The sequence below is a fragment of the Camellia sinensis genome, chromosome 10, assembly GCF_055761805.1.
Source record: "Camellia sinensis isolate YWXY chromosome 10, ASM5576180v1, whole genome shotgun sequence".
NCBI classification, from domain to species: Eukaryota; Viridiplantae; Streptophyta; class Magnoliopsida; order Ericales; family Theaceae; genus Camellia; species Camellia sinensis.
Window position 1 is genome coordinate 370,364 of NC_138970.1, and position 72,089 is coordinate 442,452.

The 72,089-nt window shown below is 38.2% G+C and overlaps 1 long non-coding RNA gene and 1 pseudogene across 2 annotated transcripts; both read right to left on the bottom strand.

Annotated features, from left to right (window-relative positions):
- Positions 1 to 3,972: 3,972 nt before the first annotated feature.
- LOC114304835 (DNA repair protein RAD51 homolog) lies at positions 3,973 to 7,678 on the bottom strand (annotated as a pseudogene). The gene is made up of 8 exons (XR_014343156.1): positions 7,511 to 7,678; positions 5,869 to 6,236; positions 5,630 to 5,721; positions 5,376 to 5,470; positions 5,193 to 5,306; positions 4,788 to 4,917; positions 4,415 to 4,536; positions 3,973 to 4,331 (listed from the first exon to the last, which is right to left on the bottom strand). The product of XR_014343156.1 is annotated as a DNA repair protein RAD51 homolog (transcript).
- Positions 7,679 to 15,905: 8,227 nt separating this feature from the next.
- On the bottom strand, positions 15,906 to 29,610 carry LOC145800936 (uncharacterized). Its single transcript, XR_014341528.1, has 3 exons — positions 29,524 to 29,610; positions 29,316 to 29,423; positions 15,906 to 15,948 (listed from the first exon to the last, which is right to left on the bottom strand). It is a non-coding gene; the product is annotated as an uncharacterized LOC145800936 (long non-coding RNA).
- Between the last annotated feature and the right edge of the window lie 42,479 nt (positions 29,611 to 72,089).

A 72,089-nucleotide genomic window follows, 5' to 3' on the forward strand; every position in this document is an offset into this window, starting at 1 on the left:
TTATTATTTTCATATTCTTTCTTGTGTTTCTACTTCTTCCCACCTTAAATTTGTCTTTTGACTTAGAATTATGACTACACACATGCAATCAACCAACCAATTATGGGGATGAAAGTTACTTTCCCTTATAATCAGAGCTAAAAATAACAAGAAGTATCATCATCATCATCTTCATCATCATCAATTCCTTTCTCTTTTTGCTTATGGAATTTTTATTAGAAAAAATATCAATTTAGTGCACTCTATAAATTAAAATCTCTGCACTCTATAAATCTACCCTCCATGGTTTTGGACTTAAATGCAATGCTAATTCTGTTAACAAAATTTGTAGAATGACCTTAATACCTTGTTTTCTTTTGAACCACTTATTAATCAATTTAAACCACACCCTGAACAATTTAAACCAACATTAACATAAATTAAACCACATATTAACAAATTCTTAACTCAATCTTCAACTCATATATACACATTATGTATATACCCAAATGGGATCCTGGAACAGGGATAATGCATATATGACTGCAACATAGTCATATATACACATTATGTTTATTTTTCTCTGTTTTTTTTTTCCTATTGCGACAGTCTTAAAAGAGAAAACTTTGTATACCATTAGCTCTTCTCTATGTGAAGAAATAAATTTTATAATTTTTTTCAATCAATGTGTCATGCAATAAGAAAATTTTAAAATCCAAACATGAGCTCACAATACTATTACGGATTCGCATTAGTAGGAAAAAACTTGTAAGATTTCTTAGTTTATTTATAAATTATTTTTTTTATGACTTTATTGTTTTAAAAAAATTAAAATATGGGGCAGAGTGTTTAACACAACATTTATATACAATTTATGAAGCAATTAATTATTGGGAAGTTAATTATATACAAGGGAAGATTAGGGTTTGTAGCTTTGTTCGTTGATTTTGAACATGGAAGAGATCAATCAAAATCAGAGAGGAAAGGAAAAGAGATCGATGTGTATATATATATATATATCTACATATAACAAACAAAGGCCATGAAATCTTAACTTTTTGGTACAGATCAACGGAAAACAGGGAGGAATGGAGTTCGATCGGCTGCGATCTTCCAGATGTGCCGGAGTTCTTGTCGTCGGTCACCGAAAGGAAAGCAAAAGAGGAGAGGAGAGTGTGAGGGAGAGGCGTCGGTCGCTGACAGGAAAGCAGAAGAGGAGAGTGTGAGGGAGAGACGTCGATCGCCGAGAGACAAGCAGAAGAGGAGTGGAGAGGCGTCGGTCGCAGAGAAGAGGCGAGGAGTGTTGTGAGGGAGAGGAGTGTGCTAGGGCAACCGAAAGAGGGTTTATATAATGGCAATTATGTAATTTTTGAAGTTTTAGAGGGGCATTTAAGTCATTTCAACACTCCTGAGCGCATAAGCTATTTGCAAAAGCACCTTCAGAGCTGCTTCTCTTTTAAGTTGATAATAGATTATAAATAAGCTATAATCTGAGGACTTAAATTATACCAAACACATATTTATAACTTAAATTAAGTTAAAAGCTGAAATAAACAGCTTATAAGTTGTGCTAAACAGGGCCAGGGACTGATAAGATGAGAGAGTGAGGGTTGAGATAGATTGGGGTTCTTTTGTTTGTTTGTTATGGATAGTGAGATAAGATGGACGATCAGATTTGAAATATTAAAAAAATAAAAATAAAATAAGGGTTAATGCGAGCAGGTTGGGCGGGTGCGGTTCAAACCCGTAACCCGCCCACAATCCGAAACTTATATAAAATTCAAACAGCACCCTACCATAATGTGTTTGCAAAATCGTTCATACGTGTGCGGTTCGGATTGGGTATGGCAGTTTGGACGAGTTGGATAACCTTACGCCCAACCTTAACTTCTACAAAAAAAGAAAAGTTCAGTGGGTATATCATAGCTTCTACATACCTTAGCCTTGATATAGTCGGTTGACGATTAAATTTACCCCAACTCAAAGGAAGGGACTCTCGACCGGAGTAGTAGTGGGATCCACACCCACTTTATAACAAGGGTCTTAGGCAATGTTTTGAAAAGCGATTGCGGCCACTATAACAATTGCAATTGAAGGGTGTAAAGGTTGTAGCATAATAGTTGCAGTAATCGAAATCGTGATTTTTTTATTTTTCATACAATTTGCAAAAACTTACTAGTACTCATTTTTTTTCCCTTTCAAAATCACGTTTATTGGGATTTAAAATAGATTTTGATAAATTTTTGTTAGTTTTTAAAAATGATCCAATATATTTCATATTTTTAAATCACTATAAAAAAATTTCTTTTACATTTTATTTCAATAGTTTATGGCTTTAAAAATAATTTATTTTAAATGTCTATAAAATTATTTTTGAACAATAACTGAACTAACTAAATAAAAAATATTTATAATTATTAAATGAAATAATTATAAAAATAAAAATTGTGCCATAAAAAAAATATTATTTTTGAGCTATTGATTTTTTTTTAAAGATATTTTTTAGACAACACTTTATACCTAACTAAATAAAATTATTTACAATTAAGTATTAAATGAAATGATTATAAAAATAAAAATTATGCTATAAACAAAAATTATTTTTGAGCTATTGATTTTATTTATTTTTGTAAAAGACATTTTTTAGACAACACATTACGGTAACAAAATAAAAAAATATTTACGATAAAATATTAAATAAAATGATTATAAAAATAATACAACCGTTGTTTATATAATTTTTTTATTTTACATATTAATGTAATAAAATAATTTTTTTTAAAAATATAAAGAAAAAATAGTCATACAAAGTTTTTATTTAGGCTTGGATCACTTGTGTATTCCTTTTTTTGTAAATTTTTTTAAAATTTTTTTTTTTAGAAAGGAAGCTATTCAGAATATTGTAAAAGTGTGTAACGGTGTGTAGCGAGCCTTTATGGCTGTTACAGTATCGCTATGGCCGTTATTTAATACCGAAACAATTGTTATACATGCGAATTTTCATCGCACTACAAAGCGGGTGTAACGGGTAGCGTCTACCGCCGTAACCATTACATAACACCGCTTTTTAAAATTTTGATCTTAGGGCTTTTGTAACAAGATTACAACACAGTCTTTTAAAGAAAGTCGTGCCTCTTGAAGGTTGAATGCAAACATCTTGTATGGAAGGAGGGCGAAGCTCCATTGAACCACCATCCCGGTGGTTATTAATGTATTAGTTTGAAACTTCGAGGATGTTGGTGTAAATTATCTTTTATTTTAATGTGTACAACAACATTTGAAGTTCTAAAATTAAAAGGTAAATTTCAATGTATGCACCTAATAGTTTGACCTATATGCATACAATCTTTGTCATTTGAAAATAAATAAATAATATAAAAATAATAATACTTGTTTGAAAAAAAAAATTATTTTAGTAATTTTTTGATTTTTTGGCTAAAATATAAACTAAAAAAACTAGTATGTTTGGGATGATTTTTTGATTTTTTATGAAAAGATGTGCAAAAATTAGGAAAAAAAAAATCTTTGACTATTTAGTATAAATTGTTAATTTTTTAGTTTTTTTTTAATAACTTTTTAACTTTTAGACTATTTTAGTAACTTGTCAAACAAGGCCAGCCTTTCTGATCTAAACTTGTAATTACTTAAGTTCCATCACAATCCAGCTGCCAATTTGCTTAGAACAAGCCTCATTTGGCAACACAGTTACATAACATCTTATCTAAAAATCAAAAAGTCATTAAAAAAGTTAAAAATTCAACAAATTATACAAAAAAAAAGTCAAAATTTTATTTTCTCTCTACTTTTTGCATCTTTTTGTAAAAAACCAAAAAATCATCCAAAACATATTAATTTTTTTAATCTCATATTTTAACCAAAAAACCAAAAAGTTACTAAAACAAAAACACTCATATAAAATTATGATAAAGATGCTTTGCCAAAACTCCATTGAAATTTTTACATCCATTTCAATGAAGAAAGAAGCTCAAATTCTTACAATGGAAACCTCAAAAGCAATATCCAGAAGGTAAAAGGAACAGAAAAATATCAATCATCCTCAGACCAGAACAACACTGCATTTGATGCACAATTGCTCTTGAAACATTAGACATGCCAAGAAAAAAATTACACAGTTACTTGCATATCAATGAGTTACATAAGATCACGTGTTGAAGAACAAAAAGTCTTCAAGAAAACTTCAAAGGAAATTTTGGGGTGGTGTTGTTAATTAGTCCTTGACATCAGTAACACCTTCTGCAGAAATCTGAAAGCGTGCTTCAGCTTCAGCAAGACAAGGAGAACTTTTTACTTTACAAATGCGTTCGTCACCTCTTATCTTTCTGAGAGCAAGCCTGTCACATAGATGGACAATGACTGGTGAACTTCCAAAAAAGTAACGGGATAAGAATGAAAACCGTTTGTGGCACAAGCATACCTTGTTGTAGAAGCATGAGCCATGATGTTACCACCAATAGGTTTGATTTGAGGCCCGGCAAAAATGGCAGAACCATCCACTTGGGCAACAACTTGGTTTGTGATAACAACAGCTACACCAAACTACAATTAAAATAGGCAAAAGGCAAATTATGAAAAATTGGATCCTTCTTTCATGAATTGCATCTAAATCATATGCAAATGCCTGTTGGCATATAAATAAATGAGTAAATAAATCATGGAAAAAGACTAATATTTTCCACGCCATGTAGAAACCCCAGAATCATGATTCTCACAACCTAAAGCTCGAATGATGAGCAAATACCATCCCCTCACATAATATGATGTCAACAATAAACAAGAGAGAAACCTACCTCATCTGCTAATTTGTGAAGACTTCTCAAGAACTTTGCAAGATGCATTTGCCTGGCTGACAGCTCTCCCCTTCCAAAAAAATCCGTTCTATAAAGAGCGGTAGCACTGTCCACTATCGTAAGAGCAAACCTTTTTGATGAAAATTTACTAAGTTCAGGTTAAGTCAACCCACATAAACTACTAAAGATATAATAAGGCAGTAATCAGAAATCTCTTTACATGTTAGTCCATTGTTTGTATTAACTATTAGCAGTAACATCTATGAATGCCTCCCAAATGCAACTCCAAAAAGGAAGGAAAAGAGAGCAGATGCTAATCAAAGGGAAACTAGAGGCATTTTAGTTATTGACTCTGCCTGATATGATATTGAGCAACTGGGGGGAAAAAAGTAAACAAAAGAATACCTGGTTTCCACCATCATTGAAGCAGCTTCAAGCAAAAGCCTTGATTGATGATCAGTGTTGTATGCTCTAGCATAGGCCACATTCTCCAAAACATCAGCACCGTTCAATCCAAACCTGCAACATTTACGCCATTAATGACAACTAACACGACAGATGTTTATCTTAAGGTAGCATTACAAATACCTGTCTGCTATCTGTAGGAGTCTCTGTGGTCTGAATGTGCCCTCAGCATCAATGTACATTGCTTTTCCTTCACCACCGCCTTGATCTAACGGAAGCTGATATTTTAAAATGTAGACAAGTATGATGTGACACGTTAACGTGATAACAAAACAGATTGATGTTGCAACTAGCCACTGGGTTAACAAAAATAAAAAAAATTCCAGGCCAATGAATAGTCTAATGAACCTATGACGTAGAAACATCCTACATCTTACTTGGCAAGTGACGCATAGTGTGTGACAAAGCTGAGTCTTTCCAGATCGAAACTCGCCATAAATTTCAGTTATAGATCCAGTCTCAATTCCTCCTGTGAAAGACAACCATGTGAGCTTACAAGACTAGAAGTTATCAATTGCATACAACTACTTCCAGGTTGCAACATTTATGTATCAATTGCAGACATTTATTTATGTATTTTGCATTGTAAAAGAATATCATTATCAATGAAAATTACCCTCTAAGACCTTGTCAAGTTCTCGTGATCCTGAAGTTATCTGAATGATTTCAAGCCTTTGCGCATGGAGTTGGCTAGCACTAGTGAAACCCAAAGGAATCGATTTGGAAGCTGTTAACAAACAATAAAAACTGGAAATTTAATGGTTTTAACATTTCACCGATCATAGAAAATGCATTGAAGGGAAAGCATGAACAAACAACAACAAACAGTGAAAACATGCCTGCCTCGATGATCTTGTCGACTTTTGCTTCACTGATTCCTTTGATTTGCAGAAGTTCTTTCCTTGGAGAGTATGCAACAGATTCAACTGTGCAGAGACCAGCATCTTTAAGCTTCTTTATATCAAGGGAAGCTATTCCAGATGCCTTCAGATGAACAAAGAAATGTCAATGTGTTTCATGGACTCTTTTATTGCCCCCACAGTACCCGTGTCCACTAGATATGACATGGATAAGAGTGTGCGATATGTGTCCGAGACTCGTACCCAATTTAGACACTTGGATCCTTTAATTTGTTGAAATATATGAGAAGAAGAAACTCACATTTGCTAGTAAAACAATATTTTTAGCCTTTCACATGAATTAGAAATAGAACTTTCATATATTTTCTAAATCCTATTTAATATCAGGTACATTCCTATATAATTTACAACATTTCATCCGAGAATATTATATAATATGCAATATAGATGTGTATATGACGTCAAAAGATCCTAAGATTTAAATTAATGAAGGTCTGACACTTGGATACACAACTGCACTCTGTACTCGTACCCAAGTCCATGTAAGGGATTAGATTTGGATCAGGTACATGTAGGTGTTGTAAAAATGTACAGAGCAAAATAATGTAATAACCATTTTTTTTTTCTTTGTGGCTAAGCAAGCGTTTAGCGAATAAATTGTTGAGAGTCAATTCTTGATAACTGAACAATTGGTAGAAGATGTCTTAATGAGGTGGTTTTGTCCTTTTGATGTAGCTTGTTTGAGGGTATAAATATCTCTCTCTCTCTCCTTTTCTTTTTTTTGAAAGGGAAACATTTGCTTTACTAGCTGCCTCATTGGCAGTAAGAGACATGAAGGGGTCAAAGTTCCCACCAATACTGGAGCTTGCATTTGCCTATGGAGTTGTTGTAAGAACTTTGATCTTATGCAACATCCAACCCTATTTCCTAACGATTAAAATACAAACCCATTAGAAACCCACCCCAAAATGTCGTTATACAGGGTGGCTAGCTTGAATGCTGAAATTAATAGGGTTTGTCAACAAAATACTGTTCACATTATGAGAATTACAGGAGTATTGGACTTGGAAAAAATTCATTCGCAATAGAGCAAAAAAAAAAAGAAAGTAATTTAGGAGTAGAGAGGTTAGCTAAAAACCTAGCCCTAGAAATGGAAAGAAGTAACAAATGTGAGTAAACACAGCATACAATAGGCAAGAATTAAAGCCAATGCGAAAACCCATTTGTGGATCTTGACAAAGAATCTGATATATAGTACGAAAACAATAACCGAATACAAAAACAAAGAAAAACCCTTTATTTGTTTGGTTTTATTAGAGCAAAATGAATGATACCCATTTGGGCAAAAAATTGGGAAATGTAGAGGGCGGTGGTGGTTGAGAGAGGGTGTGGTGTTACCTGAAGGTGTTCAACAGGAAAAGGACCATGCTGTTGCATATCTTCCACTTGGTCGTGTTCTTGGCCCATCTTCTGGTTTCTTATTACTTGCTCCATGGCCGATCGATCAGTAAATCTCAGAGAGAGAGAGAGAGAGATGATACTAGAATTATATGATGGAATTTTTGAACGTGTTTGCTCGGAGAGAGAGGCGCCAAAAACCAGCGGCAGTGGCTTACAGAGTAAGCTTTATACAGAAAGGAAAGGAGTTACATTACATTTACACTACAAACAATTTCAATCAGAAATACCCAACCCAAACCAACCCAACACCACTCCACTATTGGCCCTGTTTGGTAGAGCTGTGGGAAAGTGCTTATAGCTTATGCCTAAACAGGTTATAGCTTATAACTTTCAGCTTAAGCTGATTTCCAGCTTATTCTTAAAGCATCTCCTGCCCCACTCAAAGAATAAGCTGATTTCTGACTTCCACAAAGCTATAAGCTATAAGCTAAACCAAACACATCAAAATAGCTTAAATTAAGCTGAAAGCTGAAATAAACTGTAAATAATTTCTGCCAAACAGGCACATTATATTGGTGGGCCGAACTCTAAGCCCAACAATCTCTGTGGGTCGTCCGCACCAAGGTGACCAGGTAATCGTCCGCATCCAAGTGACGTCCGAGCTGACCAGGTAATCGTCCGCACCAAGGTGCTTCAAAGCCTCCACTCTCTTCTTGTCGGAAGAACTAATGACAGTCACGGGATGGCCCATGGCTTTTGCTATCTTCACCCCCATGTGTCCAACCCCTCCAAGCCCCAATATTCCTCCTCTCATCCCACTCTCCTTCAGCCCAAAGTGAGTCAGTGGGCTGTACACTGTCACCCCGGCGCACAGTAGCGGCCGCCTGCTCCACCGCCATACCCTCTGGAATTTTCACCACAAACCTACCAAAAATTGGGGAAAAAACAAAGGTGAAATATAATTATAATCACTAATCCAAATTATTTGAAACATTTGGACTAAGGATTAGTTTGGTCAACTTCATTTGGCTTTTTTATTTTTCAACAATGATTCATACCACTAAAAAAAATACTACTAATAATATTAATGTATTAAGAATGGCAAAAAAAAAAAAAAAAAAGGCATAGGCAACGCCCACTGCACATCATTAGTGTTTCCCTAGTACTCATTTTTAGTTCTCTCAACCATTTTTCTTTATTTTTTTAGTTTGAGTTGATTTTTTTTTTAATTATAAACGAGTAAATTATGCCTGCAATACTGTAATTTATCATTTGTGTCAATTCATTTTCTCAAATTCAAATTGTATTAATTTTGTCATTTAAGTTTTCATATTACGTTAATTTGGTTTAATTAATAAATGCTAAGAAAAACAAAATAGGCTATTTTAGCCACAAAAAACAAAACATCACATCCAACCCATAATCATTACACTATCCTCTCACAAAAAAAGTCAAAAAAATCAAAAAGCCCTTCTCAAACCAAGCTTTTTAGCCCAGGGCTAAAATAGCCAAAAAAGTCAAAAAGCCAAAAAGCCAACCCACTTCCCAAACGAAGGCTTAGTGCTTGTTTGAGATGTGCTAAAATAACACATATTATTTTAACACATTATCTTATTTGAGTCACAATCATTTTATTTAGGTCACATCACTTCTTATTTGAGTCACATCACCTCTTTACTACATCACTTCAAACCCAACTCATATTTCATATTTTTTCATAAAAAGTCAAAAAGTATACTAATCTAACACTTTCCAAACAACCCCTTAATCTTTCTTATCATATCTGATTTTATCAATTTCAAAATTTTAAAATTTTCTTAATGCAAAACAATTGTTATGGGTATTGTTAATATTAGTACATTTATGGAGCGTCCCCGCAATCTCGTTTCATTTATTCTTGACATGGGATTCTATAGAATTTTACAAAACTCCTAAAGTTCTCATTTACACTGAATTGAAAAACAACAAAATTAAACTATAATATGTGATCGATTTCGGTTCAGCAACTACAAAATTGGATGTTTCATTTTGGTGCTAAATTTCTTTTAACCTATCAAACTGAACCAAATTGTTTACACCTGTAGTGGTAGAAAGGGGAAAAAATAAAAAAAATAGAAAGCGATTATGTTTTAAAATGGGTCTTTAATATAAAAACAATAGGGCCTTTCATTACCACCTTAACTATTGAAGTATTACACATAGCAAAAAAAAAAAACTATAGGGCCTTTAGAAGAATGAGGCCTAAGGCAACTGTCTAAGTTGCTAAATTGTAATGTCGACCCTGAATCCTACCATTGTTGGTCACCACCATCATGACCCCCTTCTCTAGCCCACACCACCGTTAAACTCCCAAATTTCGAAAGAATAAGAATAAGAATAAAAATAAGCAGAAGAAGAAGGAAGTGAGAGGGGGAGGGCTAGGTTTTCAGATTTGAAGGATGAGGATGTAAGGTGATATGCAGTGGAGAGGAAAGAAGAAGAGGTGGTGAAGGGAAGAGACAACAAGAAGATGGTAGGGTGATAGAAGAGATGATGATGGAAGAGAAATGGTGAAAAGAGTGGCGAAAGAAATAGCCAACAAGAAGATGATGAGATAGAAGAAAGAAAGGAGTTGAGGAGGAGATAGGAAGAGCAGGGGGTTATGCTAGCCCCAACAAAGGCGAAGGTACCAGGGAAGGAAAGGTTATGGGTTGCGATAGTTAGGACTATGCAAAATACCTTTAAATTTGTTAAAATTGCATTAATTCGCACCAATTTATCCGCTAATCGCGAATTAAATTTTGAAATTTATAATCCACCTTTGACATCACTCTACTCCGCTATAGTTAATACATATATTTTTTTAACCTGTAAAGAAATATTAAAGTAAAAATGAATGTGAGAGAGATTTAAGATGTGAAATTTGTTACAAATTAGTAGTTATATATATAAAAAATATTATGTAAAATTAGTTTATGTTATATATATGGAAAATATTATGTAGGTTAGTGTTACATATTATGTAAATGTTTGATAATTATTAAGAATATCTTCAATTAACTAGCAAATTGAAATCACTTCAAACTGTCAAAACTACGGTTTGGTTATTTGTCAATCCGCCATTCATGGTTTGGTTTGTAATTTTACTCTTACACCGCCTGAATCGCACCACGCACACCCCTGTATTAGGGAATTAGAGAGCACACAAGCGCACAACAACATCAACCTAATTCATTATACATAAACTCCAGAATCCACAAATACCATATCAAGACCAACATACATTATTTGGAACTCTTAGTCACTTAAAAGCGTAAGCATATAATTGGAGAGCCCATCTAATGTATATTAAGACTCATATCTTTTACTCTTTATCCGATGTGGAACTCATTCTTTACATATGCTCCAACAATCTCCCCCTCATGTGTGAACCAAACACTGGGCCTCTCTATGCTCCTCCTCAAGTCACGATCAGCAAGTTTATTGTAGATCATTACACACTCCCCTTTAATCTTGATCAATAACTCTCTAACATCGAGTCTAGCTTGGGCCACCTGTACACATTCCATTGTGAGTCACCATACTCTATTAAAAGCTACCTTCTCACGGTCCAACCTTGCCACGTGTACTAGGAATTTTTTTTGCTCTATCAAGAGTTATCATGGATTTTTCTTACTTCATCAAGAGTTTTTGTGCAAGCCCAAGCCCACCAACATTAATGCTTTAGAAGAGTCCGCCCATAGATTGTCTGCCATCATTCTTACTGTAGGAACCAACGCTTTGATACCAGTTGTTAGGGAATTAGGGAGCCCACAAATGCACAGTAACACCGGGCCAATTCATCATAGAGAAACTCCAAAATCCACAAATACCATATCAATGCCTAACATGCATTATTTGGAACTTAAACCCACTTAAAAGCTTAAGTCTATAAGTGGAGAGTCCATTTAATATATATTAAGGGGCAATTTGGGAAGTTGGTAAAAAGCCAATTTTTTTGGCTTTTTAGTTTTTTTAGCCAAAAAAGTTAGTTTTTTTTACCCAAATCACTATCAAAAAAGCTAATTTTTTTGGCTAAAAATATAGCGATCCCGGTTTCCCTTTTCTTTAATTGTTGTATCCGGACTTAGGTTCCGTGGAGTTGGTTGTTGTGTATACCTTATTCACATCCTTTCTTACTTTGTATTTGAGTTATAGGATGTGTTGGGCAGGTTTGTTACAAGTTGGTTGAGGTTTAGGAACCAAAACTAGTTGCCTAGATTTTGACCTGTCCGCTCGAGCGGGGAGTTTGACGCTCGAGCGGGGATCCTTTTGTTGCTTGTCCGCTCGAGCGGGGGTTTTGGCGCTCGAGCGGGAAAAACACCAATCCAGTATCTCCTCTGTAGTGTTGTAAGCTCGAGCGGCGGTTGTGACGCTCGAGCGGGAGTGTGTGAGTGCCGCTCGAGCGGGGAGTTGGACGCTCGAGCGGGAGACCTGTCTGCAAAAGTGTTGGGAGTGTGCATCCGCCGCTCGAGCGGGAGTTTGGCCGCTCGAGCGGGAGTCTGTGAGTGACGCTCGAGCGGGGGTTTGGCCGCTCGAGCGGGGCGACTGGGTTAAAGCTCCGTGTTTTGACTTTTTAAATCACTTTTTCCACTTCTCTTCTCTCTCTTACTTTTCCAAAAACACCATTGTTGAGCTTCTCACTCTAGAGCTCTACCTTCTCTCTAGGTATTGATCTAGTAGGAGTGATTTCCTCACCTTTGGCCTTTACAAAAAAGTTGTTGATCGTCGAGGGCTATCTTTTGATCCGAAAAATTCGTGGTTTGGAGCATTTTCGTTTCCATCATCTTCTTGGTTGGGTGTCATTCTTTGAGGTAGGGATAACCTACTCCTCACTATGGGTTTTGTCTTTAAATTTTAGCATTTTGAGATGTTGGGGTTGGGTTGGAAATGTTGTGAAAGTTTGGGACTTTTGTGTAAATATACAAAAGTTGGGGTTTTAGCTATATAAAACCTAGATGCATGTTTGGCATGGAAAAGTAAAATTAATGTTAAAACATTAATGAAAATGGAACCTAAGGATTGTAATGTTAATTATGGAAAATACCCTAATTACATTGGTTAATTAATTCGCATAATTAATTATGAGGAATGAGAAATTGATTTGGAAATGTATAGAATTAAAGGGTGTAGTTGGATTATTTATCACTCACCTGGTTGAAATGTTGATTATATATCCATTGTTGCATTTATTTTCTGTATAGAAATAACTGTTTTGGGCTATCGGTGGAGGATAGTCTTGATTGTTGTAGACAATGCATGATGATTAGGCAAACTGAAACTAATCACTGGAATGTGTCATTGAGTATGACGGTTGAAAAAATACATTAAATTTATGTGTTGTGTGATGATGTGTATAATTATTGTTTATATGCATTGTGTCGGGTTGGAGGAGATAGGGGATGTACTCCACGGTTTAGGGGATGATAGGGGATGGACCTCTAAACCGGATGTTGTTGGGAGAAGATAGGGGATGGACTCCATAGATAGAGCTCATATGCTTATCTAGTAATGTGTTGACATAGCTCATATGCTTGTCTTTGGAAGTGTGATAGTGCTCTTATGCATATCCATGGAAGCGATGATATAGCTTATATGCTTATTTGTTGATGTGTTGATATAGCTAGTACGCTTATCTAATATGAAGTGGGAAGAAGTTGAATATGAGTTACTGTCTCATATAGGTTGTTTGGCCAGGTTCTGAGCCATGGTTACAAATTGAGAATTGAAAAGAATTGGAAAATGGATTGTAACATGAACTTGTATGTCACGAAATCGTAAAGTGTGATAAGGGAAAGTACCAGTGCTGGCCATCTATCAACTACTAATCTTTTAGTCATTGTTCATATTTAGTTTAGTGTATTTCTACTGGGCTGTGGCTCACCCTATATGGGAATATCATTTTCAGGTACATGTAGCATGCCACCTCCAAGGACGTAGCTTGGGAGGCTTGAGGCGGGCATACTTTTGTTGTTTAGTTTCTTTAATGTATTACATGTATATTCAAGCCAAGGGCTTAATGTGTAAATGAGTTAGCACTCTTTTGTTGTAACTAAGTGTTAACTTGGAAAGCTGTAAGCCTTTAGGGCATTTGTTTTTGTCGTTAACATGTAATACTTTTTGGTAATGGAACTCTGATGAATAGAAGAATGTGGAGCTTCTATATATATCAATGCATGTCTATATTGATGGGTTTAATGTTATTTTTTTAAGGGTGTTACAAAAAAAGTCAAAAAAACCAAAAAGTTAGCTTTTTACCAACTTCCCAAAACACCCCTAAGACTCATTTCTTTTACTCTTTGTTTGATGTAAGACTCTACCTTTACACATGCTCCAATACCTAACGATAGTGATGAAGCCTATGAAGGTGGCAACAGAAGATGCTTACAGTTTGAAGATTGAAAGTAAGGATCCTATGAAAATTAAGTGATGTAAACCAAGTAAAAACTAAAAGCTATGTGTGTAAATTGAGTAATGATGTGAAAATGAGTGCGGGAATAGAAGCTCCCTAGTAGGGAAAGAAGGGAGAGTTGTGTGAGTAATGAGATTAAAATTTTGTTTGGCAACTTTTGATTTTAGCTTAAAAGTCAATAGATTATTAAAAAAGTAAAAAAATTAACAAATTACACAAAAAAGTTAAAAGTTCTTTTTTCTTGCTACATTTTTTTACATCTTTTCATATTTTAGCCAAAAAAATAAAAAGTTACTAAAATAGTTTGTTTCCAAAGATAATTATTTCCAATTCTCATGAAACCCAACATTTTTTCATTTTAAATTCCATTCAAATCTCACAAAATCAATCTTAAATTCCATCTATTTCAAACGCATCAAATTTCATTGTCAATTGCTAATTCCACCGTTCTAAACAATTGTTGGGTTTACAGCTTATTAACTTTTTTGGGAGTTGAAAAACTTTTTTGGGGGGTTGTTTTTTTTGCACCTTTTGCTCATGTAATAAAAATTAATCTTATTCTATCCTCCATTTTATTTTTTCCAACAGAGAAGGATAACACACTTTTTGGTGAGTGCAATGTGCAACCCATGCCATGTGCTTCAACTTTTGGTTCTTGCGATGTTCCACCAACTATCCGCACTAGAAAATTATCTCTAAATATAATTTTTATAAAGAAAAATCATCCATCATAATAACGTGATAATGATATTTTTATAATTATTAATATTAATTGTACGTATTTTAGTTAAAAAATACAAAATGTCTCCTCATTATATATATATGATAATTTTGAACAATTTTTTTATTTGTATAGAGCATCATACATCAAAAAACCATCAATTACAAAGGTCACTCACTATTTTAGTTAACAAGTAAAAAAAAAAATTATAAAAAAATAAACTATTTTCTCTATTTTTGTATATTTTTTTTATAAAAATTTAAAAATCACAAAAATAGTCAATTCTTAAAACACCTTTAAATATTATAAAGAATAGTATTGGAATTACATAGATTCCAACACTAAATTCAGTCGTGGTGTTAATTGGTAATTATTTAATAATTTTGAAATATCACATGCATTGTTTACTTAGGGTTTATTTGAGAAATGAGTTGATTTTTTAGTTTTTTGACTTTTCTGACTATTTTAGCCTGGATTAAGAAGTCTCATTTGTGATGAATTTTTTTGACTTTTTTTGACTTTTGTGAGAGAAAAAATATAATGATTATGAGTTGAATGCGATATTTTATCTTATCGAATCTGTTTTATTTTTTTGTGACTAAAATAATTAAAAAGTCCCGAACTTTTTCTTCTCAAACAAAGTCTTATTTTTTGTCAAAAAAATTGCATAAATAATATTTTAAAAATATCTAATAATTATTCATGATAAAGATTTGAAGCTTGATACAATGTGGTCTTTTGGAAACTCACAAAAAAAACTGTGTTTTGCCAACCAAAAACGCATCCAAATAAAAGCTACAAAAGTTGGAACACATTTGGTAAGTTGGCAAAGCGTAAAGTGTGAATTTACATAACTATCCTCCCTATTCTAACAAGTAGATAAATGATTCGCATGGGTTAAAAAATAAATTTCTTAAATTATGTGAGATATTTTGATCATTTTATTATGATGTGACATTATAAATAAATATTAAATCAAAAAGTAAAAAGTAACTTTTTACCAACTTTACAAATCACTTTTCAAAAAAATCAAAAAACTTAATAAAAAACCAAAAAATAATTTTTTATCATCTTTTCAAAACACTGCAATACGTCTCATTATAAATTCAAAAGTAAAAAGTGGTACTTGATAGGACAATTGGAATAAGACAGATTAAAGTGCCCAACAAAAAACAAAAAAAAAAATTAAAAGCAACAAAAAAGGATACCTGATACGACCATTGCATTAAGACAGATTCCGATTGATTTCATGGCTGCTTCAAGATCTGTAAACCATTTGTAAAACTACACCAAAAGTAGCAACAGATATAGAAAATTATCTTTCACAGTGAAATCTGAATTACAAAGCACTCACAAAACTTAGCACATATGAAACAACCATAAGGAACTATATACTGCTATCAAAATTTTCTCAAACTGCTCTTAATGGCATTTCAAATGTGGGGTACATGGTGGGAAATGAGATAGTAATAAGGTAGAGAACTTAGGAAACCAAGGACCACAAAAAGTATGACAATTACATAGTGAATGGCCTACTCAAATATTTTTTGGGTGAGTGCCCCAGCCAAATATTCAATTTGTGCTTGCTAAATGGGAAAGGAAGAGAAAAGTATAATATTTTTGTTTTCTCTTCTTTTCTCTTGTTATGGTTCTTCATTTTAAAAGAGTATAGGGGGAAAAAATGATGGGTTCGGTTAATTATGAGAGGCACCGGGAGGTAACTATGGGTGAAAATGTTTGCCAATAAAGATTATTAGTTGGAATGTGAGGGGGTTGGGTTTGCGGAGAAAGAGAGGTGTTATTAAGGATTTTCTTATTAGGCGTAATCAACCGGACATAGTGATTTTTCAGGAATCTAAAGTAGAAATGTGTGATAGGACGTTCATGAAGAGTCTTTGGGGTGTTAGGCATAGGAGTTGGGCTTGCTTGCCTTCAGTGGGTAGATCGGGGGGGCATTTTGGTGATGTGGGATGAGCGAGTTGTTTCTCAATGTGAAACTATATGTAGCGACCCTAATTTTTCTTAAATATTTATTTATTCATTATTACTTTATTTTATTTTTAGTTTTATTAATTGTGTGGGTATATGAGAATTTAAGGTGGTATTTAATTAATTTAATGTGGTATTTAATTAATTTAATATGATAGTTAATTATATATAATTAATTTGAATATTTATATTTATATTTAAAAAAGAAAGAAAGATGAAACATATATTGATTTTATAAAATATATTTATATATGTTGTAGTTATTTATTAAAATAAAATATATATTATATTTATTTATGTGGTATTTATATTATATTATAGTATATAATATAATGTGATTAGGTGATAAATTCTATTAGGTTATCAAACCATGGAATGGAGCACGGCGCACAGAGACGGGGAGAGAGAGAGAGAGAGAGAGAGAGAGAGAGAGTTTGATTCGAGGGGGTAAATCTGGGGAGAAGAAGGAAGAAAAGAAAAGTAAAGAAAAAAAGAAAAGGTTTTGGGTTTTATCTTGGTGGTTCATTCAATCTTCTCAGAATTTCTTCTATCTTTAAGAAATAAATATAGTGAGTACAAACCCTATAACCCTTGATTATGTTTTAATCGTTATTTTATTTATTTATTTATTTATTTATTTCATTAGGTTTATGTGATTTGATTTTTAGTACATGTGGGAGATTGATTAATTTAATGATTTTGATTAATGTATATGTGCTGATTAGGGTTCTTAGATGAGTGATCTATTTTATTTAATTTGTTTGGTGGTATATACGAGGTTTAGGATGGTTAATTGATTATTAATTTTAATTATTTTTTTTATGAGATGTGTATCTCATGTTTATTTTTTTTATATGGCATAGTTTATGGTGGTAGTTATGTTCTTGGTTTTGCGATAATTAAAATAAACTCGGAACCCATAGGTAAATTCCTTATATTCCACCATGACTCTTTGGATTGTTGGAAAAAAAAATAGTTGTTTAATGCCTTATGCCCATCATGATTATATTTGTCACATGATGTTGATGAGATGTGATTTATATTTTACTCGTTCTCATGAGTAGACGAGTGTTGTGATTTACGCGCGTACGTATATGCTAATCATCCGGTAGTGTTAGTCGACTTGGGACGATACCCCGTACAAGGTTCGGCGCTCCGGAGCGGGTTAGGTATACGGGAGGCACATGGGATATATGTGTAGGCCGTAGGGAAGGGCCGAAGTGGTGGAGTTAAGGTACAAAGATTTATTACGAACTTATATGTGTAGCTAGTTTTGTTTTGATTGAGTCAAGGTGTGATGAATGATTTATGAACTTATATGATAGTTCGGATTATGTAAGTGTGAAACGATGCATTTAGTTATTTCTTCATAAGGTTAATTATGATGAAATTATGCTAACTTTATTTTCTCGTAGGATGGTGGGTCTTACTAATTTTTTTTATGCAGGGCTGAGCCACCATGTTTTTATGTTTATTTTTATTTATTTATTTATTTATTTATCTTTAAACTATAATTAGTTGTGTGTGGGTAAGAAACTAAATGCCATCGTATCTCGGGAAACTACCCCTTGTCTCGGTGCGATGGAACTACTTGTCTTATACCGTAATAGGGGAACATAATAAGAATTAAATATAATTTTTTTTTATTTGTGTCTGGTGGGCATGTGGGTATTTGATTGTTGTACTCATACCAGTATACTTGTATATTGACCCGTTTTGTCTCTTGACAACTCGGGTGCTTTTTTTTTTAGCGTAGCGGAATATCCTTTGCAGGAATAATTGGGGCGATGGTGAAGTCAAGAAATAGTTATAGTGGATAGACCTATTATTTTTATTTATTTATTTTTACTTCGTTTGATTTCCTTGAACTTAAGGACTTATTTTAGTTTATGTAATTTTATTTTATTTCTATTGGTTATGACTCTAGTATTTGGACTAGTTGTCAGGAGTTGTAAACGTTACTTTATTTAAGTTGTTTTGAAGTTTTTTTTTTTTGTTCTTGTTACTTTAACATTAAAGAGATTGGATAGTTTATGAAGTTATGATGCAAGGTTTGATCGGTGTTTGGTTAGTACCTTATTGAGACTAGAATGTTTATATTTTTGTTTCACCCCTAGGATTTGGATGATGGAATATTGATTGGGATTTAGTCCTAATTGAATATTTAATTGTCCGAATTTTGGGGCGTGATAGTTTGGTATCAGAGCTTAGGTTACCCTAGACTAGCGAGTGTTTAGGTGATCCTCGGATTGTGGAAATGTGGGTTATAGCTGGTTTAGTTTGGCGATGAGTTTAATTCTAAGTTTTGAACGAATTCGTTTTGTGTGTTTACCTTAAAGGTGATGGCTGGAAGATATCTTTAATTTTTTTTTTCAAGAACCTATTAGAGTACTTTTTGATATTGGTACCTCTCATCCTTTCATATCTAGACAGGTTGTAGAAAGAGAACACCTTGTAATTACCTTATTGTTTAAACCTATTCGTGTTAAGACCCCTTTAGGAGGCGCAATCACTCTTTATGAAATGTGTAAAAATTTTGAGTTTGGCTTTGCGGGCAGAGTTTTGTTTGCGGACCTAATAATGTTAGGATTTGAGGGGTTTGTAGTTATTTTGGGTATGGATTGGCTGCGGAAGCATTTTGTGACTCTAGATTATGCTGGAAGGACGGTGAATGTAAATGTTCTCGGTATGCCACGACTTACTCACACTTATAGCGATGGAGTAGAGTCAGTGATGACGAGTTTTCTATGCTCGGTTGAAATCCCTAAGCAAGATATTAGTGAGGTAGAGGTAGTGCGTGACTTTGAGGATGTATTTCAGGAGATACCGGGACCTCCACCTCGACGGTTAGTGGAGTTTCGTATTGACTTAGCGCTGGGAACTGCACCGATTTCTAAGGCAGCATACAGAATGGCACCTAAAGAGCTTGTGGAGATGAAGAAGCAGCTAGAAGAGATGCTTCAGAAAGGGTTCATTCGTTCAAGTAACTCCCCGTGGGGAGCACCTGCGATCTTTGTCTCCAAGAAAGATGGTACTCTCCGCATGTGCATGGATTACAGAGAGCTGAACAAGGTGACTATCAAGAATAAGTATCCGTTACCTAGAACTGATGACTTGTTTGATCAGTTGAAGGGGGCAGCTGTGTTCTCTCAGTTTGATCTCAGAACGGGTTACCATCAGAGGGGTGTGTCAGAGGAAAGTATACCGCTTACTACTTTTCGGACTCGGTATGGGTTGTACGAGTTTCCTGTAATGCCTTTTGGTTTGACCAATGCTCCTACCTATTTCATGGATTTGATGAACAGAATTTTCAATCCTATTTAGATAAGTTTGTGATTATCTTCATAGATGATATCCTGGTGTATTCTAAGAATGAGGAAGAGCACAGGGAACACTTGAAAGTTGTGTTACAGACTTTGAGGGAACAGCAGTTATACGCCAAGTTTAGTAAGTGCCATTTTTGGGAGAAAGAAGTTCGGTTTTTGGGACATGTTGTGTCTAATCAGGGAACAGCGGTAGATCCTGAAAAAGTTGTTGCGGTCAAAGGATGGAAGCAGCCCACGAACCTTACAGAGGTGAGAAGTTTTCTAGGATTAGCTGGGTATTACAGAAGATTTATAAAGAAGTTTTCCACCATTGCAGCACCCATGACCAAGTTAACCCGCAAGAATGTGAAGTTCATATGGGGAGATGATTGTGACAGAGCTTTCCAAGAGTTAAAACAGCGTTTGACTACACCTCCAATGTTAACTATACCAGTACAAGGGGAAAAGTTAGCAGTGTTTACTGATGCGAGTGGAACTGGTTTGGGATATGTGTTGATGCAGCATCAGAAGGTTGTATCTTATGCTTCTCGACAGTTAAAACCTCATGAGAAATGATACCCTATTCATGATCTAGAATTGGTAGCAGTTGTGTTTGCATTGAAAGTGTGGCGACACTATTTATTTGGGGAGCGTTTTGAGTTATTCACAGATCACAAGAGTCTTAAGTATCTTTTTTTCTCAAAAAGAGTTGAACATGAGACAACAGAGGTGGGTTGAATTCATCAGTAGTTATGATTTCGAGATCCTTTACCACCTGGAAAAAGGAAATGTGGTGGTAGATGCACTTAGTCGACAACATGGGATTGTAGCTTCCTTGATGGTTCAGGAATGGAAGTCCTTGGAGTTAATTTCGATGCATGATGTTCAACCAATAGAGGATGTCGAGAGGGCATACATTGGTAGTTTGACTGTGCAGCCGACGTTACTGGGTAAAGTTCGTCAGATGCAGAATTTAGATGGGTTTTTCATTAGCAAGCTCAATGACCTTGTGGTGGATTTAATCGATGATTGTCCTACTGATTGGTGTGTGGAATCAGATGGGGGATTGCGATTCAGGGATAGGTTATGTGTACCTAATCTTGTTGAATTGAAAAAAGAGATTATGGATGATGCCCATAGATCTCGATATACCATTCACCCTGGTGGAACGAAGATGTATCATGATCTGAAGAGGGCATTTTGGTGGGAAGGTATGAAGAAGGACGTAGGAGAGTATGTATCTCGATGTTATGTGTGTTAACAGGTTAAGGCAGAACACCAACGACCGTTCGGACTCTTGCAACCTCTCGAGATTCATACTTGGAAATGGGAGTACATTACTATGGACTTCGTGGATGGTTTGCCGCGGTCTAAGCGAGGCAATGAATCTATTTGGGTGATAGTGGATCGACTCACCAAGTCTGCTCACTTTATTCCTATCAGTGTCCACCGAACTGCGGATAAACTGGCTAGGTTGTATATTCGGGAGGCGGTGCGACTTCATGGCGTGCCAGTTTCCATCGTTTCTGATCGTGATCCGTTGTTTGTGGCAGAGTTTTGGAAGAGTTTTCAACATGCCTTGGGTGCTAGGTTAGATCTGAGCACGACTTATCATCCTCAGTCAGATGGGCAAACTGAGCGGGTAAATCAGATTTTGGAAGATATGCTGAGGGCTTGCGTTCTCGATCCTGGTGGTAGTTGGGAAGAACACTTGCCATTGGTGGAGTTTGCTTATAATAATAGTTACCATTCAAGTATCGGGATGGCACCATTTGAGGCTTTGTATGGGAGGCCATGTCGATACGTACGTGTTGGATGGAGGTAGGAGATGCGCCGTTGTTAGGGCCAGAGTTGGTGAGAGAGACCACAGAAAAGGTGAACATTATTCGAGAACGTATTAAAACTGCGCAGAGTCGTCAGAAGAGTTATGCTGATAGAAAACGTAAAGGGGTTGAGTTGAATGTCGGAGATTTTGTGTTCTTGAAGGTCTCGCTGATGAAAGGTATCATGCGGTTCGGAAAGAAGGGGAAGTTGGCACCTAGATTTGTGGGACCATATGAGATCACTGAACGGATTGGTAATGTGGCTTACAAATTAGCTTTACCGCCTGCTTTAGCTATGATTCACAACGTGTTCCATGTATCTTTATTGCGGAAGTGTGTGCAAGACCCTTCCCAGGTAGTATCACCAGAGGTGTTAGAGATTAGCGACGATTTAACGTATGTGACACGACCGGTTACTATTCTAGATCGGGATGTAAAGTAGTTGCGGCGTAAGAAAGTGAACTTGGTGAAGGTGCAATGGAGCGAAAATGAGAACGATATCACTTGGGAATTAGAAGAGAAAGTTCGGCGTATGCACTCGGAGCTTTTTGTCTAGTGTTCTCTTCTCTCGAATCTCGGGACGAGATTCTTTTGAGGTGTGTATATTGTAGCGACCCTAATTTTTCTTAAGTATTTATTTATTCATTATTACTTTATTTTATTTTTAGTTTTATTAATTGTGTGGGTATATGAGAATTTAAGGTGGTATTTAATTAATTTAATGTGGTATTTAGTTAATTTAATATGATAGTTAATTATATATAATTAATTTGAATATTTATATTTATATTTAAAAAAAAAGAAAGATGGAACATATATTGATTTTATAAAATATATTTATATATGTTGTAGTTATTTATTAAAATAAAATATATATTATATTTATTTATGTGGTATTTATATTATATTATAGTATATAATATAATGTGATTAGGTGATAAATTCTATTAGGTTATCAAACCATGGAACGGAGCACGGCGCACAGAGACGGACAGAGAGAGAGAGAGAGAGAGAGAGAGAGAGAGTTTGATTCGAGGGGGTAAATCTGGGGAGAAGAAGGAAGAAAAGAAAAGTAAAGAAAAAAAGAAAAGGTTTTGGGTTTTATCTTGGTAGTTCATTCAATCTTCTCAGAATTTCTTCTATCTTCAAGAAATAAATATAGTGAGTACAAACCCTATAACCCTTGATTATGTTTTAATCGTTATTTTATTTAGTTATTTATTTATTTCATTAGGTTTATGTGATTTGATTTTTAGTACATGTGGGAGATTGATTAATTTAATGATTTTGATTAATGTATATGTGCTGATTAGGGTTCTTAGATGAGTGATCTATTTTATTTAATTTGTTTGGTGGTATATACGAGGTTTAGGGTGGTTAATTGATTATTAATTTTAATTATTTTTTTTATGAGATGTGTATCTCATGTTTATTTTTTTTATATGGCATAGTTTATGGTGGTAGTTATGTTCTTGGTTTTGCGATAATTAAAATAAACTCGGAACCCATAGGTAAATTCCTTATATTCCACCATGACTCTTTGGATTGTTAAAAAAAAAAGAGTTGTTTAATGCCTTATGCCCGGCATGATTATATTTGTCTTATGATGTTGATGAGATGTGATTTATATTTTACTCGTTCTCATGAGTAGACGAGTGTTGTGATTTACGCGCGTACGTATATGCTAATCATCCGGTAGTGTTAGTCGACTTGGGACGATACCCCGTACAAGGTTCGGCGCTCCGGAGCGGGTTAGGTATACGGGAGACACATGGGATATATGTGTAGGCTGTAGGGAAGGGCCGAAGTGGTGGAGTTAAGGTACAAAGATTTATTACGAACTTATATGTGTAGCTGGTTTTGTTTTGATTGAGTCAAGGTGTGATGAATGATTTATGAACTTATATGATAGTTCGGATTATGTAAGTGTGAAACGATGCATTTAGTTATTTCTTCATAAGGTTAATTATGATGAAATTATGCTAACTTTATTTTCTCGCAAGATGGTGGGTCTTACTAATTTTTTTTATGCAGGGCTGAGCCACCATGTTTTTATGTTTATTTTTATTTATTTATTTATTTATTTATCTCTAAACTATAATTAGTTGTGTGTGGGTAAGAAACTAAATGCCATCGTATCTCGGGAAACTACCCCTTGTCTCGGTGCGATGGAACTACTTGTCTTATACCGTAATAGGGGAACATAATAAGAATTAAATATAATTTTTTTTTATTTGTGTCTGGTGGGCATGTGGGTATTTGATTGTTGTACTCATACCAGTATACTTGTATACTGACCCGTTTTGTCTCTTGACAACTCGGGTGTGTTCTTTTTAAGCGTAGCCGAATATCCTTTGCAGGAATAATTGGGGCGATGGTGAAGTCAAGAAATAGTTATAGTGGATAGACCTATTATTTTTATTTATTTATTTTTACTTCGTTTGATTTCCTTGAACTTAAGGACTTATTTTAGTTTATGTAATTTTATTTTATTTCTATTGGTTATGACTCTAGTATTTGGACTAGTTGTCAGGAGTTGTAAACGTTACTTTATTTAAGTTGTTTTGAAGTTTTTTTTATTTTTTTTATTGTTACTTTAACATTAAAGAGATTGGGTAGTTTATGAAGTTATGATGCAAGGTTTGATCGGTATTTGGTTAGTACCTTCTTGAGACTAGAATGTTTAGATTTTTGTTTCACTCCTAGGATTTGGATGATGGAATATTGATTGGGATTTAGTCCTAATTGAATATCTAATTGTCCGAATTTTGGGGGGTGACACTATAGTGGGGGAGTTTTCATTATCAATTAGGTTTCGCAATTTTGACAATATAAAGTGGTGGTTGACAGGGGTTTATGGTCCTAACATACCGTCTAGGAGAAAGGATCTATGGGATGAACTATATGGGTTATCTGGGCTGTGTTCCCCTAATTGGTGTTTAGGGAAAGATTTTAATGTGGTTAGGAAAAGCTCAGAAAAACTCAATGGAATTCGAACCATTAGGGGCATGAGGGATTTTGATTTGTTTATCAAAGATTGTGAGTTGGTGGACCTTCCTTTGTGTAATACTAGATTTACATGGTCTAATTTGCAAGAGAATTTGGTGTGTTGTAGATTGGATAGATTTTTGTTTTCCATGGGGTGGGAAGGTTTTTTTTCCAATTTAAGGCAGGAATCATTACCGAGATTAACGTCAAATCATTGTCCTATTATGCTTGAAAGTTGTCCAGTAAAGTGGGGCCCAAAGCCTTTTAGATTTGAAAACATGAGGTTGGAGCATCCATTTTTTAAGAGAAAGTTCGAGGAATGGTGGACCAATGCTAGTTGATATGGATGGGAGGGTTTTAAGTTTATGAAAAAGTTGAAGGTGGTCAAGGAAAATGTGAAGTGTTGGAATTGGGAGGTGTTTGGGAATTTGGAGTTTTCTAAGGAGGTATTGAGTAGGATCGAAGAGTTAGATGTATTGGAGGTGCGGGGGGGTTTGGAAGAGTCCTTTAGGAGGGAGCGATCCCACTTGAGATTGAAATTTGAAGAATTGGTATTTAGGGAGCAAATTTATTGGGCTCAAAAAGAAAAGGTTAAATGGTTGAAGGAAGGGGATGTGAATTCAAAAAATTTTCATAGGGTGGCAGATGGGAAAAGAAAGAAGAAGTTCATCAAGAGATTAGAAGTATGCCCAGGGGTAGTGGTGGAACGGGAGAATCAGATTGTCAATGGAATTTATGACTTTTATTCCAAACTTTATTCGAAGGAGGAGATGACTAGACCGAGGATTGAAGGTCTTCAATGGGGATCTATTGATCAAATAGTTACAGCATGGCTTGAAAGACCTTTTGATGAATTGGAAATTCGGAAGGCAATTTTTGATTGTAAGAGAGATAAAGCTCCAGGTCCGGATGGTTTTTCCATGGCTGTATTTCAAGACTGTTAAGAGGTGGTGAAATAGGACTTGTTGGGAGTTTTTTCAGAATTTCATGAGTCAGGAGTTGTTAATTTGAGCTCAAATGCCACATTCATTTGTTTAATTCCCAAGAAAGCGGATGCGGTAAGAATTAGAGATTTCAGGCCTATTAGTTTGGTCACATCACTTTATAAGATTTTGGGGAAGGTTTTATCAAAACGACTAAGAATTTCATTAGGGGAGACTGTGTCGATGGCGCAGGGGGCTTTTGTGAAAGGAAGACAAATCTTAGATGTAGTTCTAGTGGCGAATAAAGTTGTGGAGGAATATAAAGTTCAGGTAAGGAGGGAATTCTTTTTAAGGTGGATTTTGAGAAGGCATATGATCACGTGGATTGGCAGTTTTTGGATTTTGTATTGAAAAATGAGGGTTATGGTGGGAGGTGGAGATCATGGATTAGGGGATGTTTGTCAACGTACAATATGTCTGTTTTAGTTAATGGTAAACCAGGGAAATGTTTCAAGGCTTCGCGAGGATTACGACAAGGAGATCCACTATCTCCTTTTTTTTTTTTTGGTGGCAGATGTACTGGACAGGATGGTCGATAGAGCTAGAGAAGTAGGTCTCTTTGCGGGATTGGAGATGGGGGGTCTCTTTGCGGGATTGGAGGTGGGGGGGAATAGAGTTAGTGTCACACATTTACAGTATGCGGATGATACCATATTTTTCTTAACAGGGGATGAAAGTCATATAGTTAATCTTTATTCAATTTTGAGACTTTTTGGGGTAATTTCGGGGCTTAAGGTAAATTTGGAGAAAAGTAGTGTGGTAGGAATTAATATACAGCAAGATCTGCTTTGGAATAGGGCGTCTCTTTTAGGATGTGGTATAGAGGGAAGTATTTAGGTCTTCCATTGAGGGGTAATCCTAGAAGTGAAGTTTTTTTGAATCCAGTTGTAGATAAGATTGGTAAGAGGCTAGAAGGGTGGAGTAAGGCTTTGTTGTCACGCGGGGGTAGATACACTTTGGTTAAGTCGGTTCTGAGTGGTATTCCTATTTATTTTTTTATCTTTGTGTAAGATATCGGTTAAGGTGGCAAAGACATTAGAAAAGTTGATGAGAGATTTTCTTTGGGAGGGTAAAGATGAGGGGAAGGAGGATCATCTGGTGAGTTGGGATTTAGTTTCGTTACCTGAGGAAAAAGGGGGTTTGGCTATTGGTAACATTTTGGCTAGGAATATGGCTCTTCTTGGTAAATGGTTATGGAGATTTCCACTTGAGTGATTCACTATGGCATTTGGTTATTAGAAGCAAGTATGAGATTCAAGACAATGGTAGGGACTCACAGGTGGTTTTACGGGGTAACTGTCGTGCTCCTTGGAAATCAATTTCGCATATCTACTCCTGTTGGTATTGTCATCTCTTTGCCAGGGTAGGCAATGGGGTACTTGTTCGTTTTTGGGAGGATGTTTGGATGGGTCAATCTTCTTTTGCTTTTGATTTTCCACATCTCTATAGAGTGGCTCGATCTCATAACTCTTTTATTGCTTCCGTGGCTTGTTCACTTTTGGCTTCAATTTCCTGGAATTTTGATTTTTCTAGAAATCTTAATGATAAGGAGGTTGCACAGTTAGCATCTTTGTTGTCCAGAATTAATAATTTCTCTTTGGCTCCTCTTTTGGAGGACAAGAGGGTTTGGGCTCTTCATTCATTTGGAATATTTTCTCGTAAGTCCTTTTTTGATAATCTCATTGATAGTCCTCATGTTACTCAATTTCCTTCTTGCAAAAGAATTTGGAAGGCTTGTGCTCCTCTTAAGGTGAAGGTGTTTATGTGGGCTTTGGTTCATGGAGGCATTTTGACAAATGATATATTGCAGAAACGGAGACCTAATCGATTTCTAAATCCTCAGTGGTACATTATGTGTTGTAAGAATGAGAAATCCATAGATCATTTATTTTTGCATTGCCCAATTACTTTGATTATATGGCACAAATTGTTTTTGTTGGGGGACGTTATGTGGGTAGCCCCGCAAAGGAGTGCGCATATGCTGCAAGTTGACTTTCGCGCTTTTGCAGGATCGAAGAGAGCCAAAATGTTATGGTCTATTGCGGTCTTTGCAACTTTTTAGGTTCTATGGCTTGAAAGAAATACAAGGGTGTTTGAAGACAAGTCCAGAGAGATAGACTGTATATGGGATTGTGTGTGTCATCTAACTTCTTTTCGAGTTTCAGGGAATCCTCTTTTTAAGGGGGTCCCACCTTTTTTATTAGCTAGAGATTGGTTGGCAGTGTGATATGTAAAATTTTGTTTTAAGATTTTTTTGTTAGGTTTAGTTTTGTGTTTTTTCCTTTTCCTTTGTAAGAGGATTCCTCATCCTCATTTTCTTTTTTGAGTTTGTTAATAAAGTGCTTTGTTGTTGATCAAAAAAAAAAAAAAAATGATGGAAAAAATCATTTTAAAACTTTCTTCATGGGCTCACCACGAATGAGAGGAAATTTGCACAAAAGTTGTTACATGAAATACATTAAGCAAAAGATACAAATATATAAACAAAATTTAAAGATTTTGCTCTTGAATTTCTCTACATTTTCTCTTCTCAACGATGAGAAATAATTTTCCTTTCCTTCTTTCCTGTCTTTTTTCTTCATTTATTTTAACTTCTCTTCTATTTTTCTCACCTACCAAACATAGCATTTTGGCTACATAAACCCTATTTCACCATTTTGATTTGTCTAGGGCTGAACTCACTGTTAGTGTATATAGTGATGCTTTTTTTGTAATCTTTCTTGCTACATCAACTTTCCTAGAATGCATTCAACAAAAATTAACATCTTAAAGTCGGTGCCATAAGATTGAAAAAGAGGGCTCCCATTTGATATAACAGGGCAGTTTAACCCAAAGACAAATATCACAGTAAAACTGACATTCTTTGTATGTTGAATATTTCGATCAAGAAAGTCATACTATTCATCTTAAAAGTCACTAACAGAAAAAAAAAAAAAAATAATGATAATAATAATTCATTTGCAATGATGGAGAACGGAAGGTAATCTGAGAAAGAATGATGATCATTTGTAGTTAAAATGTTGTTCAGAGTCAAATATGAAAAAAAATATTCAATTCCCATAAATTTATTTTTACCTGTCTAAGAAAGCATGCTAAACAATTATGAAGACAGTTGCCATCATTGTTTTTTCTGTTGAAAACCTTGCTAATGGGGAGAAGGTGCTTCTAATGGATGTTGAATCCAAAAAGGATGGGCAACAAGCTAAACATTTCTTTGTCTGAAAAACCAACCTTCTTTGTCTTTCTAGAAGCATTTGGCTATAGCATAATAGAAGGTCATTTGAGGATGTTGAGTGGCTAGTGTGAAATCTTACGCTACCTCTTTTTTTTGAATATTCTACATTCTTTTGGTTCTCAAAGCATGGGCTTTCTGCTATAGATCCTTTTGTGGAGTCTACTACTAGATTCAGTTTTTTGGGTAGAAATAAGATTTAGCCCCTCCTTGTATATGCAAATGAATTCTATTGCCCTATTGCAGTCTTCAATTGATATATTTTCTTGTTTATTTGAAAAAGAGAGAAGGAAAAAAAAAAAAAACGAAGACAAGAAATCAAGTGGCTTACCTGATTCGTATTGACCAAAACTGCTTCAATAGCCCCCGATTCTTCCACAGTGCAGTGCTTAGTTGAAATGGATAAACCATTATCTTGTCCATGTACACGCTCCTGGGACTACAAAAGCAAAAGCTCGCTAATTGGCATGAAATTGTTGCACTGAAACATAAGCATTCACAGAGGTTGTAATGCATTATAGCACAGTGATGAGTCTCACCAATTTGACAGGATAAGGTTGCTCGGCAAATGCATGAGAAAGTGCTACTATTGCTGCTAGTTGCTGCTCTGTCAACGGAGCATTCTGCACAAACAAAAATTGCAGGACATAATGACTCACCCACAAAACCTCTACTAAAAGTGGTTTTACTACTATAAAAAAAAAAAAAAAAAAAAAACACCCAAACACACAAACAGATCACAGTGGCAAAGCTGAGAAATTTATCGAGAGGGGGCATGTATTTTGTATAGTGTGTATATATAATATATCATAAAAACCTAATTTGAGAAATATAAAACTAATTTTTCACATATTTTTAGGAAATAGAAACCCTCGTTTTCCGATTTCCAAAATCCTAATATGGGTTTCTTGTCCCTATAATAATTAGCCATAACACAACACATAATTCCTCATAATTTATTTTTAAAATCAGCAAACCAAATTTAACCAAATCACAATATCAAAACACATAAGAAAACCACAGATCAAATGAGGGAGAGGAGAAATGAAAAAAGGGGAAAAATGAAGAAAATTACAACCTCCTTGGATGCCATTGTGGCATATGCAGACCTTAAAAATATTTGACAAAAAAACAAACATTTTGCAAAGACACCAAAAATAGATATAGATATAGATATATAAAATGGATAAAGAAACAAGGAAGAATGAAACCTGTTCCCAAGTAAAAGCGAAGTTGTAGCCTTTTGAAATGGCTCCGGATTTGGGAAGGCTTGGAGAGGCACCTGTTGCTACTGCTGCTTTGGTCGTCGACATTTTATTTTTCCTTCTAGAGATCTGCGGCTGATACTCGTTGTTGTTGTTACTGTTGCTGTTGTTGCTTTGGTCATCATTGTTGTTGGGGTCACTTGGATCTAAATTCTTCTCAAACCATCTCCCGAGCGTTGAGATCCTCTAGAGTCATTTCCTAGAGTGATGTCCTACAGTGAAGAAAGGATGCCCAACACGTGTTCCACTCAGCCTTTCAAGGGTTGAGATTCAAACTCACAAAAATGACGTCGTTTTAGTGAGTAAATTGAAAAAAAGAAAGAAATATTTCAACGATGCAGACATGAAAGCTGGGTTCTCTGGAAACAAGAAGAAGAAGCCATAAATGCAATGAAAGCTGGGTTCTCTGGAAACAACAAGAAAAAGCCATATATGTAAACAATATAAGGAAATGTCTAGGTTCCATTGCTGCAACTTCCAACAATGGTAGTAAGATGACCAACAATGGTGAAAAAAAATCCTAACCAGAATATGTGATTTGGGTCAGTGAGTACTAAATTAGAACATGACATTGAGTTTTCAGTGAAACAAATTAAACGAAAAATACAGGAAACAAAAAAGGATCCAAATTAGAACATGAAATTTTAATGGCAAACACAAGTAACCCAAAAAACAGATCTGAAGTTTGAATCAAGAGTTGATAAATGGATGTTATCAAGCAAGCTTACTAAGACCCAATTGACAGACCCATGGAGAGAGAGAGAGAGAGAAATTTATGGATGAAATTTTGAACTTTTTTTTTATTGAGATTAAGAAAGAGAGATTATAACTTGTTTTTCACATTTTTAACTTTTTTTTAATTGACATTGAGAAAGAGAGAAAACCCACCATCCTTCTTATTCTTCTTTTTATTTCGATCCAGGAGGCTAGTTGTTGCGGCGGAGGCGGCGACGGCAACGGCGGCGGTCTCTAGGGAAGATGAGAGCACAAACCATAGATCTATGTTTTTCAGATTGCATTAGGGTTTAGAGAGAGAAATGAGGAAGATGAGGAAGAAGATGAAGAAGGGTAGAAGGAAGACAACTATTTTCGATTTTTTTTTTTAAAAAATTTTGCCCAAAACGACGTTGTTTTGGAGAGTTTGAATCTCAGCCTTTGGTTTGATGAGTGGGCTACGTGTCGACTGCTTGTGTTACACTGTAGGAGATCACCGTAGGGACAGTACTCTAGAGGATCCTTACGCATCTCGCGACTCCCTCCCATCATTCAATAATTTTTACATCTAATTTTTTGATATAAATTATTTTAAATTTTGTCATTTTTTTTAACAAAATCTCATCTCATTCCAAAATTTTCTTTATAATTTTTTTTTCAATACTTCATATTTTTTAATTTTTATCAAATTTAAATAAAAAACTAATTTTTATCATCAAAACCTAATTTGAGAAATAGAGAACTAATTTTTTGCATATTTTTAGGAAATAGAAACCCTCGTTTTCCGATTTCCAAAATCCTAATATGGGTTTCTTGTCCCTATAATAATTAGCCATAACACAACACATAATTCCTCATAATTTATTTTTAAAATCAGCAAACCAAATTTAACCAAATCACAATATCAAAACACATAAGAAAACCACAGATCAAATGAAGGAGATAAGAAATGAAAAAAGTGGGAAAATGAAGAAAATTACAACCTTCTTGGATGCCATTGTGGCATATGAAGACCTTAAAAATATTTGACAAAAAAGCAAACATTTTGCAAAGACACCAAAAATAGATATAGATATAGATATATAAAATGGATAAAGAAGCAAGGAAGAATGAAACCTGTTTCCAAGTAGAAGCGAAGTTGTAGCCTTTTGAAATGGCTCCAGATTTGGGAAGGCTTGGAGAGGCACCTGTTGCTACTGCTGCTTTGGTCATCGACATTTTTTTTCTCTTTCTCCAAGAGATCTGCGGCTGATACTTGTTGTTGTTACTATTGCTACTGTTGCTTTGGTCGTCGTTGTTGTTGGGGTCACTTGGATCTAAATTCCTTTCAAACCATCTCCTGAGCGTTGAGATCCTCTAGAGTCATTTCCTAGAGTGATCTCCTACAGTAAAGAAATGATGGCCAACACGTGTTCCACTCAGCCTTTCAAGGGCTGAGATTCAAAGCCACAAAAACGACGTCGTTTTGGTGAGTAAATTGAAAAAAGAAGAAGAAATATTTCAACGATGCAGACATGAAAGCTGGGTTCTCTGGAAACAAGAAGAAGAAGCCATAAATGCAATGGAAGCTGGGTTCTCTGGAAACAACAAGAAGAAGCCATGTATGCAAACAATATAAGGAAATGTGTAGGTTCCATTGCTGCAACTTCCAACAATAGTAGTAAGATGACCAACAATGGTGAAAAAAAAATCCTAACCAGAATATGGGATTTGGGTCAGTGAGTACTAAATTAGAACATGACATTGAGTTTTCAGTGAAACAAATTAAACGAAAAATACAGGAAACAAAAAAGGATCCAAATTAGAACATGAAATTTTAATGGCAAACACAAGTAACCCAAAAAACAGATCTGAAGTTTGAATCAAGAGTTGATAAATGGATGTTATCAAGCAAGCTTACTAAGACCCAATTGACAGACCCATGGAGAGAGAGAGAGAGAGAGAGAGAGAGAGAGAGAGAGAGAGAGAAGTTGATGGATGAAATTTTGAAATTTTTTTTTATTGAGATTAAGAAAGAGAGATTAGAACTTGTTTTTCACATTTTTGACTTTTTTTTTATTGACATTGAGAAAGAGAGAAAGCCCACCATCCTTCTTATTCTTCTTTTTCTTTCGATCCAGGAGGCTAGTTGTTGCGGTGGAGGCGGCGACGACAACGGCGGCGGTCTCTAGGGAAGATGAGAGCACAAACCATAGATCTATGTTTTTCAGATTGCGTTAGGGTTTAGAGAGAGAAATGAGGAAGATGGGGATGTTGATGAAGAGGGGTAGAAGGAAGACATCTATTTTCGATTTTTTATTATTTTTTTAAATTTTGCCCAAAACAACGTCGTTTTGGAGAGTTTGAATCTCAGCCTTTGGTTTGATGAGTGGGCTACGTGTCGATTGCTTGTGTTGCACTGTAGAAGATCACTGTAGGGACAGTACTCTAGAGGATCCTTACGCATCTCGCAACTCCCTCCCATTATTCAACAATTTTTACATCTAATTTTTTTACATAAATTATTTTAAAATTTGTCATTTTTTTTAACAAAATCTTTTAAAAAAATCTCATCTCGTTCCAAAATTTTCTTTATAAAACTTTTTTTTTTTTTCAATACTTCATCTTTTTCAATTTTTATCAAATTTACATACAAAACTAATTTTTATCATCAAAACCTAATTTGAGAAATAGAGAACTAATTTTTCGCATATTTTTAGGAAATAGAAACCCTCGTTTTCCGATTTCCAAAATCCTAATATGGGTTTCTTATCCCTATAATAATCAGCCATAACACAACACATAATTCCTCATAATTTATTTTTAAAATCAGCAAACCAAATTTAACCAAATCACAATATTAAAACACATAAGAAAACCACAGATCAAATGAAGGAGATGAGAAATGAAAAAGGGTGAAAATGAAGAAAATTACAACCTCCTTGGATGCCATTGTGGCATATGCAGACCTTAAAAATATTTGACAAAAAAGCAAACATTTTGCAAAGACAACAAAAATAGATATAGATATAGATATATAAAATGGATAAAGAAACAAGGAAGAATGAAACCTGTTCCCACGTAGAAGCGAAGTTGTAGCCTTTTGAAATGACTCCAGATTTAGGAAGGCATGGAGAGGCACCTGTTGCTAGTGCTGCTTTGGTCGTCGACATTTTTTTTTTCTCCCAAAGATCTGCGGCTAATACTCGTACTTGTATAATTACAAATGGCTCTCTGGTCGTCTGTGCTGCAGGAGCATTCATACAATTTTAACGACAGTTATTCGTGATCAAGAAAAACTACGATATCAAATCTCGTCACAAGTAAAGAAATATATGGGGAACTAAATTATATTCAAAATACTAAAATCAGAAAAGAGATATGCTGATTTTTCAATTATTGTGAGATATTTCAAAACTAGGAACTCTCTCTCTCACTTTCTTCCTCATTCAAATTGATTCAGATTGTGGCGACAAATTGGGCGTACATACCTGGGAGGGAGAGTGGGAGGGTTTCGGAGATCGGGGGACTGTTTTTTCACTGCCTATTTGTTGGCGATTCGGAGGATTCAGAGCGCGCTCTTTCGATCTCGATCTCGATCTCAATCTCACTGCTATTGATAAATTGATAATAGACTGATGAAATGAAATTGAAACGAAACAGCTAGCTGGTCAACCGATCGCTTTGTCATAAACCGCTACCGTTTCAATTCGCTTAAACAACTCAATTGTTGTTGTTGTGGTTGTTGTTGTTGTTGTGGTTGTTGTTGCTGTCATTGTTGTTGTGGTTGTTGTCGTTGTCGTTGTCGTTGTTGTTGTTGTTGTCGTTGTCATTGTTGTTGTTGTTGTTGTCATTGTCGTTGTTGTTGTTGTTGTCGTCGTCGACATTTTTTTTTCACCCAGAGTGTTTTCACCCAGAGTGTTGTTGTTGTTGTTCTTGTTGTCGTTGTCATCGTCGTCGTTGTTGTTGTTGTCGTCGTCGTTGTCGTCGTCGTCGTCGTTGTTGTTGTCGTTGTTATTGTCGTCGTTGTTGTCGTTGTCGTTGTCGTTGTTGTTGTCGTCGTTGTTATTGTCGTCGTTGTCGTTGTTGTTATCGTTGTTGTCTTCGTTCTTGTTGTCGTTGTCATCGATATTTTTTTTTCTCCCAGAGATCTGCGGCTAATACTCATACTTGTATAATTACAAATGGCTCTCTGGTCATCTGCGCTGCAACAACATTCATACAATTTTAATGATAGTTATTCATGATCAAGAAAAACTACCATATCAGATCTCATCACAAGTAAATAAATATATGGGGAACTAAATTATATTCAAAATACTAAAATTAGAACAGAGATATGCTGATTTTTTAATTATTGTGAGATATCTCAAAAGCAGGAACTCTCTCTCTCGCTTTCTTCCTCATTAAAATTGATTCAGATTGTGGCGACAGATTGGGCGTGCTTGCTTGGGAGGGAGAGTGGGAGGGTTCCAGAGATCGGGGAACTGCTTTTTCACTTCTTGTTTGTTGGCGATTCAGAGGACTCAGAGCGCGCTCTCTCGATCTCGATCTCGATCTCTCTGCTGCTGATAAATCAATAACAGACTGATGAAATGAAATTGAAACGAAACAGCTAGCTAGTCAACCGGCCGCTTTATCATAAACCGCTACCGCTTCAATTCGCTTAAGCAAGTCAATTGTTGGCGTTGTTGTTGTTGTTGTGAAATTGAAACGAAACAGCTAGCTAGTCAACCGACTACTTTGTCATAAACCGCTACCGCTTCAATTCACTTAAGCAACTTAATTTGTTATTATTGTTGTTGTTGATATTGTTGTTGTCGTGGTTGTTGTTGTTGTTGTTGTTGTTGCGGTTGTTGTTATTGTGGTTGTTGTTGTTGTCGTCGTCGTCGACATTTTTTTTTCTCCCAGAGTGTTGTTGTTATTATTGTTGTTGTGGTTATTGCTATTGTTGTTGTCGTCGTCGTTATTGTTGTTGTTGTTGTCGTTGTTGTCGTCATCATTGTTGTCGTCGTTGTCGTTGTCATTGTTGTTGTTATTGTTATCGTCGTCGTCGTTGTCGTCGACATTTTTTTTCCCTCCCAGAGATCTGCGGATGATACTCGTACTTGTATAATTACAAAGGGCTCTTTGGTCGTCTGTGATGCAGCAGTATTCACACAATTTTAACGATAGTTATTCGCGATTAAGAAAAATACTAAAATCAGAACAGAAATATGTTGATTTTTTAATTATTGTGAGATATCTCAAAACTAGGAACTCTCTCTCTCGCTTTCTTTCTCATTAAAATTGATTCAGATTGTGGCGACAGATTGGGCGTGCTTACCTGGGAGGGAGAGTGGGAGGGTTCCGGAGATCGGGGAATTATTTTTTCACTGCTTGTTTGTTGGCGATTCGGAGGACTCAAAGCGCGATCTCTCGATCTCGATCTCGATCTCTCGATCTCGATCTCGATCTCAATCTCTCTGCTGCTGATAAATTGATAATAGTCTGATGAAATGAAATTGAAACGAAACAGCTAGCTAGTCAACCGACCACTTGGTTATAAACCGTTACCGCTTTAATTTGCTTAAGCAAATCAATTGTTGTTGTTGTGAAATTGAAACGAAACAGCTACCTAGTTAACCGGCTGCTTTGTCATAAACCGCTACCATTTCAATTAACTTAAGCAACTCAATTGTTGTTATTGTGGTTATTGTGGTTGTTGTTGTTGTTGTGGTTGTTGTCGTTGTGGTTGTTGTCGTTATTGTTGTTGTTGTTGTTGTTGTTGTCGTTGTCGTTGTTGTTATTGTTGTCATCATCGTTGTCGACATTTTTTTTTCTCCCAGAGTGTTGTTGTTATTGTTGTGGTGGTGGTTGTTGTTGCCGTTGTCGTCGTCGTTGTTGTGGTTATTGTTGTTTTTGTTGTTGTCGTTGTCATTGTCGTCGTCGTCGTTGTTGTTGTCGTCGTTGTTGTCATTGTTATTGTTGTTGTTGTTATTGTTGTTGTTGTTGTCATCATCCATTTTTTTTTTCTCCTAAAGATTTGCGGCTAATACTCGTACTTGTATAATTATAAACGGCTCTCTGGTTGTCTGTGCTGCAGTAGCATTCATACAATTTTAACGATAGTTATTCGTGATCAAGAAAAATTACGATATCAGATCTCGTCACAAGTAAATAAATATATGGGGAACTAAATTATATTCAAAATACAAAATCAGAACAGAGATATGCTGATTTTTCAATTATTATGAGATATCTCAAAACTAGGAACTCTCTCTCTCGCTTTCTTCCTCATTTAAATTGATTCAGATTGTGGCGACAGATTAGGTGTGCTTACCTGGGAGGAAGAGTGGGAGGGTTTCGAAGATCGGGGGATTGCTTTTTCGCTGCCTGTTTGTTGGCAATTCGGGGGACTCAGAGCGTGCTCTCTCGATCTCGATCTCGATCTCTCTGCTGTTGATAAATTGATAATAGACTGATGAAATGAAATTGAAACGAAACAGCTAGCTAGTCAACCGACCACTTTATCATAAACCGCTACTCTTCAATTTGCTTAAGCAACTCAATTGTTGTTGTTGTTGTTGTTGTGAAATTGAAACGAAACAACTAGCTAGTCAGCTGACTGCTTTGTCATAAACCGCTACGGCTTCAATTCGCTTAAGCAACTCAATTGTTGTGGTTGTTGTTGTTGTGGTTGTTATTATCGTTGTCGTTATGGTTGTTGTCGTTGTTGTTTTCGTTGTCGTTATTGTCATTGTTGTCGTCGTCGTCGTTGACATTTTTTTTTCCTCCCAGAATGTTGTTATTGTTGTTGTTGTGGTTGTTGTACTTGTTGTTGTCGTCGTCGTTGTTGTGGTTGTGGTTGTTGTTGTTGTTGTCGTTGTGATGGTTGTTGTTGTTGTCATCATTGTTGTTGTTGTTGTCATCGTTGTTGTTGTCGTTGTCGTTGTTGTTGTTGTCGTCGTCGTCGTCGTCGTCGATATTTTTTTTTTCTCCTAGAGATTTGCGGCTGATACTCGTACTTGTATAATTACATATGGTTCTCTGGTCGTCTGTGCTGCAACAGCATTTATACAATTTTAACAATAGTTATTCGTGATCAAGAAAAACTACGATATCAGATCTCGTCACAAGTAAATAAATATATGGGAAAGTAAATTATATTCAAAATACTAAAATTAGAACAGAGATATGTTGATTTTTTAATTATTGTGAGATATCTCAAAATTAGGAACTCTCTCTCTCGCTTTCTTCCTCATTAAAATTGATTCAGATTGTGGCGACAGATTGGGCGTGCTTACCTGGGAGGGAGAGTGGGAGGGTTTCGGAGATCGGGGGACTTTTTTTCACTGCCTGTTTGTTGGCGATTCAGAGGACTCAGAGCGCGCTCTCTCGATCTTGATCTCGATCTCAATCTCTCTGCTGCTGATAAATTAATAATAGACTGATGAAATTAAATATCTAGCTAGTCAACCAATCGCTTTGTCATAAATCGCTACCGTTTCAATTCGCTTAAACAACTCAATTATTGTTGTTGTTGTTGTTGTGGTTGTTGTTGCTGTTGTTGCTGTTGTTGCTGTCATTGTTGTTGTGGTTGTTGTCGGTTTCGTTGTTATCGTTGTTATCGTTGTTGTTGTTGTTGTCGTTGTCGTTGTCATTGTTGTTGTTGTTGTTGTTGTCGTTGCTGTTGTTGTTGTCGTCGACATTTTTTTTTCACCCAGAGTGTTGTTGTTGTTGTTGTTGTCATCGTCGTCGTTGTTGTAGTTGTTGTTGTTGTCGTTGTCGTTGTCGTTGTCGTTGTCGTTGTTGTTGTCGTTGTTATTGTCGTCGTTGTTGTCGTTGTAGTTGTTGTGTTGTTGTTGTTGTCGTCGTTGTTATTGTCGCCGTTGTTGTCGTTGTCGTTGTTGTTATTGTTGTTGTTGTTGTCGTCGTCGTTGTTGTTATCGTCGTCATCGATATTTTTTTTTCTGCTAGAGATCTGCGTCTAATACTCGTACTTGTATAATTACAAATGGCTCTCTGGTCGTCTGTGCTGCGGCAGCATTCATACAATTTTAACGATAGTTATTCATGATCAAGAAAATCTACCATATCAGATCTCGTCACAAGTAAATAAATATATGGGGAACTAAATTATATTCAAAATACTAAAATCAGAACAGAGATATGCTGATTTTTTAATTATTGTGAGATATCTCAAAACTAGGAACTCTCTCTCTCGCTTTTTTCCTCATTAAAATTGATTCAGATTGTGGCGATAGATTGGGCGTGCTTACCTGCGAGGGAGAGTGGGAGGGTTCCAGAGATCGGGGAACTGCTTTTTCACTACCTGTTTCTTGGCGACTCGGAGGACTCAGAACGCGCTCTCTCGATCCTGATCTCGATCTCGATCTCGATCTCTCTGCTGCTGATAAATCGATAATAGACTGATTAAATGAAATTGAAACGAAACAGCTAGCTAGTCAACCGACCGCTTTATCATAAACCACTACCGCTTCAATTCGCTTAAGCAACTCAATTGTTGGTGTTGTTGTTGTTGTTGTGAAATTGAAACGAAACAGCTAGCTAGTCAACCGACTACTTTGTCATAAACCGCTACCGCTTCAATTCACTTAAGCAACTCAATTTGTTATAATTGTTGTTGTTGATATTGTTATTGTCGTGGTTGTTGTTGTTGTTGTTGCCGTTGTTGTTATTGTGGTTGTTGTTATTGTCATCATCGTTGACATTTTTTTTTCCTAGAGTGTTGTGGTTGTTGTTGTTGTCGTCGTCGTCGTCGTCGACATTTTTTTTTTCTCCCAGAGTGTTGTTGTTGTTATTGTTGTTGTGGTTGTTGTTGTTGTTGTCGTCGTCATCGTCGTTGTTGTTGTTGTCGTCGTTGTCGTTGTTGTCGTCGTTGTCGTCATCATTGTTGTTGTTGTTGTCATCGTTGTTGTCGTTGTCATTGTTGTTGTTATTGTTATCGTTGTCGTCGTTGTCGTCGACATTTTTTTTTCCTCCCAGAGATCTGCGGGTGATACTTGTACTTATATAATTACAAATGGCTCTCTAGTCGTTTGTGATGCTGCAGTATTCATACAATTTTAACGATAGTTATTCGTGATCAAGAAAAACTACAATATCAGATCTCGTCACAAGTAAATAAATATATGGGGAACTAAATTATATTCAAAATACTAAAATCAGAACAGAAATATGTTGATTTTTTAATTATTGTGAGATATCTCAAAACTAGGAACTCTTTCTCTCGCTTTCTTCCTCATTAAAATTGATTCAGATTGTGGCGACAGATTGGGCGTGCTTACTTGGGAGGAAGAGTGGGAGGGTTCCAGAGATCGGGGAACTGCTTTTTCATTGCCTTTTGTTAGCGATTCGGAGGACTCAGAGCGCGCTCTCTCGATCTCGATCTCAATCTCTCTGCTGCTGATAAATTGATAATAGACTGATGAAATGAAATTGAAACGAAACAGCTAGCTAGTCAACCGACCACTTTGTCATAAACCGCTACCGCTTCAATTTGCTTAAGCAAATCAATTGTTGTTGTTGTTGTTGTGAAATTGAAATGAAACAGCTAGCTAGTTAACCGGCTGCTTTGTCATAAACCGCTATGCTTCAATTCGCTTAAGCAACTCAATTGTTGTTATTATGGTTATTGTGGTTGTTGTTGTTGTTGTGGTTGTTGTCGTAATTGTTGTTGTTGTTGTTGTTGTTGTTGTTGTCATTGTCGTTGTTGTTATTGTTGTCGTCATCGTCGTCGACATTTTTTTTTCTCCCAGAGTGTTGTTGTTGTTGTTGTTGTGGTGGTGGTTGTTGTTGTTGTCGTCGTCGTCGTCGTTGTTGTGGTTATTGTTGTTTTTGTTATTGTCGTTGTCATTGTCATCGTCGTCGTCGTTGTTGTTGTTGTCGTCATTGTTGTCGTTGTCGTTGTTGTGATTGTTATTGTTGTTGTTGTTGCTGTCATCGTTCACATTTTTTTTTCTCCTAAAGATTTGCGGCTAACACTCGTACTTGTATAATTACAAACGACTCTCTGGTCGTCTGTGCTGCAGTAGCATTCATACAATTTTAACGATAGTTATTCGTGATCAAGAAAAATTACGATATCAGTTCTCGTCACAAGTAAATAAATATATGGGGAACTAAATTATATTCAAAATACAAAATCAGAACAGAGATATGCTGATTTTTCAATTATTGTGAGATATCTCAAAACAACGAACTCTCTCTTTCGCTATCTTTCTCATTCAAATTGATTCAGATTGTGGCGACAGATTGCGCGTGCTTACCTGGGAGGGAGAGTGGGAGGGTTTCGGAGATCGGGGGATTGCTTTTTCGCTGCCAGTTTGTTGGCAATTCGGGGGACTCAGAGCGTGCTCTCTCGATCTCGATCTCGATCTCTCTGCTGCTGATAAATTGATAACAGACTGATGAAATGAAATTGAAACGAAACAGCTAGCCAGTCAACCGACCGCTTTATCATAAACCGCTACTATTCAAGTTGCTTAAGCAACTCAGTTGTTGTTGTTGTTGTTGTGAAATTGAAACGAAACAGCTAGCTAGTCAACTGACTGCTTTGTCATAAACCGCTACCGCTTTAATTCGCTTAAGCAACTCAATTGTTGTCGTTGTTGTTGTTGTGGTTGTTGTTATTATCGTTTTCGTTGTGGTTGTTGTCGTTGCCGTTGTTGTCGTCTTTGTTGTCGTTGTCGTTGTCGTTGTTGTCGTCGTCGTCGTTGACATTTTTTTTTTCTCCCAGAATGTTTTTATGGTTGTTGTTATTGTTGTTGTACTTGTTGTTGTCGTCGTCGTTGTTGTGGTTGTTGTTGTTGTTGTTGTCATTATTGTCGTCGTTGTTGTTGTTGTGGTTGTTGTTGTTGTCGTCATTGTTGTTGTTATCATTGTCGTTGTTGTTGTTGTTGTCGTTGTCGTCGTCGTCGACATTTTTTTTTTCTCCTAGAAATTTGCGGCTGATACTCGTACTTGTATAATTACAAATGGTTCTCTGGTCGTCTGTGCTGCAGCAACATTTACACAATTTTAACGATAGTTATTCGTGATCAAGAAAAACTACGATATCAGATCTCGTCACAAGTAAATAAATATATGGGGAACTATATTATATTCAAAATACTAAAATTAGAACAGAGATATGCTGATTTTTTAATTATTGTGAGATATCTCAAAACTGGGAACTCTCTCTCTCGCTTTCTTCCTCATTAAAATTGATTCAGATTGTGGCGACAGATTGGGCGTGCTTACCTGGGAGGGAGAGTGGGAGGGATTCGGAGATCGGGGGACTGTTTTTTCACTGCCTATTTGTTAGCGATTCGGAGGACTCAGAGCGCGCTCTCTCGATCTTGATCTTGATCTCAATCTCTCTGCTGCTGATAAATTGATAATAGACCGATGAAATGAATTTGAAACGAAACAACTAGCTAGTCAACCGATCGCTTTGTCATAAACCGCTACCGTTTCAATTCGCTTAAATAACTCAATTGTTGTTGTTGTTGTTGTGGTTGTTGTTGTTGTTGTGGTTGTTGTTGCTGTTGTTGTTGTTGTGGTTGTTGTCGTTGTCGTTGTTATCGTTGTTGTTGTTGTTGTCGTTGTCATTGTTGTTGTTGTTGTTATTGTCATTGTCGTCGTTGTTGTTGTTGTCATCGTGGACATTTTTTTTCCACCCAGAGTGTTGTTGTTGTTGTTGTTGTCGTCATCGTCGTCGCCGTTGTTATAGTTGTTGTTGTTGTCGTTGTCGTTGTCGTCGTCGTTGTTGTTATTGTCGTCGTTGTTGTTGTTGTCGTTGTTGTTATTGTCGCCGTTGTTGTCGTTGTCGTTGTTGTTGTTGTTGTTGTTGTCGTCGTTGTTGTTGTCGTCGTCATCGATATTTTTTTTTCTCCCAGAGATCTGCGGCTAATACTCGTACTTGTATAATTACAAATGGCTCTCTGGTTGTCTGTGTTGCAGCAGCATTCATACAATTTTAACGATAGTTATTCATGATCAAGAAAAACTACCATATCAGACCTCGTCACAAGTAAATAAATATATGGGGAACTAAATTATATTCCAAATACTAAAATCAGAACCGAGATATGCTGATTTTTTAATTATTGTGAGATACCTCAAAACTAGGAACTCTCTCTCTCTCTCGCTTTCTTCCTCATTAAAATTGATTCAGATTGTGGCGACAGATTGGGTGTGCTTACCTGGGAGGGAGAGTGGGAGGGTTCCAGAGATTGGGGAACTGCTTTTTCACTGCCTGTTTGTTGGCGATTCGGAGGACTCAGAGCGCGCTCTCTCGATCTCGATCTCGATCTCTCTGCTGCTGATAAATTGATAATAGACTGATGAAATAAAATTGAAACGAAACAACTAGCTAGTCAACCGGCCGCTTTATCATAAACCGCTACCACTTCAATTCGCTTAAGCAACTCAATTGTTGGTGTTGTTGTTGTTGTTGTGAAATTGAAACGAAACAGCTAGCTAGTCAACCGACTACTTTGTCATAAACCGCTACCGCTTCAATTCACTTAAGCAACTCAATTTGTTGATATTGTTGTTGTCGTGGTTGTTGTTGTTGTTGCTGTTGTTGTTATTGTGGTTGTTGTTGTTGTCGTCGTCGTCGATATTTTTTTTTCTCCCAGAGTGTTGTGGTTGTTGTTGTTGTCGTTGTCGTCGTCGTCGTCGTCGACATTTTTTTTCCTCCCAGAGTGTTGTGGTTGTTGTTGTTGTCGTCGTCGTCGACATTTTTTTTTCTCCCAGAGTGTTGTTATTGTTATTGTTGTTGTGGTTGTTATTGTTGTTGTTGTTGTCGTCGTCGTCGTCGTCGTTGTTGTCGTTGTCGTCATCATTGTTGTTGTTGTTGTCGTCATTGTTGTCGTTGTCATTGTTGTTGTTATTGTTATCGTCGTCGTCGTTGTCGTCGACATTTTTTTTTCCTCCCAGAGATCTGCGGCTGATACTCGTACTTATATAATTACAAATGGCTCTCTGGTCGTCTGTGATGCTGCAGTATTCATACAATTTTAACGATAGTTATTCGTGATCAAGAAAAACTACAATATTAGATCTCATCACAAGTAAATAAATATATGGGGAACTAAATTATATTCAAAATACTAATATCAGAACAGAAATATGTTGATTTTTTAATTATTGTGAGATATCTCAAAACTAGGAACTCTCTCTCTCACTTTCTTCCTCATTAAAATTGATCCAGATTGTGGCGACAGATTGGGCGTGCTTACCTGGGAGGAAGAGTGGGAGGGTTCTAGAGATCGGGGAACTGATGAAATGAAACAGCTAGCTAGTCAACCGACCACTTTGTCATAAACTGCTACCGCTTCAATTTGCTTAAGCAAATCAATTGTTGTTGTTGTGAAATTGAAACGAAACAACTAGCTACTTAACCGGCTGCTTTGTCATAAACCGTTACGCTTCAATTCGCTTAAGCAACTCAATTGTTGTTATTGCGGTTGTTGTTGTTGTTGTGGTTGTTGTTGTTGTGGTTGTTGTCGTTATTGTTGTCGTTGTTGTCGTTGTCGTTGTTGTTATTGTTGTCGTCATCGTCGTCGACATTTTTTTTTCTCCCAGAGTGTTGTTGTTGTTGCTGTGGTGGTGATTGTTGTTGTTGTCGTCGTCGTCGTTGTTGTTGTTGTGGTTATTGTTGTTTTTGTTGTTGTCGTTGTCATTGTCGTCGTTGTTGTCGTTGTCGTTGTTGTTATTGTTATTGTTGTTGTTGTTATTGTTGGTGTTGTCGTTGTTGTTGTTGTCATCGTCCACATTTTTTTTTCTCCTAAAGATTTGCGGCTAATACTCGTACTTGTATAATTACAAACGGCTCTCTAGTCGTCTGTGTTGCAGTAGCATTCGTACAATTTTAATGATAGTTATTCGTGATTAAGAAAAATTACGATATCAGATCTCGTCACAAGTAAATAAATATATGGGGAACTAAATTATATTCAAAATACAAAATCAGAATAGAGATATGCTGATTTTCAATTATTGTGAGATATCTCAAAACTAGGAACTCTCTCTCTCGCTTTCTTCCTGGGAGGGAGAGAGGGAGAGTGGGAGGGTTCCGGAGATCGGGGGATTGCTTTTTTGCTGCCTGTTTGTTGGCAATTCGGGGGACTCAGAGCGTGCTCTCTCGATCTCCATCTCGATCTCTCTGCTGCTGATAAATTGATAATAGACTGATGAAATGAAATTGAAACGAAACAGCTAGCTAGTCAACCGACCACTTTATCATAAATCGACACTCTTCAATTGGCATAAGCAACTCAATTGTTGTGGTTGTTGTTGTTGTGGTTGTTGTTGTTGTGGTTGTTGTTATTATCGTTGTCGTTGTCGTTGTTGTCGTCGTTGTCGTTGTTATCGTCGTCGTCGTTGACATTTTTTTTTCTCCCAGAATGTTGTTATTGTTGTTGTTATTGTTGTTGTTGTGGTTGTTGTACTTGTTGTCGTCGTCGTCGTTGTTGTGTTTGTTGTTGTTGTTGTCGTTATCGTCGTGGTTGTTATTGCTGTTGTCATTGTTGTTGTCGTCGTTTTTGTTGTTGTCGTCGTCGTCGACATTTTTTTTTTCTCCTACAGATTTGCGGCTGATACTCGTACTTGTATAATTACAAATGGTTCTCTGGTCGTCTGTGCTGCAGCAGCATTTATACAATTTTAACGATAGTTATTCGTGAGCAAGAAAAACTACGATTTCAGATCTCGTCACAAGTAAATAAATATATGGAGAACTAAATTATATTCAAAATACTAAAATAAGAATAGAGATATGCTGATTTTTTCAATTATTGTGAGATATCTCAAAACTAGTAACTCTCTCCCTCGCTTTCTTCTTCATTCAAATTGATTCAGATTATGGCGACAGATTGGGCGTGCTTACCTAGGATGGAGAGTGGGAGGGTTCCGGAGATCGGGGGACTACTTTTTCACTGCCTGTTTGTTAGCGATTCGGGGGACTCAGAGCGTGCTCTCTCGATCTCGATCTCTCTGCTACTAATAAATTGATAATAGACTGATAAAATGAAATTTAAACGAAACAGCTAGCTAGTCAACCGACCGCTTTGTCATAAACCGCTATCGCTTCAATTCGCTTAAGCAACTCAATTGTTGTTGTTGTTGTTATGAAATTGAAACGAAACAGCTAGCTAGTCAACCGACTGCTTTGTCATAAACCGCTATCGCTTCAATTCACTTAAGCAACTCAATTGTTGTTGTCGTTATTGTTGTGGTTGTTGTTGTTGTTGTCGTCGTCGTCGTCGTCGTCGTCGTCGACATTTTTTTTTTCTCCCAGAGTGTTGTTGTTGTTGTTGTTGTTATCGTCGTCGTCATCGTTGTCGTTATTGTGGTTGTTATCATTGTCGTTGTTGTTGCCGTTGTCGTCGTCGTTGTTTTTTTTGTGGTTATTGTTGTCGTCGTCATCGTCGTTGTTGTTGTTGTCGTCGACATTTTTTTTTTCTCCCAGAGATCTGCGGCTGATACTCGTACTTGTATAATTACAAATGGCTCTCTGGTCGTCTGTGCTGCAGCAACATTCATACAATTTTAACGATAGTTATTCGTGATCAAGAAAAACTACGATATCAGATCTCGTCACAAGTAAATAAATATATGGGGAACTAAATTATATTCAAAATACTAAAATCAGAACAAAGATATGCTGATTTTTCCAATTATTGTGAGATATCTCAAAACTAGGAACTCTCTATCTCTCTCGCTTTCTTCCTCATTCAAGTTGATTCAGATTGGGCGTGCTTACCTGGGAGGGAGAGTGGGAGGGTTTTGGAGATCGAGGGACTGCTTTTTCACTGCCTGTTTGTTGGCGATTTGGAGGACTCATAGCGCGCTCTCTCGATCTCGATCTCTCTGCTGCTGATAAATTAATAATAGACTGATGAAATGAAATTGAAACGAAATAACTAGCTAGTCAACCGACTGCTTTGTCATAAATCGCTACCGCTTCAATTCGCTTAAGCAACTCAATCTCTGTTGTTGTTTTTGTTGTTGGATCTAAATTCGGGGCTTTTCCCAATTTGAGCCTTCCTTCTATCTTGTTGTTGTTTAAATCTAAATTTGGGGCTTTTCCCAATTTGAGCCTTCCTACTATCTTATTTCCCACAATAAGCCTACTTTTACGAAATTTTCCCGAATAAGCTAAAGCGTGTTTGCAACCCACGCTTTCCTGAAAAATATTAAAAACGTGGTTAGAAACCACGCTTTTAGTTAAGGACTAATTACGGGCCAAACGCTGTTAGTGGTAGTATGAAAGCGTGGTTGCTAACCACGTTTTCAATATTATTTAAAGAACGTGTTTGCTAAAAACATTTTCAACTAAATCTGGAAAACGTGTTGCTAAAAACGTTTTCAATAAAATTTGGAAAAAACGTTTTCACGTAAAGTATGGAAAACGTGTTTGCTAAAAACGTTTTCAGTGGGAAAACGTGGTTTCTAACCACGCTTTCAGCCTTTTTCCTGAAAAGCCTTTTTAAAATAATTAATAATTAAAAATAAAAAGTGTGGAAAAAAGTAATTATAGAAAAAAGTAAAAACGTATTTTTGGTATATATAAATAATTAAAATAATTAATTTTACACCCACATCACATACACGCATTTATATAGTAAATAAATGAAAATAAAATTAATTTATTCATTATATTTATTTTAATAAAACATCCGACTTAAGTTTTAAATATATATAAATTTTATTTTATAAAATTGAGATCAATATGAAATATATATAATAATAATGTATAATAACAAATAATAATCAATTATATAAAATGATCACACTTACACCCATAATAATATGAAATTTTATTGTATTCCACGCGCTCTCTCTGTCTTGTTTACACCCATATCACTTCACTTGACATCCACACACGCTTATAATTAATAATTAATAATTAAATAAAAATAAATAATTTTATTCATTATATGTATTTTAATAAAACATATGTAATTTTTAATATATATAAATTTGAGTTTTATAAAATTAATACCAATAAAAAGACATCAATCATATTTTTAAATTGAGGCCAATATTAAAAATATATAATAATAATTTATAATAATAAATAATAAAGATAATCAAAGATATGCAAAAATAATCAAACCAAATAGAGTGATTGTTATTTTTCTTTAAATATATATTTTTTAAATTATTAGTCTCATTTTAGAGATAATCAAACCAAATAGAATGATGGTTATTACTGTTGAAAAGATGAATGAGTTCAGAAATCTTGTTTGTTCCGTTACAAACAATGATAATAACAACAACAACCACAACAACAACAACGACGACGACAACAATTGAGTTGCTTAAGCGAATTGAAGAGTATCGGTTTATGATAAAGCGGTCGGTTTACTAGCTAGCTATTTCATTTCAATTTCATTTCATCAGTCTATTATCAATTTATCAGCAGCAGAGAGATCGAGAGAGCACACTCTGAGTCCCCCGAATTGCCAACAAACAGGCAGCAAAAAAGCAATCCCCCGATCTCCGGAACCCTCTCACTCTCCCTCTCAGGAAGAAAGCGAGAGAGAGAGTTCCTAGTTTTGAGATATCTCACAATAATTGAAAAATCAGCATATCTCTGTTCTGATTTTGTATTTTGAATATAATTTAGTTCCCCATATATTTATTTACTTGTGACGAGATCTGATATCGTAATTTTTCTTGATCACGAATAACTATCGTTAAAATTGTATGAATGCTACTGTAGCACAGACGACCAGAGAGCCGTTTGTAATTATACAAGTACGAGTATTAGCCGCAAATCTTTAGGAGAAAAAAAAATGTGGACGATGACAACAACAACGACAACAACAACAATAACAATAACAACAACGACAACGACAACAACGACGACAACAACAACAACAACGACGACGACGACGACAATGACAACGACAACAACAAAAACAACAATAACCACAACAACAACGACGACGACGACGACAACAACAACAATCACCACCACAACAACAACAACAACACTCTGGGAGAAAAAAAAAATGTCGACGACGATGACGAAAACAATAAAAACAATGACAACAACAACAACAACAAAACCAACCACAACAACAACAATAACAACAATTGAGTTGCTTAAGCGAATTGAAGCGGTAGCGGTTTATGACAAAGCAGTCAGTTGCCTAGCTAGCTATTTCGTTTCAATTTCACAACAACAACAACAACAACAACAACAACAATTGAGTTGCTTAAGCGAATTGAAGAGTAGAGGTTTATGATAAAGTGGTCGTTTGACTAGCTAGCTGTTTCGTTTCAATTTCATTTCATTAGTATATTATCAATTTCTCAGCAGCAGAGAGATCGAGATCGAGAACGAGAGAGCCTAATGCGTGAGAAATGGTAAGTAAACACCGTATTTACATATCTGCCACTGTGTAGGAGAATCCGTTTACATGTTCGAGTGTTCAAACCCTAATGCACGAGAAATGGTAAGTAAACGCCGTATTTACATATCTGCCAATGTGTAGGAGAATCCGTCTACGTGTTCGAGTGTTCAAACCCTAATGCACGAGAAATGGTAAGTAAACGCCGTATTTACATATCTGCCACTGTGCAGGAGAATCCGTATAGGTGTTCGAGTGTTCGAACCCTAATGCACGAGAAATGGTATGTAAACGCCGTAATTACATATCTGCCACTGTGTAGGAGAATCCGTATAGGTGTTCGAGTGTTCGAAACCTAATGCACGAGAAATGGTAAGTAAACACCGTATTTACATATCTGCAACTGTGCAGGAGAATCCGCACAGGTGTTCGAGTGTTCGAACCCTAATACGTGAGAAATGGTAAGTAAACGCCGTATTTACATATCTGCCACTATGCAGTAGAATCCGTATAAGTGTTCGAGTGTTCGAACCCTAATGCCTGAGAAATGGTAAGTAAACGCCGTATTTACATATCTGCCACTGTGCAGGAGAATTCGTTTAGGTGTTCAAGTGTTCGAACCCTAATGCGTGAGAAATGGTATGTAAACGCCGTATTTACATATCTACCACTGTGCAGGAGAATCTGTATAGATGTTCGAGTGTTCGACCCCTAATATGTGAGAAATGGTAAGTGAACGCCGTATTTACATATCTGCCACTGTGCAGGAGAATCCGTATAAGTGTTCGAGTGTTCGAACCCTAATGCCTGAGAAATGGTAAGTAAACACCGTATTTACATATCTGCCACTGTGCAAGAGAATCCGTTTAAGTGTTCGAGTGTTCGAACCCTAATGCGTGAGAAATGATATGTAAACGCCATATTTACATATCTGCCACTGTGCAGGAGAATCCGTTTCGGTGTTCGAGTGTTCGAAACCTAATGCGTGAGAAATGGTATGTAAACGCCGTATTTACATATCTGCCACTGTGCAGGAGAATCCGTATAGGTGTTCGAGTGTTCGAACCCTAATGCACGAGAAATGGTAAGTAAACGCCGTATTTTCATATCTGCCACTGTGCAAGAGAATCCGTATAACTGTTCGAGTGTTCGAACCCTAATGCCTGAGAGATGGTAAGTAAACGCCGTATTTACATATCTGCCACTGTGCAGGAGAATCCGTTTAGGTGTTCGAGTGTTCGAACCCTAATGCATGAGAAATGATACGTAAATGCCGTATTTACATATCTGCCACTATGCAGGAGAGTTCGTATAGGTGTTCGAGTGTTCGAACACTAATGCACGAGAAATGGTAAGTAAAAGCCGTACTTAAATATCTGCGACTGTGCAGGAGAATCCGTATAGGTGTTCGAATGTTCGAACCCTAATGCACGAGAAATGGTAAGTAAACGCCGTATTTACATATCTGCCACTGTGCAGGAGAATCCGTATAGGTGTTCGAGTGTTCGAACCCGAATGTGTGAGAAATGGTAAGTAAACGCCGTATTTACATATCGGCCACTGTACAGGAGAATCTGTATAGGTGTTCGAGTGTTCGAACCGTAATGCATAAGAAATGGTACGTAAACACCGTATTTACATATCTGCCACTGTGCAGGAGAATCTGTATAGGTGTTTGAGTGTTCGAACCGTAATGCGTGAGAAATGGTAAGTAAACGCCGTATTTACATATCTGCCACTGTGCAGGAGAATCGGTATAGGTGTTCGAGGGTTCGAACACCAATGCGTGGGAAATGTTAAGTAAACGCCGTATTTACATATCTGCCACTGTGCAGGAGAATCCGTACAGGTGTTCGAGTGTTCGAACCCTAATGCGTGAGAAATGGTAAGTAAACGCCGTATATACATATCTGCCACTGTGTAGAAGAATCCGTTTAGGTGTTGGAGTGTTTGAGCCCTAATGCACGAGAAATGGTAAGTAAACGCCGTATTTACATATCTACCACTGTGCAGGAGAATCTGTATAGATGTTCGAGTGTTCGAACCCTAATACGTGAGAAATGGTAAGTGAACGCCGTATTTACATATCTGCCACTGTGCAGGAGAATCCGTATAAGTGTTCGAGTGTTCGATCCCTAATGCCTGAGAAATGGTAAGTAAATGCCGTATTTACATATCTGCCACTGCGCAGGAGAATCCGTATAAATGTTTGAGTGTTCGAACCCTAATGCGTGAGAAATGATATGTAAACGCCGTATTTACATATCTGCCACTGTGCAGGAGAATCCGTTTAGGTGTTCGAGTGTTCAAACCCTAATGCGCGAGAAATGGTATGTAAACGCCGTATTCACATATCTGCCACTGTGCAGGAGAATCCGTATAAGTGTTCGGGTGTTCGAACCCTAATGCACGAGAAATGGTAAGTAAACGCCGTATTTTTATATCTGCCACTGTACAGGAGAATCCGTATAGATGTTCGAGTGTTCGAATCCTAATACGTGAGAAACGGTTAGTAAACGCTGTATTTACATATTTGCCACTGTGCAGGAAAATCTGTATAAGTGTTCGAGTATTCGTACCCTAATGCCTGAGAAATGGTAAGTAAACGCCGTATTTACACATCTGCCATTGTGCAGGAGAATCCGTTTTGGTGTCCGAGTGTTCGAACCCTAATGCGTGTGAAATGATATGTAAACGCCGTATTTACATATTTGCCACTGTGCAGGAGAATCCGTATAGGTGTTCGAGTGTTCGAACCCGGATGCGTGAGAAATGGTAAGTAAGCGCCGTATTTACATATCTGCCACTGTGCAGAAGAATCCGTGTTGGTGTTCGAGTGTTCGAACCATAATGCGTGAGAAATGGTAAGTAAGCGCCGTATTTACATATTAGCCACTGCGCAGGAGAATCCGTGTAGGTGTTCGAGTGTTCGAACCCTAACGCGTGAGAAACTGTAAGTAAACGACGTATTTACATATATGCCACTGTGCAGGAGAATCCGTATAGGTGTTCGAGTGTTTGAACCCTAATGCACGAGAAATGGTAAGTAAACGCCGTATTTACATATCTGTCACTGTGTAGGTGAATCCGTATAGGTGTTCCTGTGTTCGAACCCGAATGCGTGATAAATGGTAAGTAAATGCCGTATTTACATATCTGCCACTATGCAGGAGAATCCGTATAGGTGTTCGAGTGTTCGAACCGTAATGCGTAAGAAATGGTATGTAAACACCGTATTTACATATCTGCCACTGTGTAGGAGAATCCGTGTAGGTGTTCGAGTGTTCGAACCGTAATACGTGAGAAATGGTAAGTAAATGCCGTATTTACTTATCTACCACTGTGCAGGAGAATCTGTATAGGTGTTCGAGGGTTCGAACCCCAATGCGTGAGAAATGGTAAGTAAACGCCGTATTTACATATCTGCCACTGTGCAGGAGAATCCGTATAGGTGTTTGAGTGTTCGAACCCTAACGTGTGAGAATTGGTAAGTAAATGCCGTATTTACATATCTGCCACTGTGTAGATCAATCCGTTTAGGTGTTCGATGGTTCGAACCCTAATGCACGAGAAAAGGTTTGTAAACGCCGTATTTACATATCTGCCACTGTGTTGGGGAATCCGTATAGGTGTTCGAGTGTTCGAACCCTTATCCACGAGAAATGGTAAGTAAATGCCGTATTTACAGATCTGCCACTGTGTAGGAGAATCTGTATAGGTGTTCGAGTGTTCGAACCCTAGTGCCCGAGAAATGGTAAGTAAATGCCGTATTTACAGATCTGCCACTGTGTAGGAGAATTCGTATAGGTGTTCGAGTGTTCGAACCCTAATGCGTTAGAAAAGGTAAGTAAACGCCGTATTTACAAATCTGTCACTGTACAGGAGAATCCGTATAGGTGTTCGAGTGTTCGAACCGTAATGCGTAAGAAATGGTATGTAAACACCGTATTTACATATCTGCCACTATGCAGGAGAATCCGTATAGGTGTTCGAGGGTTCGAACCGTAATGCGTGAGAAATGGTAAGTAAACGCCGTATTTACATATCTTCCACTGTGCAGGAGAATCCGTATAAGTGTTCGAGTGTTCGAACCCTAATACGTGAGAAATAGTAAGTAAACGCCGTATTTACATATCTGCCACCGTGTAGCACAATCCGTTTAGGTGTTCAAGTGTTCGAACCCTAATGCACGAGAAATGGTTAGTAAACGCCGTATTTACATATCTGCCACTGTGCAGGGGAATCCGTATTGGTGTTCAAGTGTTCGAACCCTTATCCACGAGCAATGGTAAGTAAATGCCGTATTTACATATCTGCCACTGTGTAGGAGAATTCGTATAATTGTTCGAGTGTTCGAACCTTAATGCCTGAGAAATGGTAAATAAACGCCGTATTTACATATCTGCCACTGTGCAGGAGAATCCGTTTAGGTGTCCGAGTGTTCGAACTCTAATGCGTGAGAAATGAAATGTAAACGCCGTATTTACATATCTGCCACTATGCCGGAGAATCCGTATAGGTGTTCGAGTGTTCGAACCCTAATGCGTGAGAAATTGTAAGTAAACGCCGTATTTACATATCTGCCACTGTACAGGAGAATCCGTATTGGTGTTCGAGTGTTCGAACCATAATGAGTGAGAAATGGTAAGTAAGCGTCGTGTTTCCGTATTTGCCACTGTGCAGGAGTATCCGTATAGGTGTTCGAGTGTTCGAACCCTAATGCGTGAGAAACTGTAAGTAAACGCCGTATTTACATATCTGCCACTGTGCATGAGAATCCGTATAGGTGTTCGAGGATTCGAAACCTAATGCGTGAGAAATGGTATATAAATGCCGTATTTACATATCTGCCATTGTGCCGGAGAATCCGTTTAGGTGTTCGAGTGTTCGAACCCTAATGCGAGAGAAGTGGTATGTAAACGCCGCACTTACATATCTGCCACTATGCAGGAGAATCCGTGTAAGTGTTCGAGTGTTCGAACCCTAATGCACGAGAAATGGTAAGTAAATGCCGTATTTACATATCTGCCACTGTACTGGAGAATCCGTATAGTTGTTCGAGTGTTCGAACCCTAATACGTGAGAAAAGGTAAGTAAACGCCGTATTTACATATCTGCCACTGTGCAGGAGAATCCGTATAAGTGTTCAAGTGTTCGAACCCTAATGCCTGAGAAATGGTAAATAAACGCCGTATTTACACATCTGCCACTGTGCAGGAGAATCCGTTTAGGTGTCCGAGTGTTCGAATCGTAATGCGTGAGAAATGTTATGTAAACGCCGTATTTACATATCTGCCACTATGCAGGAGAATCCGTATAGGTGCTCGAGTGTTCAAACCCTAATGCGTGGGAAATGGTAAGTAAACGCCGTATTTCCATATCTGCCACTGTGCCGGAGAATCCGTATTGGTGTTCGAGTCTTCGAACCATAATACGTGAGAAATGGTAAGTAAGCGCCGTATTTACATATTTGCCACTGTGCAGGAGAATCCGTATAGGTGTTCGAGTGTTCGAACCCAAATGCGTGAGAAACTGTAAGTAAACGCCGTATTTACATATTTGCCACTGTGCCGGAGAATCCGTATAGGTCTTTGAGGGTTCGAACCCTATTGCGTGAGAAATGGTATGTAAATGCCGTATTTACATATCTGCCACAGTGCAGGAAAATCCATTTAGGTGTTCGAGTGTTCCAACCCTAATGCGTGAGAAATTGTATGTAAACGCCATATTTACATATCTGCCACTGTGCAGAAGATTCCTTACAGGTGTTCGAGTGTTCGAACCCTAATGCACGAGAAATGGTAAGTAAACGCCGTATTTACATATCTGCCACAGTGCAGGAGAATCCGTAAAGGTGTTCGAGTGTTCGAAGCCTAATGCACGAGTAATGGTAAGTAAACGCCGTATTTACATATCTGCCAGTGTGCAGGAGAATCCGTATTGGTGTTCGAGTGTTCGAACCCTAATGCGTGAGAAATGGTAAGTAAACGCCGTATTTATATATTTGCCACTTTGCAGGAGAATCCATATAGTTGTTCGAGTGTTCGAACCGTAATGCGTGAGAAATGGTATGTAAATGCCGTATTTTCATATCTGCCACTGTGCAGGAGAATTCGCTTAGGTGTTCGAGTGTTCGAACCGTAATGTGTGAGAAATAGTAAGTAAACGCCGTATTTACATATCTGCCACTGTGTAGGAGAATCCGTATAGGTGCTCGAGTGTTTGAACCCTAATGCACGAGAAATGGTAAGTAAACGCCGTATTTACATATCTGTCACTGTGCAGGAGAATTCGTACAGGTCTTCGAGTTTTCGAACCCTAATGCGTGAGAAGTTGTAAGTAAACGCCGTATTTACATATCTGTCACTGTACAGGAGAATCCGTATAGGTGTTCGAGTGTTCAAACCGTAATGCGTAGGAAACGGTATGTAAATGCCGTATTTACATATCTGCCACTGTGCAGGAGAATCCGTATAGGTGTTCGAGTGTTCGAACCGTAATGCGTGAGAAATGGTAAGTGAACGCCGTATTTACATATCTGCCACTGTACAGGAGAATCCATATAATGCGTGAGAAATGGTATTTAAACGCTGTATTTACATATCTGCCACTGTGCAGGAGAATCCGTATTGGTGCTCGAGTGTTCGAACCCTAATGCGTGTGAAATGATATGTAAATGCCGTATTTACATATCTGCCACTGTGCAGGAGAATCCGTTTAGGTGTTCGAGTGTTGCAACCCTAATGCGTGAGAAATGGTATGTAAACGACATATTTAAATATTTGCCACTGTGCAGGAGATTCCGTATAGGTGTTCGAGTGTTCAAACCCTAATGCATGAGAAATGGGAAGTAAACGCCGTATTCACCTATCTGCCATTGTGCAGGGGAATTCGTATAGGTGTTCGAATGTTCGAACCGTAATGCGTAAGAAATGGTAAGTAAACGCCGTATTTACATATCTGCCACTGTGCAGGAGCATCCGTATAGGTGTTCGGGTGTTCGAACCCCAATGCGTGAGAAATGGTAAGTAAACGCTGTATTTACATATCTGCCACTGTGCAGGAGAATCCGTATAGTTGTTCGAGTGTTCGAACCGTAATGCGTGAGAAATGATATGTAAACGCCGTATTTATATATCTGCCACTGTGCAGGATAATCCGTATAGGTGTTCGAGTGTTCGAACCGTAATGCGTGAGAAATAGTTAGTAAGCGTCGTATTTACATATCTGCCACTATGACGGAGAATCCGTATAGGTGTTCAAGTGTTCGAACCCTAATGCACGGGAAAAGGTAAGTAAACACCGTATTTACATATCTGCCACTGTGCAGGAGAATCCGTATAGGCGTTAGAGTGTTCGAACCCTAATGCACGAGAAATGGTAAGTAAACGCCATATTTACATATCTGCCACTGTGCAGGAGAATCCGTATAGGAGTTCGAGTGTTCGAACCTTAATACGTGAGAAATGGTAAGTAAACGCCGTATTTACATATCTGCCACTGTGCAGGAGAATCCGTATAGGTGTTCGAGCGTTTGAACCCTAATGCCTGAGAAATGGTAAGTAAATGCCGTATTTACATATTTGCCACTGTGCAGGAGAATCCGTACAGGTGCTCGAGTGTTCGAACCCTAATGCTTGGGAAGTGGTAAGTAAACGCCATATTTACATATCTGCCACTGTGCAGGAGAATCTATATAGGTGTTCGAGTGTTCGAACCCTAATGCGTGAGAAATGGTAAGTAAACGCCGTATTTACATATCTGCCCCTGTGCAGGAGTATCCGTATAGGTGTTCGAGTGTTCGAACCGTAATGCGGGAGAAATGGTAAGTAAACGCTGTATTTACATATCTGCCACTGTGCAGGAGAATCCGTGTAGGTGTTCGAGTGTTCAAACCCAAATGCGTGAGAAATGGTATGTAAACACCGTATTTAAATATCTGCCACTGTGCAAGAAAATCCATACAAGTGTTCGAGTGTTGGAATCCTAATGCACGAGAAATGATAAGTAAACGCCGTATTTACATATCTGCCACTATGAAGGAGAATCCGTATAGGTGTTCAAGCGTTCAAACCCTAATGCACGAGAAATGATAAGTAAATGCCGTATTTACATATCTGCCATTGTGCAGGAGAATCCGTATAGGTGTTCGAGTGTTCGAATCGTAATGCGTGAGAAATGGTAAGTAAACGCCGTATTTATATATCTGCCACTGTGCAGGAGAAACTGTAAAGGTGTTCGAGGGTTCGAACCCCAATGCGTGAGAAATGGTAAGTAAACGGCATATTTACGTATCTGCCGCTGTGCAGGAGAATCCGTATAGGTGTTCGAGTGTTCGAACCGTAATGCGTGAGAAATGGTGAGTAAACGCCGTATTTAAATATCTGCCACTGTATAGAACAATCTGTTTAGGTGTTCGAGTGTTCGAACCCAAATGCACGAGAAATGGTACGTTAACGCCGTATTTACATATCTGGCCCTTAGCAGGAGAATTCGTACAGGCCTTCGAGTGTTCGAACCCTAATGCGCGAGAAATGGTAAGTAATCGCCGTATTTACATATCTGTCACTGTACAGGAGAATCCGTATAGGTGTTCGAGTGTTCGAACCGTAATGCGTAAGAAATGATATGTGAATGCCGTATTTACATATCTGCCACTGTGCAGGAGAATCCGGATAGGTTTTCGAACCGTAATGCGTGAGAAATGGTAAGTAAACGCCGTATTTACATATCTGCCACTATACAGGAGAATCCGTATAGTGCGTGAGAAATGGTATGTAAACGCCGTATTTGCATATCTGCCACTATGCAGGAGAATCCGTATAGGTGTTCGAGTGTTCGAACCCTAATGCATGAGAAATGATATGTAAATGCCGTATTTACGTATCTGCCATAGTGCAGGAGAATCCGTTTAGGTGTTCGAGTGTTCCAACCCTAATGCATGAGAAATGGTATGTAAACGCCATATTTACATATCTGCCACTGTGCAGGAGATTCCGTATAGGTGTTCGAGTGTTCGAACCCTAATGCACGAGAAATGGAAAGTAAACGCTGTATTTACCTATCTGCCACTGTGCAGGAGAATTCGTATAGGTGTTCTAGTGTTCGAACCGTAATGCGTGAAAAATGGTAAGTAAACGCCGTATTTACTTATCTGCCACTGTGCAGGAGAATCCGTATAGGTGTTCGGGTGTTCGTACCCTAATGCGTGAGAAATGGTAAGTAAACGCCGTATTTACATATCTGACACTGTGCAGGAGAATCCGTATAGTTATTCCAGTGTTCGAACCGTAATGCGTGAGAAATGATATGTAAACGCCGTATTTACATATCTGTCACTGTGCAGGATAATCCGTATAGGTGTTCGAGTGTTCGAACCGTAATGCGTGAGAAATAGTAAGTTAGCGCCGTATTTACATATCTGCCACTGTAGCGGAGAATCCGTATAGGTGTTCAAGTGTTCGAACCCTAATGCACGGGAAGAGGTAAGTAAACGCCGTATTTACATATCTGCCACAGTGCAGGAGAATCCGTATAGGAGTTAGAGTGTTCGAACCCTAATGCACGAGAAATTGTAAGTAAACGCCACATTTACATATCTGCCACTGTGCAGGAGAATCCGTATAGGAGTTCGAGTGTTCGAACCCTAATACGTGAGAAATGGTAAGTAAACGCCGTATTTACATATCTGCCACTGTGCAGGAGAATCCGTATAGGTGATCAAGTGTTTGAACCCTAATGCCTGAGAAATGGTAAGTAAATGCCGTATTTACATATTTGCCACTGTGCAGGGGAATCCGTATAGGTGTTCGAGTGTTCGAACCCTAATGCTTGGGAAGTGGTAAGTAAACGCCATATTTACATATCTGCCACTGTGCTGGAGAATCTATATAGGTGTTCGAGTGTTCGAACCCTAATGCGTGAGAAATGGTAAGTAAACGCCGTATTTACAGATCTGCCACTGTGCAGGAGTATCCGTATAGGTGTTCGAGTGTTCGAACTGTAATGCGTGAGAAATTGTAAGTAAACGCCGTATTTACATATCTGCCACTGTGCAGGAGAATCCGTATAGGTGTTCGAGTGTTCAAACCCTAATGCGTGAGAAATGGTATGTAAACGCCGTATATACATATCTGCCACTGTGCAGGAGAATCCGTACAGGTGTTCGAGTGTTCGAACCCTAATGCACGACAAATGATAAGTAAACGCCGTATTTACATATCTGCCACTTTGAAGGAGAATCCGTATAGGTGTTCAAGTGTTCGAACCCTAATGCACGAGAAATGGTAAGTAAACGCCGTATTTACATATCTGCCATTGTGCAGGAGAATCCGTATAGGTGTTCGAGTGTTCGAACCGTAATGCGTGAGAAATGGTAAGTAAACGCCGTATTTATATATCTGCCACTGTGCAGGAGAATCTGTATAGGTGTTCGAGGGTTTGAACCCCAATGCGTGAGAAATGGTAAGTAAAAGCCGTATTCACGTATCTACCGCTGTACAGGAGAATCCGTATAGGTGTTCGAGTGTTCGAACCATAATGCGTGAGAAATGGTGAGTAAACGCCGTATTTAAATATCTGCCACTGTATAGAACAATCCGTTTAGGTGTTTGAGTGTTCGAACCCTAATGCACTAGAAATGGTAAGCAAACGCCGTGTTTACATATCTGGCACTGTGTAGGAGAATTCGTATAGGTGTTCGAGTTTTCGAACCGTAATGCATAAGAAATGTTATGTAAACACCGTATTTACATATCTGCCACTGTGCAGGAGAATCCGTATAGGTGTTCGAGTGTTCGAACCGTAACGCGTGAGAAATGGTAAGTAAACGCCGTACTTACATATCTGCCACTGTGCAGGAGAATCCGTATAATGCGTGAGAAATGGTATGTAAACGCCGTATTTACATATCTGCCACTGTGCAGGAGAATCCGTATAGGTGTTCGAGTGTTCGAACCGTAATGCGTAAGAAATGGGATGTAAACACCGTATTTACATGCCTGCCACTGTGCAGGAGAATCCGTATAGGTGTTCGAGTGTTCGAACCGTAATGCGTGAGAAATGGTAAGTAAACGCCGTATTTACATATCTGGCACTGTGCAGGAGAATCTGTATAGGTGTTCGAAGGTTCGAAGCCCAATGCGTGAGAAATGGTAAGTAAACGCCGTATTTACATATCTGCCACTGTGTAGGAGAAACCCTATAGGTGTTCGAGTGTTCGAACCCTAATGTGTGAGAAATGGTAAGTAAACGCCGTATTTACATATCTGCCACTGTGTAGAACAATCCGTTTAGGTGTTCGAGTGTTGGAACCCGAATGCACGAGAAATGGTTAGTAAACGCCGTATTTACATATCTGCCACTGTGTAGTGGAATCCGTATAGGTGTTCGAGTGTTCGAACCCTTATCCACGAGAAATGGTAAGTAAACGCCGTATTTACATATCTGCCATTGTGCAGGAGAATCCGTATAGGTGTTCGAGTGTTCGAACCCCAATGCACGAGAAATGGTAAGTAAATGCCATATTTACATATCTGCCACTATGCAGGGGAATCCGTATAGGTGTTCGAGTGTTCGAACTGTAATTCGTAAGAAATGGTATGTAAACACCGTATTTACATATCTGCCACTATGCAGGAGAATCCGTATAGGTGTTCGAGTGTTCGGACCGTAATGCGTGAGAAATGGTAAGTAAGTGCCGTATTTACAGATCTGCCACTGTGCAGGAGAATTCGAATAGGTGTTCGAGTGTTCGAACCCTAATGCGTGAGAAATAGTAAGTAAACGCCGTATTTGCAAATCTGTCACTGTACAGGAGAATCCGTATAGGTGTTCGAGTGTTCGAACCGTCATGCGTTAGAAATGGTATGTAAACACCGTATTTATATATCTTCCACTGTGTAGGAGAATCCGTATAGGTGTTCGAGTGTTCGAACCCAAATGCATGAGAAATGGTAAGTAAACGCCGTATTTACATATCTGCCACTGTGCAGGAGAATTCGTATAGGTCTTCGAGTGTTCGAACCCTAATGCGTGAGAAACGGTATGTAAATGCCGTATTTACATATCTGTCATTCTACCGGAGAATCCGTATAGGTGTTCGAGTGTTCGAACTGTAATGCGTAAGAAATGGTTTGTAAACGCCGTATTTACATATCTGCCACTGCGCAGGAGAATCTGTATAGGTGTTGGTGGGTTCGAACCCCAATGCGTGAGAAATGGTAAGTAAACGCCGTATTTACATATATGCCACTGTGTAGAACAATCCGTTTAGGTGTTCGAGTGTTCGAACCCTAATGTACGAGAAACGGTAAGTAAACGCCGTATTTACATATCTGCCACTGTGCAGGAGAATCCGTATTGGTGTTCGTGTGTTCGAACCCTAATGCGTGAGAAATAGTAAGTAAACGCCGTATTTACCTATCTGTCACTGTAAGGAGAATCCGTATAGGTGTTCGAGTGTTCGAACCGTAATGCGTGAGAAATGGTAAGTAAACGCCGTATTTACATATCTGCCACTATGCAGGAGAATCCGTATAGGTGTTCGAGGGTTCGAACCGTAATGCATGAGAAATGGCAAGTAAACGCTGTATGTACATATCTTCCACTGTGCAGGAGAATCCGTATAAGTGTTCGAGTGTTCGAACACTAATGCGTGAGAAATTGTAAGTAAACGTCGTATTTACATATCTGCCACTGTGTAGCACAATCCGTTTAGGTGTTCAAGTGTTCGAACCCTAATGCATGAGAAATGGTTAGTAAATGCCGTATTTACATATCTGCCACTGTGGAGTAGAATCCGTATAGGTGTTCGAGTGTTCGAACCCTAATGCGTGAGAAATGGTAAGTAAACGCCGTATTTACATATCTGCCACTGTGCAGGAGAATCCGTATAGGTGTTCGAGTGTTCGAACCCTAATGCGTGAGAAATGGTAAATAAACGCAGCATTTACATATCTGCCACTGTGCAGGAGAATCCATTTAGGTGTCCGAGTGTTCGAACCCTAATGCGTGAGAAATGGTATTTAACGCCGTATTTACATATTTGCCACTATGTAGGAGAATCCGTATAAGTGATCGAGTGTTCGAATCCTAATGCACGAGAAATGGTAAGTAAACGCCGTATTTATATAGCTGCCTCTGTGCAGGAGAATCCGTATAGATGTTCGAGTGTTCGAACCCTAATCCGTGAGAAATGGTAAGTAAACGCCGTATATACATATCTGCCACTGTGCAGGAGAATCCGTACAGGTGTTCGAGTGTTCGAACCCTAATGCACGAGAAATGATAAGTAAACGCCGTATTTACATATCTGCCACTGTGAAGGAGAATCCGTATAGGTGTTCAAGTGTTCGAACCCTAATGCACGAGAAATGGTAAGTAAACGCCGTATTTACATATCTGCCATTGTGCAGGAGAATCCGTATAGGTGTTCCGAGTGTTCGAACCGTAATGCGTGAGAAATGGTAAGTAAACGCCGTATTTATATATCTGCCACTGTGCAGGAGAATCTGTATAGGTGTTCGAGGGTTTGAACCCCAACGCGTGAGAAATGGTAAGTAGAAGCCGTATTTACGTATCTACCGCTGTATAGGAGAATCCGTATAGGTGTTCGAGTGTTCGAACCATAATGCGTGAGAAATGGTGAGTAAACGCCGTATTTATATCTGCCACTGTATAGAACAATCCGTTTAGGTGTTTGAGTGTTCGAACCCTAATGCACGAGAAATGGTAAGTAAACGCCGTATTTACATATCTGGCACTGTGTAGGAGAATTCGTATAGGTGTTCGAGTTTTCGAACCGTAATGCATAAGAAATGTTATGTAAACACCGTATTTACATATCTGCCACGGTGCAGGAGAATCCGTATAGGTGTTTGAGTGTTCGAACCGTAATGCGTGAGAAATGGAAAGTAAACGCCGTATTTACATATCTGCCACTGTGTAGAACAATCCGTTTAGGTGTTCGAGTGTTCGAACCCTAACGCACGAGAAATTGTAAGCAAACGCCGTATTTACATATCTACCACTGTGTAGGAGAATCTGTATAGATGTTCGAGTGTTCGAACCCTAATACATGAGAAAGGTAAGTAAATGCCGTATTTACATATCTGCCACTGTGCAGGAGAATCTTTGTAGGTGTTCGAGGGTTCGAACACCAATGCGTGGGAAATGGTAAGTAAACGCCGTATTTACAAATCTGCCACGGTGCAGAAGAATCCGTATAGGTGTTCAAGTTTTCGAAACCTAAAGCGTGAGAAATGAAAAGTAAACGCCGTATTTACATATCTGCCACTGTACAGGAGAATCCGTACAGTTGTTCGAGTGTTCGAACCGTAATGCGTGAGAAATGGTATGTAAACGTCGTATTTAAATATCTGCCACTGTGCAGGAGAATCCGTATAGGTGTTCGAGTGTTCGAACCGTAATGCGTGAGAAATGGTAAGTAAGCGCCGTATTTACATATCTGCCACTGTGACGGAGAATCCGTATAGGTGTTCAAGTGTTCGAACCCTAATGCACGAGAAAAGGTAAGTAAACACCGTATTTACATATCTGCCACTGTGCAGGAGAATCCGTATAGGTGTTCGAGTGTTCGAACCCTAATGCACGAGAAATGGTAAGTAAACGCCATATTTACATATCTGCCACTGTGTAGGAGAATCCGTATTGGTGTTCAAGTGTTCGTACCCTAATACGTGAGAATTGGTAAGTAAACGCCGTATTTACATATCTGCCACTGTGGAGGAGAATCCGTATAAGTGTTCGAGTGTTCGAACCCTAATGCTTGGGAAATGGTAAGTAAACGCCGTATTTACATATCTGCCACTGTGCAGGAGAATCCGTATAGGTGTTCGAGTGTTCGAACCGTAATGCGTGAGAAATGGTAAGTAAACGCCGTATTTACATTTCTGCCACTGTGCAGGAGAATCCTTATAGGTGTTCGAGGGTTCGAACACCAATGTGTGGGAAATGGTAAGTAAACACCGTATTTACAAACATGCCACGGTGCAGGAGAATCCGTATAGGTGTTTAAGTGTTCGAACCCTAAAGCGTGAGAAATGGAAAGTAAACGTCGTATTTACATATCTGCCACTGTGTAGAACAATCCATTTAGGTGTTCGAGTGTTCGAACCCTAATGCACGAGAAATTTTAAGTAAACGCCGTATTTACATATCTACCACTGTGTAGGAGAATCTGTATAGATGTTCGAGTGTTCGAACCCAAATACGTGAGAAAGGTAAGTAAATGCCGTATTTACATATCTGCCACTGTGCAGGAGAATCATTATAGGTGTTCGAGGGTTCGAACACCAATGCGTGGGAAATGGTAAGTAAATGCCGTATTTACAAATCTGCCATGGTGCAGGAGAATCCGTATAGGTGTTCAAGTTTTCGAACCCTAAAGCGTGAGAAATGGAAAGTAAACGCCGTATTTACATATCTGCCATGGTGCAGGAGAATCCGTACAGGTGTTCGAGTGTTCGAACCGTAATGCGTGAGAAATGGTATGTAAACGCCGTATTGAAATATCTGCCACTGTGCAGGAGAATCCGTATAGGTGTTCGAGTGTTCGAACCGTAATGCGTGAGAAATAGTAAGTAAGCGCCGTATTTACATATCTGGCACTGTGTAGAACAATCCGTTTAGGTGTTCGAGTGTTCGAACCCTAATGCACGAGAAAAGGTAAGTAAACACCGTATTTACATATCTGCCACTGTGCAGGAGAATCCTTATAGGTGTTCGAGTGTTCGAACCCTAATGCACGAGAAATGGTAAGTAAACGCCGTATTTACCTATCTGTCACTGTAAGGAGAATCCGTATAGGTTTTCGAGTGTTCGAACCCTAATACGTGAGAAATGGAAAGTAAACGCCGTATTTACATATCTGCCACTGTGGAGGAGAATCCGTATAGGTGTTCGAGTGTTCGAACCGTAATGCATGAGAAATGGTAAGTAAACGCCGTATTTACATATCTTCCACTATGCAGGAGAATCTGTATAAGTGTTCGAGTGTTCGAACCCTAATGCGTGAGAAATGGTAAGTAAACGCCGTATTTACATATCTGCCACTGTGGAGGAGAATCCGTATAAGTGTTCGAGTGTTCGAACCCTAATGCTTGGGAAATGGTAAGTAAACGCCGTATTTACATATCTGCCACTGTGCAGGAGAATCCGTATAGGTGTTCGAGTGTTCGAACCCTAATGCACGAGAAATTGTAAGTAAACGCCACATTTACATATCTGCCACTGTGCAGGAGAATCCGTATAGGAGTTCGAGTGTTCGAACCCTAATACGTGAGAAATGGTAAGTAAACGCCGTATTTACATATCTGCCACTGTGCAGGAGAATCCGTATAGGTGATCAAGTGTTTGAACCCTAATGCCTGAGAAATGGTAAGTAAATGCCGTATTTACATATTTGCCACTGTGCAGGGGAATCCGTATAGGTGTTCGAGTGTTCGAACCCTAATGCTTGGGAAGTGGTAAGTAAACGCCATATTTACATATCTGCCACTGTGCTGGAGAATCTATATAGGTGTTCGAGTGTTCGAACCCTAATGCGTGAGAAATGGTAAGTAAACGCCGTATTTACAGATCTGCCACTGTGCAGGAGTATCCGTATAGGTGTTCGAGTGTTCGAACTGTAATGCGTGAGAAATTGTAAGTAAACGCCGTATTTACATATCTGCCACTGTGCAGGAGAATCCGTATAGGTGTTCGAGTGTTCAAACCCTAATGCGTGAGAAATGGTATGTAAACGCCGTATATACATATCTGCCACTGTGCAGGAGAATCCGTACAGGTGTTCGAGTGTTCGAACCCTAATGCACGACAAATGATAAGTAAACGCCGTATTTACATATCTGCCACTTTGAAGGAGAATCCGTATAGGTGTTCAAGTGTTCGAACCCTAATGCACGAGAAATGGTAAGTAAACGCCGTATTTACATATCTGCCATTGTGCAGGAGAATCCGTATAGGTGTTCGAGTGTTCGAACCGTAATGCGTGAGAAATGGTAAGTAAACGCCGTATTTATATATCTGCCACTGTGCAGGAGAATCTGTATAGGTGTTCGAGGGTTTGAACCCCAATGCGTGAGAAATGGTAAGTAAAAGCCGTATTCACGTATCTACCGCTGTACAGGAGAATCCGTATAGGTGTTCGAGTGTTCGAACCATAATGCGTGAGAAATGGTGAGTAAACGCCGTATTTAAATATCTGCCACTGTATAGAACAATCCGTTTAGGTGTTTGAGTGTTCGAACCCTAATGCACTAGAAATGGTAAGTAAACGCCGTGTTTACATATCTGGCACTGTGTAGGAGAATTCGTATAGGTGTTCGAGTTTTCGAACCGTAATGCATAAGAAATGTTATGTAAACACCGTATTTACATATCTGCCACTGTGCAGGAGAATCCGTATAGGTGTTCGAGTGTTCGAACCGTAACGCGTGAGAAATGGTAAGTAAACGCCGTACTTACATATCTGCCACTGTGCAGGAGAATCCGTATAATGCGTGAGAAATGGTATGTAAACGCCGTATTTACATATCTGCCACTGTGCAGGAGAATCCGTATAGGTGTTCGAGTGTTCGAACCCTAATGCGTGTGAAATGGTATGGAAATGTCGTATTTACATATCTGTCACTGTGCAGGAGAATCCGTATTGGTGTTCGAGTGTTCGAACCATAATGCGTGAGAAATGGCAAGTAAGTGTCGTGTTTCCATATTTGACACTGTGCAGGAGAATCCGTATAGATGTTCGAGTGTTCGAACCCTAATGCGTGAGAAACTGTAAGTAAACACCGTATTTACATATCTGCCACTGTGCAGGAGAATCCGTATTGGTGTTCGAGGGTTCGAACCCTAATGCGTGAGAAATGGTATATAAATGCCGTATTTACATATTTGCCACCGTGCAGGAGAATCCGTTTAGGTGTTCGAGTGTTCGAACCCTAATGCGTGAGAAATGGTACGTAAACGCCGCACTTACATATCTGCCACTGTGCAGGAGAATCCGTATAAGTGTTCGAGTGTTCGAATCCAAATGCACAAGAAATGGTAAGTAAATGCCGTATTTACATATCTGCCACTGTGCTGGAGAATCCGTATAGTTGTTTGAGAGTTCGAACCCTAATACGTGAGAAATGGTAAGTAAACGCCGTATTTACATATCTGCCACTGTGCAGGAGAATCCGTATAAGTGTTCGAGTGTTCGAACCCTAATGCCTGATAAATGGTAAATAAATGCCGTATTTACACATCTGCCACTGTGCAGGAGAATCCGTTTAGGTGTCCGAGTGTTCGAACCCTAATGCGTGAGAAATGTTACGTAAACGCCGTATTTACATATCTGCCACTGTGCAGGAGAATCCGTATAGGTGCTCGAGTGTTCGAACCCTAATGCGTGGGAAATGGTAAGTAAACGCCGTATTTCCATATCTGCCACTGTGCCGGAGAATCCGTATTGGTGTTCGAGTGTTCGAACCATAATACGTGAGAAATGGTAAGTAAGCGCCGTATTTACATATTTGCCACTGTGCAGGAGAATCCGTATAGGTGTTCGAGTGTTCAAACCCTAATGCGTGAGAAACTGTAAGTAAATGCCGTATTTACAAATCTGCCACTGTGCAGGAGAATCCGTATACGTGTTTGAGGGTTCGAACCCTAATGCGTGAGAAATGGTATGTAAATGCCGTATTTACATATCCGCCACAGTGCTGGAGAATCCGTTTAGGTGTTCGAGTCTTCCAACCCTAATGCGTGAGAAATTGTATGTAAACGCCGTATTTACGTATCTGCCACTGTGCAGTAGATTCCTTGTAGGTGTTCGAGTGTTCGAACCCTAATGCACGAGAAATGGTAAGTAAACGCCGTATTTACATATCTGCCACTGTGCAGGAGAATCCGTAAAGGTGTTCGAGTGTTCGAAGCCTAATGCACGAGTAATGGTAAGTAAACGCCGTATTTACATATCTGCCACAGTGCAGGAGAATCCGTGTTGGTGTTCGAGTGTTCGAACCCTAATGCGTGAGAAATGGTAAGTAAACGCTGTATTTATATATCTGCCACTGTGTAGGAGAATCCGTAGAGTTGTTCGAGTGTTCGAACCGTAAAGCGTGAGAAATGGTATGTAAACGCCGTATTTTCATATCTGCCACTGTGCAGGAGAATCCGTTTAGGTGTTCGAGTGTTCGAACCGTAATGCGTGAGAAATAGTAAGTAAACGCCGTATTTACATATCTGCCACTGTGTAGGAGAATCCGTATTGGTGTTCGAGTGTTCGAACCCTAATGCACGAGAAATGGTAAGTAAACGCCGTATTTACATATTTGTCATTGTGCAGGAGAATTTGTACAGGTCTTCGAGTGTTCGAACCCTAATGCGTGAGAAATGGTAAGTAAACGCCGTATTTACATATCTGTCACTGTACAGGAGAATCCGTATAGGTGTTCGAGTGTTCGAACCGTAATGCGTAAGAAACGGTATGTAAATGCCGTATTTACATATCTGCCACTACGCAGGAGAATCCGTATTGGTGTTCGAGTGTTCGAACCGTAATGCGTGAGAAATGGTATGCGAACGCCGTATTTACATATCTGCCACTGTGCAGGAGAATCCGTATAATGCGTGAGAAATGGTATGTAAACGCCGTATTTATATATCTGCCACTGTGCAGGAGAATCCGTATAGGTGCTCGAGTGTTCGAACCCTAATGCGTGTGAAATGATATGTAAATGCCGTATTTACATATCTGCCACTGTGCAGGAGAATCCGTTTAGGTGTTCGAGTGTTCCAACCGTAATGCGTGAGAAATGGAATGTGAATGCCACATTTACATATCTGCCACTGTGCAGGAGATTCCGTATAGGTGTTCGAGTGTTCGAACCCTAATGCACAAGAAATGGTAAGTAAACCCCGTATTTACCTATCTGCCACTGTGTAGGATAATTCGTATAGGTGTTCGAGTGTTCGAACCGTAATGCGTGAGAAATGGTAAGTAAACATCGTATTTACATATCTGCCACTGTGTTGGAGAATCCGTATAGGTGTTCGGGTGTTCGAACCCTAACGCGTGAGAAATGGTAAGTAAACACCGTATTTACATATCTGCCATTGTGCAGGAGAATACATATAGTTGTTCGAGTGTTCGAACCGGAATGCGTAAGAAATGGTAAGTAAATGCCGTATTTACTTATCTGCCACTGTGCTGGAGAATCCGTATAGGTGTTCGAGTCTTCGAACCCTAATGCACGAGAAATGGTAAGTAAACGCCGTATTTACATATCTGTCACTGTGCCGGAGAATTTGTACAGGTCTTCGAGTGTTCGAACCCTAATGCGCGAGAAATGGTAAGTAAAGGCCGTATTTACATATCTGTCACTGTACAGGAGAATCCGTATAGGTGTTCGAGTGTTCGAACCGTAATGCGTAAGAAATGGTATGTAAATGCCGTATTTACATGTCTGCCACTGTGCAGGAGAATCCGTATAGGTGTTCGAGTGTTCGAACCGTAACGCGTGAGAAATGGTAAGTAAACGCCGTACTTACATATCTGCCACTGTGCAGGAGAATCCGTATAATGCGTGAGAAATGGTATGTAAACGCCGTATTTACATATCTGCCACTGTGCAGGAGAATCTGTATAGGTGTTCGAGTGTTCGAACCCTAATGCGTGAGAAATGATATGTAAATGTCGTATTTACATATCTGCCACTGTGCAGGAGAATCCGTTTAGGTGTTCGAGTGTTCCAACCCTAATGCGTGAGAGATGGTATGTAAACGACATATTTACATATTTGCCACTGTGCAGGAGATTTCGTATAGGTGTTCGAGTGTTCGAACCCTAATGCATGAGAAATGGGAAGTAAACGCCGTATTCACCTATATGCCACTGTGCAGGGGAATTCGTATAGGTATTCGAGTGTTCGAACCGTAATGCGTAAGAAATGGTAAGTAAACGCCGTATTTACATATCTGCCACTGTGCAGGAGAATCCGTATAGGTGTTCGGGTGTTCGAACCCTAATGCGTGAGAAATGGTAAGTAAACGCCGTATTTACATATCTGCCGCTGTGTAGGAGAATCCGTATAGTTGTTCGAGTGTTCGAACCGTAATGTGTGAGAAATGATATGTAAACGCCGTATTTATATATCTGCCACTGTGCAGGATAATCCGTATAGGTGTTCGAGTGTTCGAACCGTAATGTGTGAGAAATAGTAAGTAAGCGCCGTATTTACATATCTGCCACTGTGACGGAGAATCCGTATAGGTGTTCAAGTGTTCGAACCCTAATGCACGGGAAAAGATAAGTAAACGCCGTATTTACATATCTGCCACTGTGCAGGAGAATCCGTATAGGTGTTAGAGTGTTCGAACCCTAATGCACGAGAAATGGTAAGTAAACGCCATATTTACATATCTGCCACTGTGCAGGAGAATCCGTATAGGAGTTCGAGTGTTCGAACCTAATACGTGAGAAATGGTAAGTAAACGCCGTATTTACATATTTGCCACTGTGCAGGAGAATCCGTATAGGTGTTCAAGTGTTTGAACCCTAATGCCTGAGAAATGGTAAGTAAATGCCGTATTTACATATTTGCCACTGTGTAGGAGAATCCGTATTGGTGTTCGAGTGTTCGAACCCTAATGCTTGGGAAGTGGTAAGTAAACGCAGTATTTACATATCTGCCACTGTGCAGGAGAATCTATATAGGTGTTCGAGTGTTCGAACCCTAATGCGTGAGAAATGGTAAGTAAACGCCGTATTTACATATCTGCCACTGTGCAGGAGTATCCGTATAGGTGTTCGAGTGTTCGAACCGTAATGGGTGAGAAATTGTAAGTAAACGCCGTATTTACATATCTGCCACTGTGCAGGAGAATCCGTATAGGTGTTCGAGTGTTCAAACCCTAATGCGTGAGAAATGGTATGTAAACGCCGTATATACATATTTGCCACTGTGCCGGAGAATCCGTACAGGTGTTCGAGTGTTCGAACCCTAATGCACGAGAAATGATAAGTAAACGCCGTATTTACATATCTGCCGCTGTGAAGGAGAATCCGTATAGGTGTTCAAGTGTTCGAACCCTAATGCACGAGAAATGGTAAGTAAATGCCGTATTTACATATCTGCCACTGTGCAGGAGAATCCGTATAGGTTTTCGAGTGTTCGAACCGTAATGCGTGAGAAATGGTAAGTAAACGCCGTATTTATATATCTGCCACTGTGCAGGAGAATCTGTATAGGTGTTCGAGGGTTCGAACCCCAATGCGTGAGAAATGGTAAGTAAACGCCGTATTTACGTATCTACCACTTTGCAGGAGAATTCGTATAGGTGTTCGAGTGTTCGAACCATAATGCGTGAGAAATGGTGAGTAAACGCCGTATTTAAATATCTGCCACTGTATAGAACAATCCGTTTAGGTGTTTGAGTGTTCGAACCCTAATGCACGAGAAATGGTAAGTAAACGCCGTATTTACATATCTGGCACTGTGTAGGAGAATTCGTATAGGTGTTTGAGTTTTCGAACCGTAATGCATAAGAAATGTTATGTAAACACCGTATTTACATATTTGCCACTGTGCAGGAGAATCTGTATAGGTGTTCGAGTGTTCGAACCGTAATGCGTGAGAAATGGTAAGTAAACGGCGTATTTACATATCTGCCACTGTGCAGGAGAATCTTTATAGGTGTTCGAGGGTTCGAACACCAATGCGTGCGAAATGGTAAGTAAACGCCGTATTTACAAATCTGCCACGGTGCAGGAGAATCCGAATAGGTGTT